The 72,089-nt window shown below is 39.3% G+C and overlaps 1 protein-coding gene across 1 annotated transcript; it reads right to left on the bottom strand.

Annotated features, from left to right (window-relative positions):
- Positions 1–26,965: 26,965 nt before the first annotated feature.
- LOC128120560 (cytochrome P450 3A31-like) lies at positions 26,966–70,294 on the bottom strand. Its single transcript, XM_052754720.1, is given in 14 exon segments — positions 26,966–27,412; positions 30,171–30,333; positions 31,751–31,977; positions 32,726–32,886; positions 34,897–34,966; positions 35,858–35,985; positions 37,799–37,947; positions 38,238–38,326; positions 38,412–38,525; positions 41,309–41,408; positions 66,973–67,025; positions 68,952–68,992; positions 68,995–69,044; positions 70,119–70,294. Coding segments are annotated over 14 exon segments (1,617 nt in total). The 3' UTR covers positions 26,966–27,316.
- Positions 70,295–72,089: the final 1,795 nt, after the last annotated feature.

Here is a 72,089-nt window from a genome sequence, read left to right as displayed (position 1 = left end):
AAATGAAAACAGAAAAAGAAGAAGTAGGAGGGAGAAGGAGGAAGAAGAAGAAGAAAAGAGAAGAAGGAAAAGAAGAAGAGGAGGAGAGTTAAGGAGAATGAAGAAGAAGATAGGAGGAAGAAGAAGAGAAAGGAGGAGAAGGAGAAAGAAGGACAAGTAGGAAGAAGAAGAAGAAAAAGAAGTAGAAGAAGGAGAAGAAAGAAGGAGCTGGAGAAAGATGAAGAAAGGAGAAATAAGAATAGGAGGAGGAAGAAGAAGAAAGAAGAAGGAGAGGAGAAAGAAGAACAAGAAGAAGAGAGAAGGAAAAGGAGGAATAAGAAGCAGAAGCAAAAGAAGAATACAGGAGAAAAAAGATGACAAGAGGAAGAAAAAGAGAACGAAGAAAAAGAAGAAATGAGAAAAGGAAGGAAGGAAGGAAGAAGAAGGGAGAAGTAGAAAAAACACGAAGGAGAAGGAGGAAGAAATAGAAGAAAGGAGAAAAAAGAAGGAGGAGGATGGAGAAGGAGGAAGGTGAAGTTGAAGAAGAAGAAGAAGAACAAGAACAAGAAGAAGAAAGAGAAGGAGAAAGAAAAGGAAGAGGAAGAAGAAGGGAGAAAGAAGAAGATTAAGGAAGGAGAAGGAGAAGAGAATGAAGGAGGAAAAGAAGAAGAAAGAAGGAAAAGTAGAAGGGAAAAGAAGAAGTGGAAAAGAGAAAAAGAAGGAGTAGGAGGAAGAAGGAGGAGGAGAAGGAGGAGAAGGAGAAGAAGAAGAAGAAGAAGAAGAAGAAGAAGAAGAAGAAGAAGAAGAAGAAGAAGAAGAAGAAGACAGCAGGAAGAAGAAGACAGCAGGAAGAAGAAGACAGCAGGAAGAAGAAGACAGCAGGAAGAAGAAAGGAGAAGGAGAAAGAAGAAGGAGTAAGAAGAAAAGGAAAACAGAAAAAGAAGGAGTAGGAGGGAGAAGGAGGAGGGAAAAGAAGAAAAGAATAAAAAGAAGAGGAGGAGGACAAGGAGGAGGAGAGTTAAGGAGAAAGAAGATGATGGGAGGAAGAAGAAAGAAGAAGGAGAAAGAAGAAGAAGGAGTAGGAGGGAGAAGGAAAAGAAGAAGAAGAAAAAAGGAGGAGAAAAAAGAAAGAGAAGGAGAAAGAAGAAAGGAGAAATAAGAATAGGAGGAGGAAGAAGAAAAAGAAAGAAGAAGGAGAGGAGAAAGAAGAGCAAGAAGGATGAAGAAGGAAAAGGAGGAATAAGAAGCAGAAGCAGAAGAAAAATACAGAAGGAAAAAAGATGACAGGAGAAAGAAAAAGAGGATAAAGAAGAAGAAGAAACGAGAAAAGGAAAGAAGAAAAGTAAGAAGAAAAATGAGAATGAAGAAGAAGAAAAAAGAAGGAGAAAGAAGCAAAAGGAGAAAGAAGAAGAGGTAAGGAGGAGGAAGAAGGAGTAGGAGGGAGAAAGAAAAGGAGGAAGAAAAAGAAGAAGAGTAAAAGGAGAAGAAGATGAAGAAGAAGAAGAAAAAGAAGAAGAAGAAGAAGAAGAAGAAGAAGAAGAAGAAGAAGAAGAAGAAGAAGAAGGAAAACAAAAAGAAGAAAAAAAGATGAAAAAGAAGAAGACAGGGGAAGAAGAAGAAGAAGAAGAAGAAGAAGAAGAAGAAGAAGAAGATGAAGGAAAACAAAAAGAAGAAAAAAAGATGAAAAAGAAGAAGACAGGGGAAGAAGAATAAGGAAGGAGAAGGAGAAAAAATAAGAGGAAGAAAGAAGGAGAAAGAAGAAAAGGAAAGGAGAAAAAGAAGGAGTAGGAAGAAGAATGAGGAAGAAGAAGAAATGAATAATAAGAAGGATGAAGGAGAAGTAAAAAGAAGGAGAAAGAAGAATAGGAGGAGGAAGAAGGAAGACAAAGGAGGAGAAAGAAGGAGAGGAAGTAGAGGAAAGGAGAAAGAGAAGGAAGAAGATGAAAAAGAAGATGAGGAAGAAGAAGAAAAGAAGAAGAAATAAGGAGAAAGAAGAGGAGGAAGAGGAAGAGAAGAAGAGGAGGAGGAAGAGAAGGAGCACGAAGAGGAGGAGCAGAGAGGAGAAGGAAGAAGACAGGAGGAAAAAGAAGAAAAAGGAGGAGAAAAAAGGAAAAGGAGAAAGAAGAAAGAAAAAGAGGAAAAGAAAAAAGGAGTAGAAGAGAAAGGAGAAAGAAGAAGAAGAAGAAGAAGAAGAAGAAGAAGAAGAAGAAGAAGAAGAAGAAGAAGAAGAAGAAGAAGAAGAAGAAGAAGAAGAAGGGGAAGAAAAAGAAGAAGACAGCCGGGCGGTGGTGGCGCACGCCTTTAATCCCAGCACTCGGGAGGCAGAGCCAGGCGGATCTCTGTGAGTTCGAGGCCAGCCTGGGCTACCAAGTGAATCCCAGGAAAGGCGCAAAGCTACACAGAGAAACCCTGTCTCAAAAAACCGAAAAAAAAAAAGAAGAAGACAGGGGAAGAAGAAGAAAGACAGAGAAGGAGAAAAAGGAGAGGAAGAAAGAAGGAGAGAGAAGAAAATGAAAATAGAAAAAGAAGAAGTAGGAGGAAGAAGAAGAAAAGAGAAGGAGAAGAAGAAGAGGAGGAGGAGAGTAAAGGAGAATTAAGAAGATGGGGAAGAAGGAGAAAGAGAAACAAGGAGAAAAGAAAAGTGGAGTAGGAGGAAGAAGGAGCAGGAGGAACAAGAAGAAGAAAAAGGAGAAGAAGGAGAAGAAATAAAAAGGAGGTGGAGAAAGAAAAAGAAAGGAGAAATAAGAATAGGAGGAGGAGGAAGAAGAAAAAGAAGAAGGAGAGGAGAAAGAAGAAGAACAAGAAGAAGAGAGAAGGAAAAGGAGGAAAAAGAAGCAGAAGCAAAAGAAGAATACAGAAGGAGAAAAAAGATGACAACAGAAAGAAAAAGAGGATGAAGAAATAGAAGAAGAAACAAGAAAAGGAAGGAAGGAAGAAGAAGGAAGAGTAGAAAGAACATGAAGGGGAAGAAGGAAGAAGTAGAAGAAAGGAGAAAAAAGAAGGCGGAGGGAGAAAGAGGAAGAAGAAGACGAAGATGAAGAAGAAGAAGGAAGAGAAGAAAGAAGAGGAAGAGGAAGAAGAAGGGAGAAGGAGGAAGAGGAAGGAAGGAAGGAGAAGAAGACAATGAAGGAGGAAAAAAGAAGAAAGAAGGAAAAGGAGAAGGGGAAAGAAGAGGAAAAGAGAAAAAGGAGTAGGAGGAAGAAGGACAAGGAGGAAGAAGAAGAAGAAGAAAACAAAGAAGGAGGAGGAGAAGAAGAAGGAGAAGGAGGAGGAGAAGGAGGACGAGGAGGAGGACGAGGATGAGGAGAAGAAGAAGAAGAAGAAGAAGAAGAAGAAGAAGAAGAAGAAGAAGAAGAAGAAGAAGAAGAAGAAGAAGAAGAAGAAGAGAAGAGGAAGAAGAAGAGGAAGAAGGGAGATGTAGAAAGTATGAGAACATGAAGGAGAAAGAAGTAGAACAAAGGAGAGAAAGAAGGAGGAGGAGAAGGGAGAAGGAGGAGGAGGAAGAAGGAGAAGGGAGAAGGAGGAAGAAGAAGAAAGGAGAAGGAGAAAGAAGAAGGAGGAGAAAGAAGAAGAGGAAATTTAAAAAAGACGTAGTAGGAGGGAGAAGAAGAAGGAGGAGGAGGAGGAGCAGGAGGAGGAGGAGGAGAAGGAGAAGGAGAAGGAGAAGAAGGAGAAGGAGAAGGAGGAGGAGAAGAAGAAGAAAAGAAGGAGAAGAAGGAGAAGGAGAAGGAAAACAAAGAGGAAGAGGAAGAAGGGAGAAGAAGGAAGAAGAAGGGAGAAGAAGGAAGAAGAAGGAGGAGGAGGAGGAGGAGGAGGAGGAGGAGGAGGAGGAGGAGGAGGAGGAGGAGGAGGAGGAGGAGGAAAGAGAAGTTTCCCGGCCAGCGGGATCTTCACCAGAGACTCTAGAAGGGGGAATGGTGAATGAAAGGACAAGAGACACAAAGAATTGACAGCAAGACAGTATTCTGATCAAGCTGCAAAATTTTATTTTTCTCAGGTGGGTTTTATAGTAAGCAGACCAGGAAACTTCTTTGGGAAAAGATCAAGGGACTGTTGAGTTGCCAAGCAACCCAACCAAGCAACCTAACCTCAAAACATGGTTACTAATGGTCACTGTAGCAGAAAGATAAGGAAATGTTAAGTTATTTTCTAATAACTCAGGACTTGTCCAGGCATGTCAAAAGTTTCTGGTTAGTGGCTCAATAATGGACAACAGAAACTTAACTCAGGGAGGCAATATTGCATGGTTCTTAAAATTGTCCTTTGCAGAGAAAAGAATGAAGGAGGAAGAAGAAGAAAGAAGGAGAAAAAGAAAGAAGAAGAGGAAAGGAGAAAAAGAAGGAGTAGGAGGGAGAAGAAGAAGGAGGAAGAAAAAGAAGGAGGAGGAGCAGGAAGAAGAAGAAGGAGGAGGAGGAGGGGGAGGAGGAGGGGGAGGAGGAGGAGGAGAAGGAGGAGGAGGAGGAGAAGGAGAAGGAGAAGAAGGAGAAGGAGGAGGAGAAGAAGGAGAAGGAGGAGGAGAAGAAGGAGAAGGAGGAGGAGGAGGAGAAGGAGAAGGAGAGGGAGAGAGAAGACAGAAGAAGAAAGAAGGAGGAGGAGACACCAACTTCAAAGACTGTAACATGAATTTCTAAGTGGTCTTATTAGTAGAAACAAATCTGGAGCCAGGTATAGGGGTGAACACTGAAAGATCAGAGAAACAGAATAAGCCACATCCGACCTCACCTTTGCCAACTACTCAGCTAATCTTTCCTCAAACTGGAAGCCTCTGAGGCCTCACCCAAATGGACCTCAGCTGAACTGCTGCTAAAAGCCTAAAAGCTAAAAAGCCTCTTATTCCTGGTCCTCATGCCTTATATACCTTTCTGCTTCCTCCATCACTTCCTGGCATTAAAGGTGTGTCTTTCCCAAGCAAGACATGAGATCTCAAGTGCTGAGATTAAAGGTATGTGCCACCATGCCTGGCTTCTATGTCTATCTAGTGGCTGTTCTGTTCTCTGACCCCAGATAAGTTTATTTGGGTGCACAATATGTCAACCACATTTCCCCTTTTGTGTTTAAAATTTTAAAAAGTTATAACTAGTATAAGAAATGTATACACAATAAGTATATACTATATATATAATCAAGAATTATATTAACAATATCTAGTCCATTAACATTTGACAGATTCAGACAATATTTTTCATTACTTATTGTATTTTTGTGAGTCCAAGACGTGTATGCAATATACAAAAGTCCAATCCAATGTAAAATTTATAAAACTAGAAGTTGGCTTTTCAAAGTAGATTCAATAATCTATCTTTTTATCTATATCATATCTATATACTCTCTTTTTTCTTTTCAGAGTAGATTCAATAATCTACCCTTTATTCTATCATTTCTATATATCTTTTTTCAGAGTAGATTCAATAATCTACCACTTATCTACATCCTCTTTTTTTTCTTTTCTCTTTTTTAAACAAGAACCCTGAATCTAATCTCCTTTTTTATCCTTTTTTCCCATTAACCATAACAACTTGTCCTAAACAATGACTATCCATAAGCCATTGAATGACCAAAAACCACCCACCCCACCTCTTGGGACTGTGGGCATTGTTTTCTTAAAATTACATCCTGCTTTCTGGGGGCAAAGGCATCTTTAAGGGATCCTGAAAAGAAAAATTTTGGGTTAATTGTCAAGTCCTGGGAGAGGTAGCTGTATCATTTGTTGTCCAGTCTCTGCATGATGCAAAAATGCAGGGCTTTGTATCAAGTCCTTGTTCAAGTTGTCTGTGAATCTGAATCATCTCAGCTAGCCATCTCAAAATTTGCCAGAGCAGTTTGTAGTCCAAAGCAGATCTTTCAGTAGTGTTAATCACCCTAATGGCTTTATCATAGTCCATGTGGAACCATCATTTGGGATCCTGTCATCCTTTTGAGGATTTAAGAGTTGCTGTAAGGAGTGGTCATGGTTCCCCGTAGAAATGAAAGTTAGTAGTTAGACATTACAATCAAAGTTGTAATCATATTAGGTATGCTTTCAAGGTCAAGTATACATATATTTTAGATAGACTGGTCTTCAAACCCTTCACAGAGCTACAGAATATGCTATTTAAAATGTTTTAATAGTATAGTTTTTTTTTTCTTTTTTATGACAATGAGACATGTCAGCTACTGGCAGCACCAATCTGCTTCAGAGAAGATATGGACATTGAAGAAAATGCATAGGGAATTAACTTTCACTGTGGCAAAAGTTAGCCACCAAGCACCAAAGTGTACTTGCATTGACTGCTGACAGTATGCTATTCCAAATGGAAAAACAGGACACAAAACAAAGGACTACCAATCCTTGACAAGTGTGGTTGCAGCTTTGGCAACAGGTATCCTCTGAGACCAGGACAATATGGCCCCATCGCTAAACTGACTTATAGATGTAACCGACCATCTTATTAAATAAGAAACACAGAACCAATGCAAAGAAGAAAGCCAAGAGATCAGAGCTCAGAGCCTTACCCGCCTACAGCTAGCCTCTTCAGCCAAGAGACCTCTCTGAAAGAGAACTACTTCCTGTCTGTTTGTCTTTATATAGACTTTCTGTTCTGCCTTCTCATTGGTTGTAAAGCCAACCACATGACTGCCTCGTCACTGTCTGTTGGCTGTATCCTTGAACACACAGAGATCTACCTAGCTCTGCCTACCAAGTGCTGGGGTTAAAGGCGTGTGCCACCACCACCCAGCCTTTGCTATGGCTCTAATAGCTCTGACCCCCGGGCAACTTTATTTATTAACATACAATTAAAATCACATTTCAGTACAAATAAAATATCACCATACTGACTTTGCAATCTGGAAAAGGAACAGTGCCCATTTCGTTGAAGGCATCTGTACAGGCAATGGACTGATGGCTTCTGGTGTGCAGTGGAACAGTAGCTGAAATATTCTTGAAAGAGTAACTTGGTTGACAGCGTCTCACCTCTCAATGGTAAACTAGCATTTAATAAAGAAGATGAGGCTTCCCACAAGCTGAGAAGAATGAGATGCCAAGATTAAACCAGCCACAAGCTGAGAAGAATGGGAAGCTGAATTCCAAAACCACCAGCAATTTCCAGAATTGGTGGAATTCAAGTGTATCTGGTACATAGAATATTCACATTGAATGTGGGGTCAAGCTGTAGACTTTGTGTACATCCTACTTCACAAATGAGTCTGTCAGATACACTAAGCCTATAGCCTGAAGATGGTGCCCCAACATTGCCGGGAAACCTCAGGTGATTGTCCAGGCAGCTGGCTGTTTCTGTCAAATAACATTTTTTTGGAAGTCACTTGTTTGCATTTCCTGTTTTCCTATATGATATTATTTCCTTCTCGAGTTTCTGAGGGAGTTGAGGATTAGATAGATATAGTTATAATTTTCTTTGTGAAGAATTTCAGAAAAGAAACTCACTAAGAGGTGTAAAGTCGAGAAATGTAATAGACATCATAAGATAGTTTTCTGTTTGCAATACAAGGTAGGATAGACAGTTAATTCGGTACATTTTAGACTCACCAAAATAGAATAGATAATGGAATATTTTCTTTGAATTTGTCAAATGGAAATGCACTAGACGTTGTTGATGTATTTAGTGCTTATATATATTGTATATAGTTATTGTATTTATTGTATATAGTTTTTCTCAGTAGTTACAACTTTTTATTTTTATTAGACAAAAAAGGGGAAATGTGGTGATATATTATTTCTGCTGAAATGTGGTAATATTTTATTTGTATGTTAATAAATAAAGTTTGCCTGGAGACCAGAGGAAATAGAAAGCCATTTTAAGTAAACACAAAAGTCAGGGAGTGGTAGCACACACCCTTAAGCTGATCATTTGGCAAGCAGGATCTCTGTGTGTTCAAGGCCATACTAGAGAACAAAGACAAGCCTGGTAACACATGCTTTAAATCCCTGTACTAACATAGAGATCTGGAAGTCTGTACACACAGGCAGTGACAAAAAATTGAATCAGATGGTCTAAGAGCAGATGAGAGACCAGAACAGCAAGGCAACAAAGGTGCAGGTAGACAGGAAGTAGCTCACTTTGGAAGCTGTTGCATGGTGAGGTAAGGTTAGCTGGTGGCTATCCCTATTACCTCATCTCTAAGGCTTTCACCCTTATATTTGGCTCCATGTATTTTATTTAATAAGACCTGTTAGAAATTCATCTACAAAAGACAAACACTACCTCAGAATAAAAGGCTGGGGAAATACTTTCCAATACAATAGACTTCAGAAGCAAGCTGGTGTAGCTGTCCTAATATCTAACAAAATAGACTTCAAACTAAAATCAATCAAAAGAGATTTGGAAGGACATTACATATTCATCACAGGAAAGTCCACCAAGATAAAGTCTCAATTCTGGACATTTATGCCCCAAATACAAGGGCAAACACATATGTAAAAAAACATTACTAAAGCTTAAACCACACAGCAAAGCCCACACATTAATTGTGGGAGACATCAACATCCCACTCTCACCAATGGACAGATCTGCCAGACAGAAACTTAACAAAGAAATAAGGGATCTAACAGATGTTATAACTCAAATGGACTTAATAGATATCTACAGAACATTCCACCCTAACACAAAAGAATATACCTTCTACTCAGCACCATATTGAATCTTCTCTGAAATTGTCACATAATCACTCACAAAGCAAATCTCAAAAGATACCAAAAAATTGGAATAGCCTCCTGTATTTTTTTCAGACCACCATGGATTAAAGTTAGATTTCAACAACAACAAAAATTACAGAAAGCCAACAATCACATGAAAATTGAATAATGCTCACCTGAATCACCAAACAGGCAAGGAAGAAATAAAGAAATAAATTACAGACTTCCTAGAATTCAATGAAATTAATGTACTACATATTCAAACTTATGGGACACTATGTAAGCAGTGCTAAGAGGAAAATTTATAGCACTAACTACCCACATAAAGAAGTTGGAGAAATCTTACACTAGTGACTTAACAGCACACTTAAAAGCTCCAGAACAAAAAGAAAATAACTCACCCAGGAGGAATAGATTCCAGGAAATAATCAAATTGGGAGCTGATTTTCATGTGTTCTTTGATTTACTTTGCCAATAGTTTATTGAGTATTTTTGCATCAATGTTCTCTTTGAACAATACAAAGAATCAATGAAACAAAGAGTTGGTTCTTCAAGAAAATCAACAAGATAGACAAGCCCATATCCAAACTAACCAAAAGGCAGAGAGATAGCATCCCAATTAACAAAATCAAAATAAAAAGGGAGATATAACAACAGACAAGAGGAAATCCAGAGACTCATCAGGTCATACTTCAATAACCTGTACTCCACAAAATTGGAAAATCTAAAATAAATGGACAATTTTCTGGATAGGTACCACATACCAAAGATAAATCAAGACCAGATAATCAATTTAAATAGACCAATAACACCTAAGGTAATAGAAACCATCATTAGAAGTCTCTAATCAAAAAAAAGTCCAGCAAAGAATTCTACTAGATTTTCAATGAAGAGCTAATACCAATGCTCTTCAAATTTGTACACACAATAGAAACAGAAGGAATATTACCAAACTCCTTTTATGAGACTTCAGTTACCCTGATACCCAAACACACAAACATACAAAAAAGAAAGGGAATTACAGACCAATCTCCCTCATGAACATTGATGCAAAAATACTCAATAAACTATTGGCAAAGTAAATCAAAGAACACCTGAAAAAATCCATCATGAGCAAGTAGGCTTCATCCCAGAGATGCAAGGATGGTTCAACATATCAAAATCTGTCAATGTAATAAACCATATAAACAAGCTAAAAGCAAAAAAAAAAAAACCACAAGAGCTTTTTGTTAGATGCTGAAAAAGCCTTTCAAAAATCCAACACCCCTTAAGGATAAAGGCACTAGAGAGATCAGGAATACAAGGAACATACCTACACATAATAAAGGTAATTTACAGCAAGCCAACAGCCAACATTAAATTAAATGGAGAGAAACTCAAAGCGATTCCACTAAAATCAGGAACAAGGCAAGGCTGTCCATTCTCCCATATTAATTCAATGTAGTATTTGAAGTTCTAGCTAGAGCAATAAGACAACAAAAGGAGATCAAGGATACAAATTGGAAAGGAAAAAGTCAAACATTCTCTATTTGCAGATGATATAATAGTAAACATAAGTGACTCCAAAAACTCTACTAGGGAACTCCTACAGCTGATAAACACCTTTAGTAATGTGGCAGGATACAAGATTAACTAAAAATAATCAGTAGCCCTCCTATATATAAATGATAATTGGGCTGAGAAACAATTCAGGGAAATGTCACTCTTTACAATAATGACAAATAATATAAAATACTGTGTGGTAACTCTGACTAAGCAAGTGAAAGACTTGTATGACATGAATGTTAAGTATCTGAAGAAAAAAATTGAAGAAGGTATCAGAAAATGGAGAGATATCCTGTGTTTTTGGATAGGTAGGATTAACAGAGTAAAAATGACAATCCTGTCAAAAGCAATCTACAGATTTAATGCAATCCCCATTAATTCCAACACAATACTTCACAGACCTAGAAAGAACAATTTTCAACTTCATATGAAAAAAACAAAAAACCCGGGATAGCTAAAAGAATCCTATATAATAAAGTCACCTCTGGAGGCACGACCATACCTGACCTCAAGCACTACTATAGAGCTACAGTAATAAAACCAGCTTGGTATTGGCGTAAAAACCAACACGTGGACCAATGGAATCAAATTGAAGACCCTAACATTAACCCACAGGACTATGACTACCTCATTTTTGACAAAGAAGCCAAAACTGTGCAATGGAAAAAATAAATCATCTTCAATAAATGGTGCTGACATAACTGGGTTCAACATGTAGAAGATTGCAAATAGATCCATATCTATCACCATGCACAAAACTCAAGTGCAAGTGGATCAAAGACCTCAATATAAAACCAGTTACACTGAATCTGATAGAAGAAAAAGTAGGAAGTAGTCTAGAACACATTGCCACGGAAGACTCCTTCCTCAATATAACACCAGTAGCACAGACATTGAAACAATTAATAAATGGGACCTCCTGAAACTGAGAAGCTTCTGTAAGATAAAGAACACAGTATAAGACAAAACAACAGCCTACAGAATGGGAAAAGATCTTCACCAACCACACATCTGACAGAGGGCTATCTCCAAAATATAAAGAATTAAAGAAACTAGACATTAAACAATCCAATTAAATGGGCTATAGAGCTAAACACAGAATTCTCAACAGACGGATCTCAAGTGACTGAAAGACATTTAAGGAATTGCTCAGCATCCTTAGTCATCATGGAAATGCAAATCAAAATGACTCTGAGATACCATCTTACACCTGTCAGAATGGCTAAGATCAAAAACATTGAAGACAGCTTATTTTGGAGAGGATGTAGAGCAAGCAGAACACTCATCCACTGTTGGTGGGAATACAAACTTATACAGCCAATTTGGAAATCAGTATGATGATGTGGTGATATTTTATTTGTGCTCTAATAAATAAAGCTTGCCTGGAAATCAGAGGGAAAAGCCAGACATTATAAGTACACAATAGTCATGAAATGTTAGCACACACCTGTGGTATTGTATTCCCCCAAATTTTGTGCATGCTAATAAACTTATCTGGAGTCAGAGACAGAGCAGCCACAAAATTAAACATAAAGGATAGGCAGTGGTAGCACATGCCTTTAATCCTAGAATTCCAGAGGCAGAAATCCAAGTGTTCAAGGATACAAACAGGCATGGTAACTCATCATGCCTTTAATACCAGAAAGTGAGCCTTTAATCCCAGGGAGTGGTGGTAGAAAGTAGAAAGGTATATAAGGCCTGAGGACTAGAAACTAGAAGCATTTGGCCTGGTTAAGCATTTGACTGGTTAAGCTTTCAGGCTTCTAGCAGCAGTTCAGCTGAGACACATTCTGGATGAGGACTAAGAGGCCTCCAGTCTGAGGAAACAAGACCAGCTGGGGATCCGGCAAGGTGAGGTAGCTGTGGCTTGTTCTAGTTCTCTGATCTTCCAGTTCACCCCAATACCTGGCTCAGGTTTGATTTTATTAATAAGAACTTTTAAGATTCATGCTACACATGCCTTAATCCTATCACTTGGGAGGATATCTGTGTAGATCTCTATGAGTTCAAGGCCACACTGGGAACAGAGCCAGGCATGGTGGCACATGCCTTAAATTCCAATACTAGTTAACCACAGAGTTCTGGAAGTCTATACAGACAGACAGGAAGTGACAGAGCTGGGCAGGAAGAGGAAGTGATATAGCTGGACAGAGAGAACAAATCAGATGACAGAAGAGCAAGGCATATAGGCATGGGTAGACAGGAAGTATCTTGCCTTCTGGAAGCTGTGGAGTTGATGAGGAGAGGTTAACATGTGGCTGTTTCTATTCCTCTGATCTTTCTCAGGTTTTCACCCCTATATCTGGCTCCATGTTTTCTATTAATATGACCATTTAGAAATTCATCTACAATTGGTGCTCCAATGTGGCAAGAATTCATTAAAAAGCTGCTTGTGGACTTGCAGGGCCCCTGGCTAAGGCCAGTTTCATGGCTCAGGTCAGAGTACATGGCTGGGATCCTTTTTGAATTTTTCTCTCCTGGTGCATTGTGGGCTCTCTCTGGATTCCCACCTTGGACTACTACAACACTAGGTAGCTGCTTTGATATTCCCTGGGACTTCTACTGTTCTACGCAGTCAACAGACTGGATAAGTCAATTAACATATCTTAAAGGGAGAAATTAGTTAAAAGGAAAAAATGAAAAACATTTTTACAATGGAAGGAGTTTGATCTCTGATAACATATTAGGCAGTCTAAAAATGGAAGATTTAAATGAGAAGATAATTAATGTTGACAGGTTGGATGTAACAACAATTATGAATATCATTTGTTGGATCATTTTTATTTTAGCAAACAAAAGTTTGGTCAATTTAACTACCAAGATAAAAGCTTTAGAAAAACATGTTAAAATGAATTATTGAGAAATTCAGGCCCAGACAGAAAAGTTTAAAGGTAAATGTATCTCAGAGTTGAACTATAAAATTACAGAGAACAGCTTCAGGTTACCAGACAGTAAACTTTAATCTACCCAGGAACATTACGGGAACTGCCAAATGCTCAAGGGTGTGTGTACAAAATAACTGGACTCATGGATAACTTGTCACTGAATTATCCCTCAGAACTGGAAAGAATTAATTACAGCTGTCCTAGAGGCCAGTCCACATTACTATGGAGAACATGGTTTAAAGAGGAGGCTAAAACTATAGAACAATGATGTAGAACTAGAGGTATGGAAATTTCCCAGGATCAGCTTTTTAGAGAGGTGATTATGCTGATATACAAAGACAATGTTTATATGATAACCAAACCCTAATTCTGTACCACATGGCAGCCATGAATGCATGGGACAGAATTGAGGAAGCTGGTAAGAAAATTGAATCATTTACAAAAGTTATATAAGGTCTGAGAGAAGCCTTCACAAATTTCTTACAAACTCTGTCTTTAGCAGTAAATAGATTTATACCAAATTCAGAAGCTACAGAGGTGATAATTGAATCTTTGGCTTTTGAGAATGCTAATGCAGCATGCCAGAAGGTGATCAGGCCATTAAATGCCAGATCAACAACATTGGAGGATTGAATCAGGAACACAATTAATATTGAGTCTCATGACCATGATAATATGTGGATAGGAGAGGTGATATCAAAAGCTTTGAGGAAAAATAATACTGACTATGGTAAACAAGGTCACCTGAAAAGGAACTGTAAACAGGGCATTCCTAGAAACAATGTTTATTCAAAGAACAATGGCAACAGAATGCCACTCCTTTCTGGAATATAAAGAAGGTATGGTAAAGGTAAACATTGGACTAATGAATGTAGATCAACAAGGGACAGACAAAGTAATCCTTTGGTCTGCCCTCGAGAAACTCCCAGAGGGACTCATGCAGGCCTACATGGGAAATTCAGTTCAGTTCTTTTCTGCCATCATATAAGAAACCCCTTCTCAAAGCAATTAAATAAACAAATGCCTATTGTAAAAAAAAAAAAAAAAACCATACTGCTCCGTGTGATAGAACACAACTGTAACACAGAGAACAGGAAATTCAGGAGAAACCATAAAGCAAATTTTTTGTCAAACTTCTATAAATGAACAAAGACTAAATTTAAAAATATGAATAAATGACGCTCTCTTGGAAGATCTGGTAGATACATATGTGGATGTTACAATAATTGCACCAGAATTTTAGCATCCAAATTGGTCTCTTCAGGAGGTAAATGTTCAGTTTAGGGATTGCAACATTATCTCAAGTGAAACAGAGTTCAAGATGGGTTGAATGTATAGGGCCAGAAGGACAGAGGGGAAAATTAAAGCCATGTGTGGCTAATGTAGCTACGGATTTATCAGGCCATGATCAATTACAACAATGGAATACTCAGATTAACGTCCCTCCAACATCAGAGACAAACCATAAACTAACACATGTTTCTGAGAGAAATATTAGGAGCTATTATTATAAAGAACAGTCACCGGCCATCCAGATTGTACAAGAATAGGGCACAACAACTGATGATCTTCCAAAGACACCAACAGCTCTATCTTTAGAGTGGTTAACAGACAAGCCTGTATGGGTTCATCAGTGGCCTTTAACAACAGAGGGACTGCAGGCTTTAGAAGAGCTGGTACAAGAGCAGTTAAATGCTCACCATATTGAAGAATCAACCAGCCCTTGGAATTCTCCTGTATTTGTTATTAAAAAGAAATCTGGTAAATGGTGAGTCATAACAGACCTAAGAGCAATTAACAAAGTAATTCAGTTAATGGGCTCTCTACAATCTGGAATTCCATTACCTACTTCGTTACCTAAAGGATGGCCTCTTATAGTTATCAATTTAAAAGACTGTTTCTTCTCAATACCCTTACAAGAAAAAGACAGAGAAATATTTGCCTTCATGGTACCTACTTATAATAATTCTAAACCAGTTAAGAGATATCAATGGAGGGTTCTCCCACAGGGAATGTTAAATAGCACAACACTGTGCCAATATTTTGTACAACAGCCATTGGAAGTAATACATAAACAGTTTCCTAAATCTATCATTTATCCTTACATGGATGCTATTTTACTAGCTAATTCAAATGCAGATAACCTAGAAAGTGTGTTTGAAGAAATAAAGAAAATTTTGCCTTGTTGGGGATTACAAATTGCTCCTGAAAAGATACACTGAGAAAATTCTATTAATTATTTAGGATATAAAATAGGTCTACAAAAAATTAGACTCCAAATGATGGAAATTAGGAGAAATTGATTATGGACTCTTAATGACTTTCAAAGAATATTCAGAGACATTTCCATTCTATGGACTGTTGTTGGGGTAAAAAAAAAAACGAACTGAACAATTTGTTCAAAACCTTAGAAGGTGACAAGGAGTTAAATAGTGCAAGAGAATTATCAGTTGAAATTGAGAGAGAATTGGCCTTGATGGAAAGAAAGTACAGGATACACATGTGGATCATGTGGATCCAAAGCTTAATTGCATTTTGGTTATTTTACCCTCTAAGCATTGTCCTGCAGAAATTTTAATGCAGTGGGAAGATATTTTATTGGAATGGATATTTCTACCAAATAAATACAGTAAAAAATTTAAATCTTATGTGGAAAAGATCTCTGATTTGATTTTAAAAGGAAAATTGAGACTTCATCAATTAGCAAAAATAGACCCAGCAGAATTGTCGTACTTTTTACTAAGGAGGACATTGACAAATTATAGGCAGAAAGTGAACCTTGGCAATGAGCTTGCAGTAATTTTTTGGGAGACATTAACAGCAAATATCCCAAAAGTGACAGAATTCAACTTATAAGGAGAGCTGATTGGATTTGCCTCTCATTGTATGGGAAACACCCATACCTGAGGCCTGTACATTTTATACAGGTGCAAAAAAAAACAAAGAAAGGCAGGTTACAAAACAGAAAATTTTAGTAAAGTAATTGAAAGTCCTTACAATTTGGTTCAAAAATCTGAATTATATGCTATTCTGTTGAAATTAATGGATTTCTCAGAACCTCTCAACATAGTTACTGACTCTCAGTATGGTGAAAAAGTGGTGTTACATATTGAGACTGCAGAATTTATCACTGATGAATCAGAATTAATTTTCTTATTTATTCAGTTACAAGATATAATCAGGAATAGGAAGCATCCCTTATATACAACTCACATCCGATTCCATAGCGGTCTTCTGAGACCCCTAGCACAAGGTAATGATAAGATTGGTAAAGAATTCATAGGAAATGTGCTGGAGGACTCAGAATTTCATTTAAAAAAATCATGTCAATAGTAAGGGTTTAAAAAAGGATTTTTCCATAACCTGGCAACCAGCCAAAGAAATTATAAGGAAATATCCTACTTGTTCTTCTTACATTCAGCCTCCACTACCAGCAGGATGTAACCCAAAGGGTACTCATAGGAATGAAATCTGGCAGATGGATGTGTTTCACTTTGCAGAATTTGGAAAATTGAAATATGTACACAATACCATTTATACTTATTCAGGATTTCAATGGGCAACTGCTCTGAGTTGTGAGAAAGCTGATTTTGTAATCATGCATTTACTAGAAGTTATGGCCATCATGGGTATACATATACAAATTAACACTGACAGTGTTCCAGCATATGTCTCTGGTAAAATGAAACAGTTTTTTCCCTATTACAATATAAAGCATATTACAGGTATACCACATAATCCTATGGACCAAACTGTTATAGAAATGTCAAATATAAATCTAAAGGATATGCTAAATAAACAGAGAGGGATAACAAAAAAACTCAGAAATAGATTACGTAATACTCTATTAACTTAGAATTTTCTCAATGCTAATGAGAAAGGAACAACAGCTGTGGAGAGACATTGGATAATAGAAAAAACTACAGAATTAAATCAGCCTATATACTTTAAGGATGTACTGACCTCAAAATGGAAACGAAGATATGTGTTACATTGAGATGAGGTTTTGCTTTTGTTTATATGAAAGAAGAAAAGCTGTGGATACCACCAAAATTGATAAAGGTTTGATTTGAACAAGAGAGACCTCTTAATTAGAAGAGGTGATAGTTCACCAACCAACTTGACCATCCAATTTAAAATTAACTTATATCACTAGCAAATGCTTTACATTTAATCAGAAATAACTTGCCAAAAGGGAACCTACCCAAAGTTAGGGATGGGGAAGGGTTTTTGTTTTTGTCTTTCAGGAGAATGAAGCTAATGAATCTGAAGAAGACTGGACAAATGAGACATCTGAAGAAAAAAGACAAATCATTAAGAAAAAATGTCCCAAGAAAAAGAGTAAATAGGTGTATTGGTATATCACATACAAAATTTCTTAAGTCTTCCTAAATGTTTGTTTCTGCTCTTCTCTACAGACATTTAACACAAATGGTCTTTATGTAGTCTGAGTTCAATTAAAAATTAAAGGTAGCTTTGGAGTTGTAGAATGGTTCTATCCTTTTCTAAACCCAAGCATGCTTGTTAAAGAAAATGCAAAATCTCTGTATCATGTCAGAAGAGCCATCTGATATGGGACAGAAGAAAACCAAAATTAAGGGACTATTCTATTGCCAGTAATCTCAATTCTTTGTTTCTATTTTTATTCTTTAAGACTTTTCTTAAGTTATGAATTTTATATCAAAATTTATAAGATTAATATATATTTTAAAAATTGTTTTTATATTGATAGTCATATAGAGTACTAACTAATTCTAGAAAAAAAGGCTTTATTTAGCCACCTATACATGTTTTTGTGTTGGAGTCTCAGTTTTCTGCTGGGAATCATGACCACAAATAACAGCAAATTTGAAGTATCCAAAAGGATGTTGGGGCCCTACAACAACAAATCCACATGGACAATAATAATACCACTAATCTGACAAACATCACCCAAAGATCAACTTTGGACTACAAACTGCTCAGGACAATTTTGAGATGGCTAGCTGAAATGATCCAGACTCACAGACTATTCGAGTGAGGACTTGAGATAAGCCCTACACTTTTGCATATGCAGAGACTGACATCAAATGATACAGCTACCTCTCCTAGGACAGAATATTAATCCAAAATTTTTCTTTTCAGGATCCCTTACAGATGCCTTTGCCCACAAACGGCAGGAAGTAATTTAAGAAAACAACACCCACATTCCCAAGAGGTGCGGAGGGCGGTTCTTTTTGGTCTTTCAATTGGGTGTTGAATAACTGTCATTATTTAGAATGGTTGGTTACAAGAAGTTACTTTTTTTAAATATTTTATTTTATAATTAATTTAATTACATATCAGCCACAGATTCCCCTGTCCTCCCTCCTCCCACCCTCCAGGTTCCCCCCCCAAACTACCCCCAATTCCCACCTCCTCCAAGGCAAGGTCTCTCCTGGGGAGTCAGCCCAGCACTAGCCCAGTTGAAGTAGGTCCAGTCCCCTCTCCCTACACCAAGGCTGAGCAAAGTGTTCCAGCATAGGCTCTACATTCCAAAAAGCCAGGTCATGCACCAAAGACAGGTCCCAGTTCCACTCCCTGGGAGCCTCCTAAACAGTTCAAGCTAATCGACTATCTCACTTATCCAGAGGGCCTGGTCCAGTTCCACTGGGGCTCCTCAGCTATTGGTTCACAGTTCATGTGTTTCCACTAGTTTGGCTATTTGTTCCTGTGCTTTTTCCAATCATGGTCTCAATACCTTTTGCTCATATAATCTCATCTCTCTCACCAACTGGACACCTGGAGCTTCACCTGGCACTTGGCCATGGATCTCTTCATCTGCTTCCATCAGTCACTGGATGAGAGTTCTATCATGACAGTTAGGATGTTCAGCCATCAGATCACCAGAGCAGGTCAGTTCAGGCACTCTCTCAACCATTGCCAGTAGTCTATAGTAGAGGTATCTCTGTGGATTTCTGGGGACCTCTCTAGCATTCTGCTTCTTCCTATTCCCATTGGGTCTTCATTTATCATCATATCTCTTTCCTTGTTCTCCCACTCTGTTCCTGATCCAGCTGGTACCTTCTGCTCCCCTAAGCTCTCTTTTCCCTGACCCTTGCCCTTCATTATCTTCCCTCATCCCCAGTTTTCTCATGTAGATCTCATCCATTTCTCTGTCATTGGGTAATCCCTGTGTCTTTCTTAGGGTCCTCTTTATCCAGTAGCCTCCCTGGAGTTGTGAGTTGCAGTCTGGTTATCCTTTGCTTTACATCTAGTATCCACTTATGAGTGGGTACGTACCATGTTTGCCTTTCTGAGTCTGGATTACCCCACTCAGTATTTTTTTCTAGTTCCATCCATTTGCCTGCAAACTTCATGATGTCATTGTTTTTCAGCTGAGTAGTACTCCATTGTGTATATGTACCACATTTTATTTACCCATTCTTCATTTGAAGGGCATCTAGGTTGTTTCCAGGTTCTGGCTATTACAAATAATGCTGCTGTGATCATAATTGAGCATGTGTCCTTGCAGTATGATTGAGCATTCCTTGGGTATATGCCCAAGAGTGGTAAAGGTGGGCCTTGAGGGAGGTGGATTCCCAATTTTTTAAGAAAGCGCCATATTGATTTCCAAAGTGGCTGTTCAAGTTTGATTTCCCAACAGTGGAGAAGTGTTCCCCTTGCTCCACATCCTCTCCAACATAAGCTGTCTTCAGTGTTTTTGATCTTAGCCATTCTTTTGGGTGTAAGGTGGTATCTCAGAGTCATTTTGATTTGCATTTCCCTGATGACTAAGCATGTTGAGCAATTCCTTAAATATCTTTCAATCATTTGAGCTTCTTCTGTTGAGAATTCTCTGTTTAGCTCTATAGCTCATTTTTTTAATTGGACTATTGGTTATTTTGATGTCTAATTTCTTGAGTTCTTTATATATTCTGGATATCAGCCCTCTGTTAAATGTGGGGTTGGTGAAGATCTTTTCCCATTCTGTAGGCTGTTGCTTTGTCTTGTTGACCATGTCATTTGCCCTACAAAACCTTCTCAGTTTCAAGAGGTCCCATTTATTAATTGTTTCAGTGCATGTGCTACTGGTGTTATATTTAGGAAGTGAACTCCGGTGCCAGTGCATTCAAGACTACTTCCTACTTTCTCTTCTAGCAGGTTCAGAGTAACTGGATTTATGTTGATGTCTTTGATCCATTTGGACTTACATTTTGTGCATGGTGACAGATATGGATCTATTTGCAGTCTTTTACATGTTGACATCCAGTTATGCCAGAACCATTTGTTGAAGATGCTTTCTTTTTTCCATATACAGTTTTGGCTTCTTTGTCAAAAATTTTATGTTCATAGGTATGTGGTATAAGGTAAGGGTCTTCAGTTCAGTTCCATTGGTCCACATGTCAGTTTTTATGCCAGCACCAAGCTGTTTTTATTACTGTAGCTCTATAGTAGAGCTTGAAGTCAGGGATCGTGATGCCTCCAGAGGTTGTTTTATTGTACAGGATCCTTTTGGCTATCCTGGGTTTTTTGTTTTTCCATATGAAGTTGAGTATTGTTCTTTCCAGGTCTGTGAAGAATTGTGTTGGGATTTTGATGGGGGTTGCATTGAATCTGTAGATTGCTTTTGGTAATATTGCCATTTTTACTATGTTAATCCTACCTATCCATGAGCATGGGAGTTCTTTCCATTTTCTGACATCTTCTTCAATTTCTTTTTTCAGGGACTTAAAGTTCTAGTCATACAGGTCCATCCCTTGCTTAGTTAGAGTTACCCCAAGGTATTTTATATTGTTTGTGGCTATTGTAAAGGGTGATGTATCTCTGATATTCTTCTCAGCCTATTTGTCATTTGTATATAGGAGGGCTACTGATTTTTTTTGAGTTAATCCTGTATCCTGCTACATTGCTGAATGTGTTTATAAGCTGTATGAGTTCCTTAGTTGAATTTTTTGGGTCACTTATTTATACTATCATGTCATCAGCAAATAGGGAAAGCTTTGACTTCCTCCTTTCCAATTTCTATCCCCTTGATCTCCTTATGTTGTCTTATTGCTATGGCTAGAACTTCAAGTACTATATTGAACAAGTATGGGAAGAATAATCAGCCTTGTCTTGTTCCATATTTTAGTGGAATCGCTGTTGAGTTTCTCTCCATTTACTTTGATGTTGGCTGTTGGCTTGCTGTAAATTGCCTTGATTATGGTTAGGTATGTTCCCTGCATTCTTGATCTCTCCAAGGCCTTTATCATGAATGGGTGCTGGATTTTGTCAAATGCCTTTTCAGCATCTAGTGAGATGATCATATGGTTTTTTTCTTTCAGTTTGTTTATATGGTGTATTATATTGACAGACTTTCATGTGGTGAACCACACTTGCATTCCTGGGATGAAGCCTACTTGATCATGGTGGATAATTGTTTTGATGTGTTCTTGGAGTCTATTTGCCAGTATTTTATTGAGTATTTCTGCATCAATGTTCGTGAGGGAGATTGGTCTGTAATTCTCTTTCTTTGTTGCATCTTTGTTTAGCTTGGGAATCAGGGTAATTGTAGCCTCATAGAAGGAGTTTGGTAATGTTGCTTCTGTTTCTATAGTGTGGGACAATTTGAAAATTATTGGTATTCTCTCTTCTTTGAAGATCTGGTAGAATTCTGTGTTGAATCCATTTGGTCCTGGGGTTTTTTTGGTTAGGAGACTTTTAATGACTGTTTCTATTTCCTTAGGGGTTGTTGGTCTATTTAAATAGTTTATCTGGTCTTCATTTAAATTAAGTATGTGGTACCTATCCAGAAAATTGTCCATCTTTTTTACATTTAACAATTTTGTGGAGTACAGGTTTTTGAAGTATGACCTGATGATTGTCTGGATTTCCTCGTTGTAGATTGTTATGTCTCATTTTTCATTTCTGATTTTATTAATTTGGATGCTCTCACTCTCTCTGCCTTTTGGTTAATTTGGATAAGGGCTTGTCTATCTTGTTGATTTTCTCAAAGAACCAACTCTTTGTTTCATTGATTCTTTGTATTGTTCTATTTGTTTCTACAATGCTGATTTCAGATCCAAATTTGATAATTTACTTGCTTCTGTTTTTCCTGGGTGACTTTGCTTCTTCTTGTTCTAGGGCTTTCAGGTGTGCTGTTAAGTCACTAGTTTGAGATTGCTACAACTTCTTTATGTGGGCATTTAGTGCTATGAATTTTTCTCTCAGCACTGCTTTCATAGCATCCCTGGGTATGTGGTATATTCATTTTCATTGATCTCTAGAAAGTCTTTAATTTCTTTCTTTATTTCTTCCTTGATCCATTGATGATTCAGTTGAGCATTATTCAGTTTCCATGAGATTGTAGGCTTTCTGTAATTTTTGTTGTTGTTGAAATCTAACTTTAAACCATGGTGGTTTGATAGCACACAGAGGTTATTCCAATTTTTTTTGTATCTGTTGAGATTTACTTTGTGACCGAGTATGTGGATGATTTTAGAGAAGGTTCCATGGGGTGCTGAGAAGAAGGTATATTCTTTTTTGTTAGGATGGAATATTTGTAGGTATCTATTAAGTCCATTTGAGTCACAACATCATTTAAGCCTCTTATTTCTCTGTTAAGCTTTGATTTTGCATTATCTGTCCAGTGGTGAGAGTGGGCTGTTGAAGTCTCCCACTATTAATGTGTGGGGTTTTATATGTGATTTCAGATTTAGTAATGTGTCTTTAATATATGTGAGTGCCCTTGTGATTGGGGCATAAATGTTCAGAATTGAAACTTCATCTTGGTGAATCTTTCCTGTTATGAGTATGTAATATCCTTCTTGATCTCTTTTGATTGATTTTAGTTGGAAGTCTATTTTGCTGGATATTAGGATAGCTGCACCAGCTTGCTTCTTAAGACCATTTGATTGGAAAGACTTTTCCCAGCCTTTTATTCTGAGGTAGTGTCTCTCTTTGAAACTGAGGTGTGTTTCTTGTATGCAGAAGAAAGATGGGTCCTGCTTTCATATCCATTCTGTTAGCCTGTGTCTTTTTATAGGTGAAATTGAGCGATATTGATGACCAGTGATTCATTCCTGTTATCTTTTGGTGGTAGTGTGTGTGTGCTTCTCTTCTTTGGGGTTTACTGCTGTAGGGTTATCTATTACCTGTGTTTTCATGGGTGTATCTGACTTCCTTAGGTTGGAATTCTCCTTCTAGTGATCTCTGTAGGACTGAATTTGTGGATAGGTATTGTTTAAATCTGGTTTTGTCTTGGAATGTCTTGTTTACTTTGTCTATGATGATTGAAAGTTCTGCTGGGTATAGTAGTCTAGGCTGACATCCATGGTCTCTTAGTGTCTGCATTACATCTGTCCAGGTCCTTCTGGCTTTCAGTCTCCCTTGAGAAATTGGGGGTTATTCTGATGGGTTTGCCTTTATAAGTCACTTGCCCTTTTTCTTTTGCTGCTCTTAATATTCTTTCTTTATTCTGTAGGTTTAGTTGTTTAATTATTATGTGATGAAGGGACTTCTTTGGGGGGTCTAGTCTGTTTGGTGTTCTGTAGGCTTCTTGTATCTTCATACACATTTCCTTCTTTAAGTTGGGAAAGTTTTCTTCTATGATCTTGTTGAATATAATTTCTGTGCCTTTGAGTTGGTATTCTTCTCCTTCCTCTATCCCTATTATTCTTAGGTTTGGTCTTTTCATGGTTTTCCAGATTTCTTCGACATTTTGTGTTATGACTTTTTGGTTTTGGAATTTTATTTGACTGACGAATCTATTTCCTCTATTGTATACTCTACACCAGAGATCCTCTCTTCCATCTCTTGAATTCTGTTGGTTATGCTTGCATCTGTGTTTCCTGTTCATTTACTCAGATTTTCTATTTCCAGCATTCCCTCTGTTTGTGTCTTCTTCATGGTTTCTATTTCCCTTTTCAGGTCTTGAACTGTTTCCCTCACCTGTTTCATTGCTTTTTCATGGTTTTCTTTAAGGGATTTATTGATTTCTTCCAATGTTTTATTTGTCTTTTCCTCTATTTCTTTATAGATTTCTTCCCATTTTTAGTTTGACTTTTTCTCAATTTCTTTATTGATTTCGTCCACTTTTTTTTTGTCTTTTCCTCAATGTCATTTTTCATTTTTTTTCTTGAAAGGCCTCTAGCATCTTCATGATGCGATTTTAAGGTCACTTCTTCTGCTTCTTCGACCTTGTGATGTTCAAATCTTGCTGTTGGAGGAGGGCTAGGTTCTGGTGATGCTATATTGCTCTTTATGTTGTTGTATGTGCTTCTGCCTTGATGTCTGCCCATCTCCTCATCTAATAGGTATAAGAGGTGCCTGTGTCTGAGCGAGTTGCTGTTGGTCTACTCTGTGCTTGTTCTGTCTGTGTCTCAGGGAGCCCTTCTGCATCTAATCTTAGCTTTTGGTCTAACTGAAGCAGGCAGTTTCTGTGTCTCAGGGAGCTTCTCTTGGGTCAACCCAAGCTAGTTGATTTTGTGACTCACAGATCCATTCTTGGTCTTATCAGGGCTCTTGGACCAGTCAGAGCTGACAGATTCTGTGTCTCTGGAAGCCTCTCTTGGTCTAATGAGAGGTGGCAGTTTCTACATCTCAGAAAGCCACTCTTGGTCTAATGAGGGCTGGCTAAATCCCTGTCTGCTGAGGTTACTCTTGGACCAATAACAGCTGTTTGTCCAATGGGAGCTCTCTCTCTAGGCCTGATGAGAGGTTGGGGTTGGTTTCCAAGTCACAGGAAGTGGCTGGGTCTCAGGTGGATGGGTATGGGGGCATGGCATGTAGATTGCAGGGGCCTCTGACGGGTCTTGGTGAAGGGGGGAGCCTTCCTGCAGGAGCCCTGCCTGATGGCTGGCAACTGGGATGGAGTTGGGCAGGTATTCCTGGGGAACAGCTGGGGCCCAGGGATGGGTCCTAGAGGCAGGTGCCATTGGGTATGAAGAGAGTCACTCAACTCTAGGTCAGAATAGAGCTGGGGGTACAAGTTGTTATTGTTAATGGTCAGGAAAAAGGCTAAAAAAGGAGATTAGATTTAAGGTTCTTGTTTGAAAAAAAATATAAAGAGTAAAGAGGATGTAGATAAGAGGTAGGTTATTGAATCTGCTCTGAGAAGAAAAAAGTAAGGATGTAGATATGGTATAGATAAAAAGGTGATTATAAAATCTACTTTTAAAAGTCAAATAATAGTTTTAAATAATTTATATTGGATTGGATTTTTGTATATTGTATTCAAGTTATGTATATTGATACCAGTTTGAAATTGATTTTGTTAGAATATATTGTACATATATTTCCATATTTTTCAAGGTATTGTACCTATACAGTTCATTTAATAATGTAATGCCATTTACTAATCCTTGAAAGTTATTGTTAACAACTCTTTAGGATGTAAAGAAATGAAAATTAGTGGTTACTCATTACAATTGAACTTGTAGTCATATTAGGTATGTTTTAAAGGTCAAGCAGAGATATAGTTTAGATAGACAGGTCATCTTCAAACCCTTCAGAGATCTACAGAATATAGCATTTAAGATGTTTTAATGACATAGATTTTTCTTTTTTTATGACTATGAGACTTGTCTACCCCTGGCAGCACCAATTTCAGAGAAAATGATGGTCATTGAAGAAATTCCATATAAAGTTAACTTTCACTGTGGCAAAAGTTAGCCACTAGGCAAGAAAGTGCCCTCAAATAGACTGCTGACAGTATACTGTCCAAAATGGAAAAGCAGGACACAAAACAAATGACTGCTGATCCTTGCCAAGACAAGGTAGGAAGGCTCTTTAGAAAATCCTCTTCATAAACGAGTCTATCAGATATGTTTAGCCTGTAGGCTGAAGATGATACCTGAAAGTTGCAGAGAAACCTCAGGTGACTGAACAGGCAGCTGGCTCTTTCTGTCACATTTTTGGGAAGTTGCTTGTTTGTACCTCCTGTTTTACTAGGTAATATTATTCCCTTCTCAGGTGTCTGAGGAAGTTGAAGATTAGATAATTGTAGTTACAGTTTTCCTTGTCAACAATTCTGAAAAGAAACTCATTAAGAGGTGTTAAGTGTTTAAGTTTGAAAGACATCAAAAGATAATTTTTGGTGGGTAATATAAATTAGGATAGAAGGTGAATTAGGTATGTTTTGGACTCACCAAACTAGTATAGATAATGGAATCCTTTCTCTGAATTTTTCAAATGCAAATGGACTAGACATTGTTGATGTATTTATTGCTTGTATGTATTGTATATAGTTATTGTACTTATTGTATATAGTTTTTCTTATTAGTTATAACTTTTTTTTAGTTATAACTTTTTTATTATTTGGAAAAATGGGGGAAATGTGGTGATATTTTATCTGTGTCCCCCAATAAAGTTTATCTGAGGATCAGAGGAAAATGCCAGCCCCTAAAGTAAACATAGAGGTCAGGCAGTGGTAGCCCATGCCTTTAATCCTATCCCTCAGGAGGCATAGATCAGACTGGATCTCTATGAGTTCAAGGCTACACTAGGAACAGAGGCAGGCATGGTGGCACACACCTTAAATTCCCAGCACTAACCATAAATGTCTGGGGGTCTGTACAGAGAGACAGGAAGTGATGTAGCTGAGTGGAGTGGAAATGAGATGATAGAACAAAAGGCATATAGGCGTGCATGTACAGGAAGTAGGTCTCTTTGGTGGAGGATCTCCAAGGGGCAAGAATGCGGCTGGCTTCTCTCTGCTCCCTCAGCTTTTTACTCCAATTTCTGACTCCAAGTTTTTTATTAATAGGACCTATTAAGATTCATGTTATGGAAAGATCTGGGAGGAGTTAGAGGAGAGGAATTAATATGATCAAAATACATTGAATGAAGCTCTCACAGAATGTAAAAATAGATTTTGTTGGGTTTTTTAAAGAGATGTTAATTTATATTTTCAGTGTAACAATATTGTAGAATATTGGAGCTAAAATACAGGATACCAATTTTACAGTTAGAGTTGTTACAACAGTTCACATTTTCATTAAAATTTATTGATCAAATTACAGAGCCATGGTACTCTCAAAAGAGCTCAAAGGAAATTGATGGAGACAACCAGATGTGAGTCAAGATGGTCCCATGAGGACCAGAGAAGGTGAATTTCTCATTCTGTCAACTGATTTAGTCATTTCCTTTACATTAAATGGTACTCTGTATTGACACAGAGAAATCTGAATGGATGTACTGGATCCTTAACCATGCATCAAGGCCAGTCTATTAAGCCTCATCTTCATCTGAGTTTTATTCATGAAGTAAATTAAAGATTCCAGTGTTCTTACATATCACCTTCTTGAAGAACATAGCAGAAGTCCTTGAGAGAAAGTCATACTCCAGTTATGATCACATCCTGTGGTACAACCTTTAGAACAATAGGTTTTGCTGGTAGAAGAAGTAGTTCTTTGTCTAATTTCATAGGTATCTGCAACAGTTTAAGAAAAATATTGAGAATCAATGAGTGAGCCAACAACAATGCCTAAAGAAATGTAAAAAACCTTCCAGGATGACGATGCTATGCAGATACATATAAGCTTTATTTAAGGTCATGTGCTTTGATTACCTTATTCTCCAAGCTGTGTCAATTAGATGTTGAAAGCATGCTTCCAAATTTGGATAAGGTAAAATATTTGCTGAGACTCTACTATATACAGGGTCTGAGATGAAGTCATGTTGGTTTATGTTATTTCTGTTCTGTGCTAAGAGTAAAACAGATGAGTTTAATTTCTGTTTTGTTTTGTTTTGTTTTGTTTTGTTTTGTTTTTCAAAACAGGGTCTCACTCTGTATTTGTGGCTGTTCGGCAACTTACTCTGTAGACCAGACTGGACTTGAACTCACAGAGATCCAACTGCTTCTGCCTCCTGAGTATTGATATTAAATGCATGCACCACTAAGCGCAGTGAGTTTAACATCTTTGAGCCTGATTCTTAGTTAATATGTCATAATGTCTTGTTTAAGTTCTGAAAAGTAATTTCCTTTGATGAAACTTGCAAGTTGAACACTGAGAGGGTGAATTTCACCTCTGTGAACAGTCCTCAGCTCCTAGATCATATGTCACCAGTACAGTTGAGCCCATTCAGGGCAAGTCTGTAGGGGGACAGATATTTGCTTGCTTTTCCAGTATCTATTCTTGGCTTTCACAGATGGGTTGATTGAAGAATTTTGAGTCCTACAGTGTTTTTAATGATGTTTGATGTTTTAGGCTCATGCTACTCAGTGATGGAGAGGTAAGGCCTCCAACCGAGTAATCTTCTGGTCACAGGACAAGGGAGGGAACCAAAGTTGTCATGGAGATAGAGAACTGTCAAATTTAAAATAAGTGGAACTTGCTAGACAATCTGTCACATGACAGGTGTGCCATTGGCTCTCAAAATGTGAACGTTCCTTTGTCTGTCTAAATCCTTATACATGCTGATGATTTAAATGCTTTTGTGAGAAAGTACTAACATAGGTGAGGTTGTGTGTAGGCAAAGCCTTAAATCAGAAATCACAGAAAAAACACTGTCATGCCTCTATTCATCCAGACATAAAACTAATTGACAAAGAGAAGACACATTCTAAACATACAAGTCCCATAAATTTTACCCATCCCTTTGCATGAAACAAGAACAAGTTGTTCAGGAAAATGTAAATGCTTTCTCCAAATGCCCCATCTACTTCTTTTAAAATTTAAGTAGTATATATGTGTTTTCCTTGAATGCATAAAAAGATGTGCATTAAATATATATACAAGTGTTATCTATTAATTTTTAAGTTAGTTCAGTTTTATGGAAGAATATTATAATTGTAAGCTATACTTCAAAACATTTACCAAAGGCTTTCAATGCAGAAAGTTTTCAGAAAAAAAACTTTTGGAGATTGTGGAAGAATGATATGAGGTGATATAGAAAAGACTGTCCTTCAATACTGAGAGAAAAAACACAACTAATCTGGAGGCTTTAATCACAATGTATTAGCGTAGGTGATTAAAAACAACCTGCAGTAGCCAAAAGTAGAGTATAAAGAAATGAGGAAATAAACCCAGGAGGAAGAGTCATTGGGAAATGAAAAAGAACTTGAAGTATAAGAACAGAATATGAAGGAAAGGATACATGATTTATGGAAATATGACAGCTACCTCTTTTCTGGAGCAGAGCTCCTGAGAAGTGAGGCAGAACCATCAAGATGCCTCATAAGTTTGAAGTTCATCATAACCAGCAAACTTTTCAAGATTTTTTTATTCTTATTTTATGTATAGGAGTGTGTTTCCTATACATGTGCATATACCACATGTGTGAAGTCTCAAGAAAAGCCAGAGAAGGACATCAGAGACCCTGGAACTGGAGTTACAAATGGTTGTGAGTCACCATGTGAGTGCTGGGAACTGAACTCAGGTCATTTGTAAAAGTAGCTACTGCTCTTAATGACTAAGTCATCACTTGAGTCCCAACAATTGTATTTTAAAATAATGACACTCAACTTGGCATCACATGGGAAGTCAGAGACGAACTTTTAAGCCATGTGGGTAAATTATTTTAGGGTTTCAGAAATAAGCATGTATCATGAATTTCCACTTTTGTTTTTTATACAGGATGTCATGTAGGCCATGCTGGCTTCAAATTCACTAAGTGGCCATGGATTACTTGAATTTCTGACCCTCTTGCCTCCACCTCCTGAGTTCAGGGACTCCAGGTATGTATCACCACTGCTACTTCATGCTGTCATGAGGATTGGAACCAGGGCTTTGTGCATGATAGGTAAGCACTTTTCCAACTGACAAACATCCCTAACCCCATATATGAGTTGTTAATGTACAGCTAGTGGTTGACAAGACTGTCAGAGGGGGGCTTCTGTGAATTCTGAAAGAAGAGCACACCACTCAATAAACATGAAGACATGATCACTGCACCTCTTGATTGCATGTGACATATCCAATCTCCAATGGACATGACTGGACCTTCAAATATAATGCATGTAATCCTTTCACACTGGCCTGCACTAACTCTTCATAATTCTACAGTTGTGCTCTATATTGACCCAGAACCAAAAGCACCTCAGCTCTTGCATAGATGAAAATAACTCATTTGGCCATAAAGCAAATTACCAAACCTCAAACAAGCAGATTCGTTTTGACAAACAGAACCTTCAGTTGAAAAAAACTGTCCCCACAAAACATCATTTACAGAGATAGCTTTCCCCTCACCTGTGTTTCTTTACAAGGCTGGAAGGAGAAGTTCTGCAGCACTTTAGTGAGAGCAAGTTTCAAGTTCATGAGAGCAAACCTCCTGCCAAGGCAGGTCCTGGGTCCATTACCGAAGGGAAGGTATACATAAGGATTGATGCTGCCCTTGTTCTCCTTGCTGAACCTGGAGACACAGAGTAATAAGTCAACAAAAGGTAGAAGCATAAGAGCTGCATACATGTGTTTGTCTTTAGACATCTAACTGGTAACATACAGGTACTTTGGGAAAGGTTCATTGAACTTTTGCTTCCAGGCATTCGGCTGTGAGAAATTGTACACTAAAGGTCCTTTCCATCTCCCTTGCCCTGTAAGAGTTTCCTGATGGTAGATAAGACAAGTGCTGTTTGAAAGAAAATTTATCCTCTGTGTCCACTAGTGTAATTATGGTGTTATGGGATAGGGATAACCAACCACTGTCTGGTTAGATTGCAGTTCCAATTTACAAAGGGAATTAATGCCTGGTACTGAAAATCTGGTCAAAATCTAATGGCTATGGAGGTCATATGCTCTAAGGGTGAATGTACTGCTGTTGTTTTGCTAAGTGGACATGGTATCAAACTGTCTTCCAAATATTTATGTTTATATACAAAAATTAGTGCTGCTCTCAGCCTTGATCAGAGAAGCTTCTGATTGCTGTGGGAGACAGTTAACGTCAAGACTCATAACTGGTCAAAATGCTGAAAAACAGTGATGGTGGAGTGCTCAGCACTTAATGGAACATCAATATCATTCCCAACAAGGCTCAGAGAACATCTCAGAAGAGGGGGCAGAATAACATAAGAGCAAGGGAATGAAAGGGGTGCTGTGAAACACTATCATCTGGACAGGACACAGCCGTTTTACTCTTGCACACTCAGAAGCTGGGGTTGCCTATACAAGACTGGACCCATGTTGATACACTCTGTCATGGATGGGAGAGGAGTTCATGAGGGGCCGCCTCCCTAAAGAGCTATTGACAGACAATTGATCATTTCTGGGGTAGGGGGAACTTTCTCTTCAATGATGTAGCTATTGGTGAGTTGTTCATTCTCCAGTAAATAACTCCTATATCTGCTACTCTTGTGCAAGCAACCCTAATTAAACTCAGGAGCCACAAGAAAACAGGAAGACATGAAAACAGGAGGAAGACTTGATGAGGACAAGTAGGGATTCAACATTGTAGGAGGGAGAAGAGACAGGGTAATGTGAGAAAAAAAGGGGATAGATCTCTAAACTCTAAAAGTCCATTCAGGATAATATTGAGTTCATCTCTGAAAAGCATGTGCCAGTTAGACTGAAGGAAAATGGGCTCCTGCCTCACACTTAAGTTGGTCATTTGCTACTTGAGGTAAAAGAAGAAAAACACTCTGTACTTAAATTCTCATATTTTCTTCCCTGTCTCTCTTCCCCTCTCCTCTGTCTCCTTCCTTTTCTCTGCCATTCTCATCACAGAATGCAAATGGATGCAAAATCACATTTAGATCATCTTCCCATAAGAGACATCATAGCATATACAGGCAAACATGGTTCAGGGTGGATTCACACTCTGGGGATTCTGGTACCTTTCAGGGCGAAATTCCTCAGGCTCTGGCCAGTACTCTGGGTCACGGTGAAGAGCATAAATTGGTACCATCACTAAGGACCCTTTGGGAATAAACACACCATCAATTTCAACATCTTGTTTACAGGCCCGAAAAATTCTGTTAGAAATTGTGTATAATCTAAGGGTTTCATTCAACACCATGTCGAGGTACTCCATCTCCATCAGTTCATCATAGTTGGGAGATGCCTGGAAAGAAAGAAAAAAATATGTGCTGGGATATTACATTAACTTTCAATAGATCTGAATTGTACTGTTGAGTTCTCAGTAGCTCCAAAGCTGAATTCAGCATTGAAAAGGTCCTAGGCAATTACAAAACATTTTATAAGGTTTTTAAATTATTTTATTTTATGTGTTTAGATGTTTTGCCCACATATGTGCTTTGTGTATCACATGAGTGCAGTGCCCACACAAGTCAAAAGAGGGTGTCAGATCCCTTGTAACTGGCATTACAGATGGCTGAGAACTACAATTTGGGGTTGGGAATCAAACCTGGATGGAACTCCTAATAGAGAAGCTAGTGCTCTTAATCATTGAGCCATCTATCCAGCCCTTTACGAAGTGGTTAGAATAACTATCACTTGGGGCTTAAAGATGTCTCAATTTGTGAAGTGTCTACTATGCAAGCCTGAGTCAGATACACATCATTCATAAAGTCAGACACAGTTGCACACATCTATAATCCCAGCAGTGGGGTGGGGGACACAGAGTAAATGCATGTCTGGTGATCATTGGGCAGACTACCTAACAAATTGATGTGCTCCAGGTTCAGTGAGAAAGCCTGTCTTAAAACATAGTGGAGAGTGATTTAGAAAATACCTAGTGTAGGTCTAGGATACACACACACACACACACACACACACACACACACACACACACACCACTGAGGGTGATCGGTGTCTCCTTTTCCCTCCTCCTCCAAGCACCAGCCATTCACCTTATTGGGCAGAGTCTCATCGATCTCCTCCTACACTTTCTTCTGGATATCAGGATGAGTGGCCAGTGAATACAGGGCAAAGACAATGGTGTTGCTGGTGGTTTCGTAGCCACCCAAAATAAAGACAATTGACTGGACTATGATCTCCATGTCAGACAGAGCTGAAAGTAAGAAAATATTTCAGGAAAACAGGTCTGGGAGGACCATCACAGAAGAGATGAAGAGAAAATCAAATGAGGCTCCTGTTTCCCTAGAGATAAATATGGAGTAGCCGTTCAGTCTCCCTGGGACTGCTATCACTCTCACATCCATGTGACACAGACAGAGAAGGGGAAGACTGCTTCAGCCAGGATGTCCCCTGGTTTATGCTCTGGTCCTCATCATCATCAGTGGGCAACTTCAAGACATGTAATTTATTCTGTTTTTATGATTTGCCTTTATTTTTATTTATGTGTATTTGTGTGTGAATAGAGGGGTCCCGTGTGTGTGTGTGTGTGTGTGTGTGTGTGTGTGTGTGTGTGTGTGCCCATGGAATCCAGAGGAGGGCATCTGATCCCCTAGACATGGAGATTTAGAAACTTTTGAGCTCAGAGGTAGTTCTGGGAACTGAACTCCAGTCTTCTGCTAGAGCTTAAGTTTTTTTTTTTATGTGTGTGTGTGTGTGTGTGTGTGTGTGTGTGTGTGTGTGTGTGTGTGCTCGCACATGGCACATGTGTACAAGTGCCCATGGAGGGCAAAGATGGCATTGGAGCCCATAGAGCTAGAGTTACAGGCAGTTGTAAACATTTTCCATGAGTGTTGTGATTCTGCTGTTGGCAATTATTTTCTTCCAATAAGTCTAAGTGCTTGCTACTAAACTGAAACTGGAGTATAAACCCACAATCAGTTTTAATTAATTTTCAAAATTAATATCTATTTAGCAATCAAAATTGACACAGAAGGGCTAAGGACATTAAGCTCAGTACATGGAGAGTTTGCCTAGCATGCTTGAAGCCATGGGTTCAATCCTCAGGACCGTATAAACTAGGCATGGAGGCATAGATATTAAAAGGTAATTCTTAGACACTCCATGAATGTGAGGTCAACCTGGGCTATATGAGATCCAACCTCAAAGGATGAGAAGGTATACAAGATTTTGAAGTTAGCTGATCACATGAAAGGGTGTCAAGTGAACAACCTGGAGAGAATTTGAAACACAAAACATATGATGACTTTAAAAAGCAAACATCAGAACCTAGAATATCATATTGTTATATATAAGCAATTGTATGTACTAAAAATAAGATACAAGAACGGAAGAATCCCTTGACATTAGCTACTGACACACACATGTAGATTAAAGTCTGAAAATTAGCAACCATGATAGTAATAATGGTTTTAAATTAAAATATGACCATAGCTGTGAAGCTCTAGAGATACCTCAATGGATAAGAACATTTGCTGCTGCACAAGCATGAAGACCTGAGTTTGAATCCTCAGTTGTCATGTAAAAATCCAAGTGTGATAACACACACCTGTAACACCAACTCTGTGGATTACCAGCACCTTCTGACTGCCAACCACCTCCAGGTCTAATAGGAGACACCGTGTGGAGGAAATAGGGCAGAGAGTGGTTGAGGAAGACACTTGGTGCCTTCCTCTGGCATTCACACAGGCATGGGGTGTACACATGTGCACACACATGCATATGCTACCTGAAGAAGATAAAAATCTAAAAGTGATTTTTAAGTGTGTAAAAAAAATGAAGAGAACCAGGGTGTTTGTACAAAGAGGCTTTTCCAGGATGCCTCTTATTCAATACACAAAGAAACGTAAATCGTTAGCACAGATTAAGGTAGAGAACACATGTACAGCAGGGGCTCCAAGAAAACACCAGCACAGTTTGGGTGCATGCCTCCTGACTGGATGTTTGGAATCAGATGTCTAGGCAGAGTTCCCAGTCAGTGTGCTGGGAAAGACCTAAGTAACACACAGAGACCACTGAAGACTTCCATCATGGCTACCCTTTACAATTGGAACAAACCTGTGCCCCTATGCTTCTAGAATATTCCCTGGAGACAATAGCCATGTCCTTCTGTCATCAACACCGCAGAGGTATTCTTCTGCTAGAAAACCTTCCCACACATTTTCTGAGAGCTTCCTTGTCCATAGACCAGAGAGTCCTTGTTTACCTTTATGAGACTCATTATCTTTGGAATTGTTACGAGTGTTCATCATCAGCTGAAGAAAATCCACTCGGTGCTAGAAGCAGAAACAGAAGTTGCAAAAACAGAAGGTCAATGGTGAGGTCAGAGGTCAGAGGTGGATCAGCCATGCAGAAGCTTTGATTACTCAAGTTAGTGTTGCTGGAGTCATCACAGAACAAAAGCACCAGTGGCTAAACCAGGGAGCCATCAGCTACCACATCAACCACGTTTACAATAAATTACAAGAGACACAAATTCAAACAATAGCTTTCATTTTTGAGAATGTTTTTGAAGGAGATGATAATAGTGTTTCCCCCCTTTTTAATCATTTTTAGGTATTCTTATAGAATTTCATACATGTATACAATGAGATATTGTCATATCCACCCCACCATTTCCTCCATTCGATCCCTTCTCTATCCCTTATAACATTTCTTCCTCAAACTTCATGACCTCTTCTTTTTCAATAACCCACTGAGTCCAGCTGGTGCTGCCCACATGTGTCTGGCTCTGGGGCCATCCACTGGTGCAGGGGAAACCTACTGGTGGCCACACCCTCCTTCTGCAGCCATCAACTACCAATAGTTCTTCAGTGAGGGGTGAGGGTTTGAGAGGTCCTCTCTCATCTATGCTGGAGATTTGGCGGCCTTGGTCTTGTGTAGGTATTGTGTCTTGCCATTTTTTAAAATTTCAGTCCTTACACAAGACATCTTGTTTTCTTTCCTATTGCTAAGAGTTAATTCTTGTCTTATTTTCAATCAATTTTTCAAAACTCTAACTTATTCCCCCCCCAGAAATGTTATTATTCTCTCTGTCTGTTTCTCTCTCTCAATCTAGCCTTCTCTATCTACCTTTAGTGATAGATGAAGGGAAGTACACAGCTCACATGTTCACAGCCCAACACATTATTAAACCATGGACCTCTAAGGGGACTACCACTTTTTACCTTCTGGTTAGAATACAGGTGATTTTCCTTCATTCTGTCCACAAATTTTTTGAAAAATGCTATTGAATCCTTTGGGAATATGGAGACATTTAACTTCTCATACATTGGGGTGAGGAATGGAAAGAGTACTGGAAAGGATAGATAAAAAATAAAGTTTTAGTAGAAATGTAAGTTTCATTTAGAGAAATCATGAAGCAATCTAAAAAATAAGTCACCAAGTCTCAGCCAGAAGCCATTCTCTCTGTGACCTTGCTCACACTGGGTCACCACCATAATGCTCCTTCTGTACTACAAAGTCTGGACAGAAGGCTCAGTGCTTAGCACTGATTGCTCTTGCAGAAGACACAGGTTTGATTCCCATTATGATCATGGCTGCCCTTAACCATCTGTAACTCCAGTTCCAGGGGATTCAATGCCTTCTCATGGCCTTGGCAGGCACTTCATGCATGTGGGAGGCATATGTTCAGGTAAAAGACCAATACACATGAAATAAAAATAACTTTCAAAAATTTTAAAGTAATTCATATGAAAGAGAGATGATCAAAAAGGCATACATTAAAACATCTAATTTTGTTTTTTAATTGCATTAGGACTAGGGAAATGCTGATCAAAACCAAAGGGCCAGCCCACAGCGTATCCACTAAGGTGCAATGATCAAAGTTATGGAGAGACAAGCATTGCAGAGCATGGAGAACCCTGAACTCTCCTGTAGTTCTAGAAGACATACAAAACATTGTGGCTACTTTGGAAAACATATGATCACTTGTTTAATATGTTAAAAATAGAGTTACTTCTTGACTCAGCAATTTTGATTCTGAATGTATACCCCCAAAACATAAAATCAAATATTTGACCATAATCTTGTATGCAAATGCCCCTAGCAGCAAAATTCATTGCAAACATATAAAACCAACTTCAATGTCCATCAACAGATATGGAATATTACTCATTCATAGACACAAGAGAGAGTGACACTTGCTTTCTTTAATTGTGTGATAAATGACAGAGATCTGTCACAGAAACCACATAGATTATGATCCCATTGATGTAAAAAACCCAGAATATGTAAAGATACAGAAAGTGTATTGGTGGTGGCTTAGGTCAAGGCTGCTTGAAGGATAATGGTGCAAATGTGCAACATGGCTAGAACTAAGTACTCTGCAGTTGACATTGGTAACAGACCATGTAGACCATCAGTCAATGCAGACTCCTAAGTGATCAAAGTGCCAAGAATAAATGACTGTTGAGTGCTGGGCCCTATGTGGAACATGTATTACCAACACCCCCACCACTCAAGGCTCAAGGAACACCATGAAAGAGGTGTGGGAATAAAGTAAAATCCTGAGAGTGGTGGTGTGAGATGCCATATCATGGGCATGTCATGGCCTAATCATGAACTGACCACATGCATGAGATCACGCCAATAATAATGGTCAGCATCCTGGCAGGCAGCACTGATTGAACTCAAAAGGGAAGGGACATAAATTGGGAGGAAGATGTGTTGGGGTGTCTCAGGAAAAAGGGAGGTGAGAGTTAGGGGTAGGAATAATCAAGATAGATTGTATGCCTATATGATACTGACAAAGGATAAATAAAAGAAATCTAAATCAAAGCCAGGACTGGTGGCGTACACATGACTCCCTGCACAGAGAAGGCTGAGGTAAAGGGATCACCATGAATTAAAGATAAGCCTGGTCTACAGAATAGCTTCCAGGCCAGCTATAGCAACACAATCTGAAAGAAAAATTAAGTTTTAAAACAAAAGTAAGGGTTACATACATTTGAAAGCACTAAAAATATTGGATTGTGCCTTTAAGGGAGGTGAATTATATAACAGTAGAGCTGTTAGTTTTGGTAGCTGTGGAAGAGAAAGGCAGAACTGACTAACATGGCCACAGACAAGAGCAGTGGGTCAAAAGGCAGAAGAACCATCATACATACCTACTGACATGTATAATGGGTTAAAAATTTCAAATCTTATGAGCTTCCTGGCCTTTTCCACAAAAAGGTCCTTTGGGTTGTTGAGGGAATCAACATTCACACCAAATGACGTGCTTGTGATCACATCTATGCCATAGGCCCCAAACACTCTGAGGAGAGAGTCATGGGAATTTAACACATGCACCAAGAAGCCTGAAAATTCGTATTCTTGGGCACGACAGGCAAAATCACCTCAGTACTAACCAAGTACCTTCCCCTCCTAGTCTCCCCCTACCTCGTGACCTTGGTACAACCATGTTTCTTTTCTAACTGAATATTTTGTCATCTAGTGTCTAAGGGAAGAAGGAGCAGCTGGACCATGTGAGACACACAGATGATGACCCTTCTGCCCCAGTTGCCCTTCCTCTCCCAGAACCGCAGTACATGTATCACTACTTACTCTTTCATGGTGATGGGCTTGCCTTTCTCTGCCTCTCTTCTCAAGTATTTTACCAAAATATCTCCATACTGTTCAATGATGGGGAACATCTAAGCACAAAACACAAAGGCATCCATAGTTAAGTGTGGGGAATCAAGTCTCACAAACATTTCACCTAAAAGCCCTTCCAGTCACCTCTTTGAGTTTTCCACTGGTGAAGGCGGGAGACAGCAAGGCTCGAATTCTCTTCCAATCCTCATCCTTAGACATGGAGACGGCTTTACTCATAATCCCCACTGGGCCAATATCCTAGAGTCCAAAAAAAAATACAAATTTGGCTTTCTGTAAGTCCAGAATTTTCCATAGTTGCAAAAGTGCTAAGTGGATATTGGAGTATAGCAGTTAGTTACTGACTGTTTACTATGGATCAACCCTCATGCCAGATGCAAAAATGTCAAAATTTCCTCACAGTCCATAAGAAATCAGGTGTTCACTGGGCTGCCTGTTAAGATTTCAAATCTCTATATTTCAGGATCCTTCTAAATGTAAATCTCTCTGTGGTTGGAAAATTAGTTCCAGGGTTGGAGAGAAGATGGGAACAAGATATAGCAGATTCTCCAGAGCTATGTGATGGCAAAAGGCTTGGGCACAGATGGAAAGTTATCTTTGCAACAGACAAGTTCTTTAGTTCTGTATTTACAACATTTAGCAATGTAAAAAGTCATGTTTTCATATGGGGTGTGTGCATGTTTGTGTGTGTGTGTGTGTGTGTGTGTGTGTGTGTGTGTGTGTGTGTGTGTGTGTGTGTGTTTAGACTAGAGTTTCTGTGTACATGCTGATTTAGACACCAGAGGTCTTGTAACTTCCTGTATAAGTCTCTAGTGCATTTTTTGAGGCAGGGTCTCTCACTGAATCTAGAAGGCTCTGGTTTGGCTAGAAAAGCTAACCAGCCAGCCCTTAGGATCTACCTATTTCCAAACACAGCTCTGAAGTAACACATGCATGCTGCTATGTCCAGCTTTTATACAGATGTTGGGGATCCAAACTCAGGTCCTTTACCCCTGAGTCATCTCCCTAGCCCTGAGACACTTAAAGGATTTGATGCTTGGGTTTTGTGTTTTTTTTTTTTTTTTTTTTTGGTTTTTCGAGACAGAGTTTCTCTGTGTAGCTTTGCGCCTTTTCCTGGAACTCACTTGGTAGCCCAGGCTGGCCTCGAACTCACAGAGATCCGCCTGCCTCTGCCTCCCGAGTGCTGGGATTAAAGGCGTGCACCACCACCGCCCGGCGATGCTTGGGTTTTTAAAGATTTATTTTAGTATTGTATTTATGTATGTTTGTATGCATGCATATATGTATGCAAGTATGTATGTATGTATGTATGTATGTATATATGTATGTATGAACAAATGCACATGTGTTCAGTGTATTCAGAGGCCAGAGGAGGGAGTTGGTACTCCTAAAGCAAGAGTTACAAGTGGTTGTGAGTCGCTGGATGTAGATTTATGCAACCAACCCCCCATCCTCTTTCAGAGTTTTCAGACACTAAGTCACCTCTCTATTCCCAGTTTGTTTGGTTCGGGAGCTGTTTTCTTGTTTAGGAATAATGCTGTAGAAATCTCTTTTCCTTAATTCTTTATACAGTGATAAAAGAGAAAACATAATTCTATTTCCCTGGTGGGAACTTCCTTCTACCTTCCATACGTATAATTTATACTGCTGTGGTGTCTCCCAACATGCCCTTATATTAAAGTGCTCAACAGGAAGAAATGGAAATGGCTTCCACTTGATGAAGGGCAGCTGCAAACTCGGCCTTCAGCCAACTTCACCAAATGACCCAAGGCTGAATGAGGGCCAGAGAGATGGCTAGCAGGTAAAGGGGCTTGCTGCCAAGCCCATCAACCTGAGTTCAATCCCCAGGACCCACAGGGTAGAAAGAGAGAACCAACAGGTTTCCCCAGATAGGTCAGTGGAATAGGGATGGTTTAGAAAAGAAAGAGAACATTGAGCTAAGTATCATACCTTACACAAAATTAACATAAATAAAGCCATAGGTTTAAGAGCAAATCTCAAAATTGTAAAATTTGTATTCAAACAAACCCACACAGAAGGACCAGGTAAATAGTCATCAGACTTGACAGTGACCCCACAATCCATTGAGAAGGAAAATGAATATACAAGGTGAAGAGAAGAAGACAGGCCAAACAAGGTAGCTAATGGGCTAGCAAGAGGGAACTGCATGGTCAAGGAGCAGCTCTGTATTCTCAGTGCTTGTCACTGCACAAGCCTAGACCTGTGGTTAAGTGTACTTCACCACACAGACAAGAGAAAGGTCCTGTGAGACAGGAAATGTAAACACAGTCTAGATGACAATAGTGTTCATCTGCAACTAGATTAAATATGATATATTTACACTTCCTATTAGCAAAATGAATGCCCAGACTCCACTTGTATGTTACTGTGGAAGCCACTGTGAATTTATATTTATTTCATTTTTTAAATTCATTAAGTAGCCAGGAGGTGGCGGTGAATGCCCTTAATCCCATCACTGAGGAGGCAGAGGCAGGCAAATCTCTGTGATTTCAAGGACAATCTGGTCTATACAGTGAGTTCTAGTACAGCCAGGACACAGGAGAAACCTTGTCTTGAAAAACTCAAAATAAAAAATACAAACAAATACCTGGTATAACTGGGTGGTGCTGGCACATGGCTTTAATCCTAGAATTTGGGAGGCAGAGGCAGGTAGATCTCTGAGTATTGGCAAGTCTGGCCTACAGAGTGAGTTCTCTAATAAACCAAACCAGTCAATCAAAATCAATTCAATAAGTAAAATATAAAGTTGTGCATTAGTAAATGGGGGAAGCTGGAGATATGGCACAACAGTTAAGGGCACTTGCTGCTCTTCTGGAGGAGCCAGGTTCAGTTCCCAGAACCCCTGTCAGGCCACTCACAACTGCCTAGAACACCATACCCTCTTCTGGCATTCACAAGAACCCACACACATACAACATTCACTCATATGGACATACATATATACACATAAATACAAATAAAAAACATGAATCAACTTTTTAAATTAAAACCAAGTTACCTACCCGTCTGTTTGTGAAGACAGAATAGCATTCTTTCACTAGTACATTCTTGATCATCTCTGTGTCTGTGATAGCTAACACAGGTGTGTGACCATCAAACAACCTGTGTGGGGAAAACAGCTGATTAACCCAAGCCAGTTTCTGAAGCCAGAACCCCAAATCCAGACTTTGATTCTCATGTTACATGACTCTCACTCTGGTTATACAACACATTGTCACAGGAGGTCCCAGTCCAACTTAGGGAGTCTGACCAAGGATCCAGTAGAGTCTTTGTAAAGTGATAGGTAATGTCAATCAAGACACTCCGAGTCACTTAAAGACAAAATACTTCGTAGTGGGAATCTAGTAGAGTCATTGCATCTAAGATAAACATTAGAATGAAAAAGTTGCTTCTCACTCTATCTAGGGCAATGGCAGAATGTATTAGTTGTTTGCTGAAGGTACCTAGACCTTGAAGAAATCATAGTAGAGAACAGTGACTATTTTCTATGATTCGTAGGGTTGTTTTTTTGAAGGGGTTTTCCCTCTGTTGCATGACTTTAGTCGCTAGACTATGCAGGCATGCTTGGAGGTCTTGAATTATTGGATACTGCAAACAGTGCACAATAAGGACTGAAGTAGCCAGGGTGTGATGACTTCCTTCAGAGAACATGTAGAATAGATCAAAGGGACTTTGGTATACGGAGCTCACTGTATCCCACTCAGTAAATATGCTTATGAACAGAGATTCGAGATTCAGTTCACAGAAACTATTCCTTCGTGCTGCCAGAGAGCCTAAAACTAAATTCTGGAGGCTCTCTCCTTCTTTGAACATCCAGTACAACAGGAAACACCAGACATTTGGCACCCAACATCGTGGGCTCAGAGATGAGAGAGATCCGGCACTCCAGGACTGGAGGTAAAGTTTGTGCAGAAGAGGCAATACTCCAGGATGGGATGAGGACATGGGGATTTCCCCACATCTGGAGCAGCAATATGTGTGGTTACTAAAGTGTTTGTTGAAAGGAAATGGAGTGAATGGGGAAGAAAAACGGCTTACAGAGCCTCTGGTGTTAGTTAAAAGGCATTGTTACTGGTTTCATGCAATTCCTCGTGTTCAATTAAAACTGACTGTGGAAGCAAGTGTTGAGAGCTTAATAGAGCTCATTGGAGAGAGAAGCCTATATCAGTCAAGGTTTGGTCTTTATGGAATTTGATCTCAAATGCTCTGGATCCGATGCAGAGTGAGGAATCACAGAAAGCTCCACCTGAAGTCGAACAGGGAAGTAAAAAGGAAAACATTCAGGCTAGAAATTGTCAGTCAGCAGAGGAGAATGTTTTCTCACAGGAAGACAGGAATGTTGTTTCAGTGGAAGAAGAATGTGAGGAGGGTGAACATAATGGATATGAATCTCCTCTTCCTTCTTCAGATGAGAGGGACATAGAGACTCAAAAGGTTGAAATACTAGCAGCACCGTTTCAAGAATTAAGGATACAAGTGGATAAATCTAGAGACAAAGAATAAGAGAAATTTAAAAAAGGAATCTTCCCGGTAGAAAAGAGGAAAGAAAAGAAAATTTAAAAAGAAATTTTCCCTGTTTAAAAAAAAAAGGACTTTTCCTGGTAGAATAAAAGAAATTATTTACTAAAGGCCTACAAATAGGAAGGTGTGAGGAAAAATAAAGGGAGAAAAATCCCCTTCCCAGTAGAAATAGAGGAAGGAAGAATCCCTTTCCCATATAAAAAAGGGATTCGTGTCAGCAGGTGTAGTGGGTAGCCATTATTTCACCAATAACCAGGTCTCAGAGTTCTCGGCTGTGTGCTGCTGCAGGTGCTTTCTCTCAAGGACCACACAAAGCACAGTGAGGCAACACCTGAGCTCCAGAGGATGGTGGGTGGAGCTCCACTGCTGCAGCCTGAGCAGGTGCAGCTGGCCCAGGACTTACAGTTTTCTTGTTTGTTTCTTTGCTTAATTTTGGTTTAAATGTTTTTTGGTTTTCTCTCAGAGTGGGAATAACTCAATATTAAATATCCCTTCATGGGAAATGTTTTTTTTCTCCTAATAGTGGAAATAAGTCATTAACAATGATCCCTTCATGGAAGGAAAAATTAAAACAGGCCCAAGTGTACTACGGAAAACAATTGCAATCAGGACATAAAGTACTAAGCCAATGCTGTTTGAATCTCCAGAGATATTAGCCATTCATTATATGGAGGATATTCTCTTCTCTTGATCATTTGATTAATGCTTTGAATGAATGTTTAATTTACATAATAAATATATTCAAAGAGCAGTATTCATAATTTTGAACCATGTATTGGGGTATATTCTTGTTTGTTTATCACTATTGAGGATTTTGGCTCTGCTCTTTAAGCTGCTTTTTGGAGACTCTTGGTTAAATTCTAAAAAAAAATGTAGCACCTGAAACAGAGCAGGTTATGAGCTTATTAAATAATATGGCTGCAAAAAGAGGGTCATCAAAATAATTTCTTACTGACAAAGAGCCTATCACAATTATTTTCCCACTAAATAAAGTACAGGTAAATTGTTTGTTCCATGTTGTTGATAATTGACAGGCTGCTTTAATATGTTACTTGGGATTTATAAAAACGGATCCTCTTTTTAATATTTTATTAAAAATACTCCATGAGTATTGCCTAAATTTACCTATTAAAAATCATATAGGGATTGTTTTTAATGCATTTGTAGATGGCTTTTTAAAAAGGACTAAGAGAATGTTTACACACAAATTCCACAGACTCCACAAAAAATTATTGTGCCCACTGTGGGTTATATGCTCAAATTGATATGCCTAAAATTTCAGAAACAGTTCATAAAATGATGTTAAAATGTGATACATTCGTAAAACAGGTCTTGAAAAAAAATTATCAGTGAAAAACATAGGTGAGAAACCCAGGCCCCTGCCTACACCCATGCCTTGACTATTCTGCAGCCATGACAGGCTGTGGAAAACACCCAACAGAATCTAGGCCCCTGGACAGCACAATGTGCCCTGAGCCCCCAACCTTGAGCCTAGCTGTAGTTACAGGAAAACTCCACCAGATATCCTCATACAGTAAAAGAAGCCAATTAAAAGTCACAGCAAGTCAGGCGTTGGTGGCGCACATCTTTAATCCCAGTACTCGGAAGGCAGAGGCAGGTGGATCTCTGTGAGTTGAAGGCCAGCCTGGTCTACAAAGTGAGTTCCAGGACAGTCTCCAAAGCTACACAGAGAAACCCTGTCTTGAAAAAAACAACCAAAAAGTCACAGCAAAGCAGGGTCATAATAAAGAAAAAATGTAGTCGGCACAACAACTGCTGAAAGAGATAATAATTTTCTTGCAGCTGCAAACTAACCAAGGACAGCACCTCCAGATGGAGGTGCATCAATCCTGGGTCTGCTCCTATGTAGTCTGAAAACCCGAACCCATGCTTGCTTCACCCCTTTGCTTTACTCCCTATAAATACCCTGCCCACTTCCTACTCGGGGTCTCTCCTGCTGTGCTGCTGTGTCAGATAGACAGAGAGTCACAGTTAACTTGTAACACTACAAAGACTCTTTGCTTTGGCAGCAGATTCAGTCTCTTGGTGTTTTTTGGAGTTACCCTAGGTACATTTGAAGGTTCCACCAAGATTTCCAATCCCACCACAACCACTCTCCATTGAGTCTTATGGTACCTATATCAGGTAATATCAGGTAACATCAAATTTGTCTTACAAGCTTTTTTGGTTTCTGTTTCTGGCTATTTATGGCAGTGGGAGCTCTGTCTGTGAAGCCCGCGTAAGATCTATGGTGGACTCAGTGGCATGTCGTGGGTTGGGGTCCTGGGAGACATCCCAGGGCTCCTCTGAGGGGTCAGGAGACCCATCTGAAGGGAAGTCAATTCCTCTAGTTTTTCTGGAGAAACTAAGCAGATGGTGACTGCAAGCTGAGAGTCCAGTGACTCATTTTCAGATCTGTGCACGGCCGTCTGTCTTGTCTGTCATTGTCTGAGTGTTCGTTGCTATCTTTATTCCCTTATTTGATGGTTGGAGCAAATTGAATACCCTAAGAACATGGACCAAACTAATAATCACCCTACCCCACTAAGTCTGTTTCTTAACAACTTCAAGGATTTCAAGGACCATGGACACAGCATTGGGTTAGAAGATCTGAAACCTGTGCACCTGAGGAACCTGTGTGAGCAGAAATGGAATGCCATTTACACTACCTGGCCACAAGAGGGCACTTTTCATCTATCTATTATAGGAAAGACTAAGGATGTCATTCAGAAAGAAAATCAAGATCAGCTCCCATACATTTCCATGTGGGAAGACGTGGTCTACTACCTTCACCCTGGCTTAGGTCCCTGGTTTCAACTCAGCTGCCAAAAGAGTTTCAGATTTTTACACTGAGAAAGAAGGGGCAACTCAAGAAAGCTACCTCTGTTGCCTGTCACCCCCGCTTCCCCATCTTGCAAGGTAGAATGGAGGAAGAGTTCTTCCTCACACCTCTGCCCTATCCTTACCTCCTTCCCTTCTGAACCCTCTACAGGTTCCCCTAGCCCTCCAGGGAGAAGCCGAGGGGATGGCTCAGCCTGTGGTCTTGCCAGTGGCCAGCCCCCCCCTACATCTATGGATACAACCTCTTTGAAGACTCCTCGGGGCCCCAGCCAGACTCCACCGCCCTGCCTTTTCAGGTGCTCAGGCCCTGGTATGAACAGAGAATTGAGTTTGATCATTACTGGCCTTTTGCGATGATTGATCTATATAACTGGAAAAACCAATGCCCCCTCTTCACAGAAAACCTGAAAGGGCTTATTAACCTGTTAGATTCAGTGATATTTACACACCTCCCAACCTGGGATGATTGTCAGCAGATATTACAGATTTTGTTCACAACAGAGGAGAGGGGACTAATTGTGGGGGAAGCCCAGAAGTCAGTTTTTGGTCCAAAACCACCCTACCACTGACCAATCTCTCATCAATGCAGGGTTCCAGTTGGCCAAACCTGAATGGAATTTCAATATACCCGAAGGTAGGGAGAGTCTTAAAATCCACTGCCAGATTCTAACGGGGGATCTCCAGGACCCAGCATTGTGACCCATTAATTTGGCCAAAATTAATGGCATATCACAAGAAACAACTGAATCCCAACAGCCTTTTTAGAGCAGCTGGTGGAGGCATTCAGGACCTACTATCCGATGGATCCCCAGATGGCTGATAACAAATCTACTGTGATCCTGGCCTTTGTTAATCAGGCCATCCCAGACATTATAAAGAATCTACAGAAAATTGATAATCTAGTAGGGAAATCTTTATCTGAACTGCTAGAGGTGGCAGCTAAGGTATACAACAACAGAGACCCTCTGGGCTGAAGGAAATGAACAGGGGGAAGGGCGGGGACAGAATAAAGGCTTCAGAGAATGAAAGGCAAAGACAGCTGAGGCAATAGGCAGTCACATGACATGGCATGCTTATTCCTAGCAGTCACGGTTTCAGACCCAGAGGAAAGACAGAAGCAACTATGATGCCTTGCTGGGAACCAAGATAATCCTTCCTTCCAGGGAGAGATGCCCCCTCTGCTGAGAGACCAATGTGCCTACTCTAAAGAAATGGCCTATTGGGCAAGGAATTGACCTAATAAAGAAGGACATAAAAAGCTGCCTCCCCAGGTGTTAACAACAAAAGAAGAGGAAGAAAGTGATTGAAGGGGATGGGGTTTGAGTCCCCTCCCCGAACCTAGGGTAATATTAAAATTGGAGGGGAGGCCTGTCCAATTCATGGTGGATACAGGCACACAGCATTCAGTTCTGACAGAAACTGTGGGCCCTATAACCAAGAAAAAGGTATGGGTACAGGGAGCCACTGGCATGAACCAATACCCATGGACTACCCAAAGACAGGTGGATCTTGGCTTGTGCTGGGTATCCCATTCTTTTCTGGTCATGCCTGACTGTCCATAGCCCCTTCTAGGAAGAGACTTTCTAACTAAAATTGGAGCTCAAACAACATTTGAACAGGATGGGGTGGCAGTAACAGACTTAAAAGGAAAATCAAAACAAGTCCTAACAGTACAATTGGAAGATGAATATAGAGTGTATGAATAGCCATCCCCATGCCAAGAATTGGGTCCTTGGCTGAAATTATACCCAGAAGCATTTGTGGAGACAGGGGGGCCTGGACTGGCTCAACACTGACCCCCATCTTGGTGGAATTAAAACCGTGGGCTACGGAGGCATGGATCTGTCAATATCCCATGTCAACAGAAACACAGGTGTCTATCAAATCCCCACATCCATCGCCTGCTTGACCAAAAGATTTTAAAATCTTGTCAGTCATCCTGGAGCACCTCTTACTCCTGGTCAAGAAGCCCAACTCTGATGACTACCGCCCAGTCCAGGACTTGAGAAAGGTTAATAAATGGGTCATTGACATTCACCCCACAGTCCCGAATCTATATGCTCTTCTGAGTTCATTGTCATGTAGTCTACAATGGTATCCTGCGCTAGATTTAAAAAATGCTTTTTCCAGCCTGTCGCTGTCCCCCCCAGACCCAGGCTTACTTTGCCTTTGAATGGCATGACCCAGAAAAAGGATTTAGCTGGCAGCAGATTTCCTGTATCCTGAGCTAGTTAATTTCCCTCATTAAGGAACAGATAAATACAGTACAGCTAATGGTGCTGAGGTCTCAATACCTTCCCTTAGGGACCCTCAGAGAGAACCCATGATTAGGAAAGGAGGGGAAATGAGGTACCAAGCCCCCTGCCCAGATGCATTCCTTGAATATTCTACAACTATGACAGGCTATGGAAAACACCCAACAGAATGTAGGCCCCTGGCATGATATGCCCTTGAGCCCCCAAACTTGAGCCTAGCTCTAGTTACAGGAAAAGCCTGCCAGATGTCCTCATACAGTAAAAGAAGCCAGTTAAAAATTACAGCAAATTGGGGTCATGATAAAGAAAAATTGTAGTAGCCACAACTGCTAAAAGAGATAATAGTTTTCTTGCAGCTGCAAACTAACCAAGGACAGCACCTCCAGATGCAGGTACATCAATCCTGAGTCTGCTCCTATGTAGTCTGTAGAACCCAAACCCCACTCATTCACCCTTCTTGCTTTACTCCTTATAAACACCCTGCCTCCCTGCTACTCAGGCTCTCTGCTGCTCTGCTGCCATGTCAGATGAATGGATATTTTTGAGTTAACTCATCACAATACAAAGACTCTTTGCTTTGCATTGGATTGGGTCTTTTGGTGGTTTTCGGGGGACTCTGGGTATAACAACAGGCTATGCAGGTTGCCCAGGAACAAGACAAGGCAGAAATTGGCAACCAGAATTTAGAATAGGGGCCACTGCTGCAAGGCAAACTGCTCTGCCTTTCAAATAGTTAACTAATAAACCTGTATGAGTGGGACAGTGGCCCATAATTTAAACAAAAAATTACAGGTGCTTGAGCAACTAGTACAAAACAGTTAGATGCTAAACACACTGAAAAACTACTAAGCCTTGGCATGATCTTGTATTTATAATTTTAAAAAATCTAAAAAATGGCAGGTATTGGCTGATTTAAAAGCTGTAACCTATGTAATTCAACATATGGGTCTTTTAGAGCCTAGAATTCCACTATCATCTTTATTGCCTAAGGCTTGGCTTATTATAGTTTTGGTTTGTTTGGGTTTTTGTTTGTTTGTTTGTTTGTTTGTTTGTTTGTTTGTTTGTTTTACTATTCCCTTGCAGGAACAAGATAAAGAAAAATTTGCTTTTATAGTTCCTACTTATAATAATGCCCAAGCATGTAAAAAGGATATAAATGGAATATCTTTCTGAAGGAAATGGTAAACAGTGCAATGTTATGTCAATATTTAAATATGTAAAGAATCCACTAGAAGTAGTTTGTAAACAATTTCCTCAATCCATTATTTATCATTATGTTCAGAATAGTTGATCACACTGTGAACACTGAGTTGCATTAATTAAATAAAATCAACCTTGGTTTAAGAGGCAAAGCCAGCAACTAGTTGACAGGAAGTAGCCATAGAGACTTAAAGGGAGCATGGAAAATAGAGAAAGGCACAGGAAGTAGTGAGGAGGGACTTGGAGTTTGGTGGTCCTGTTTGGTTTGGGACAGGAAAAGGAAAGCTCTCTTTCTGAGACTTCAGCTAAGAGGAAATTCAGCTCGTTGCTCCTCTGCCTTTGTGAGCTTGCAGGTTTTCACCCCAGCATCTGACTCCCAAGTCTTTATTGGTAAAATCATAAGATTGAGATTTAGTTTAAAAACAACACCATTATATGGATAATATCTTAATAACTGCCTCTGAATTCAATATCCTCAAAAAGGTGTTTGTTGAGGTGCAACAGATTTTACTTCAATGGGGATTGCAAATGGCTCCTGAAAAAATTTCAAGAGGAGACTCCTTTAATTAATTAGGATTTAAATTAAGTAAACAGAGAATCCAGCCACAAAAAGAACAGATTAGAGAAATGAATCACATATACTTCATGATTTTCAAAATTTATTTGGAGATATTAATTGGTTGTGACCTAACAATTGGACTGGCTACTCAAGAATTAAGTAATTTATTTCAAATTTCACAAAGTGACTCAGATTGAAACAGTCCCAGGCATTGAACAACTGAAGCAGAAAAGGAGTTGGCCCAAGTAGAACGGAAATTACAAGATGTTTATGTAGATCTATTAGATCTCACAAACTGAATGTATTTTAGTAATTTTACCTTCTACTTATTCACCTACTGGACTCAATATGCAATGGGAAGAGAATATTTTAAAATGGATATATTTTTGCTCATAAACAGTGTGTAAAGTCAAAAACCTACAAAGGAAAGGTTTCTGAATTAATTATAAAAGGAAGAATAAGACTTAGTCAATTGTCAGACATGGATCCAGCTGAGATTGTAGTACCTCACACTAATGTTGAAATTATGCAGTTATGGGTAATTAATGATGACTGACAAAGAGCCTGTAGCAATTATTTAGGAGAAATCTACAATAAATATGCCAAAAGTAAAGAACTTCAATTTATAAAAAGAACTGAATGGATTCTTCCCCATAGTAAAAAGAACACCTATTTCTGGGGCTCTTATATTTTATACCGATACAAATAAATTAGGAATGGCTGGTTGTAAAGCAGGAAGTAGTCCAAAGTGTGGTGGTATTTTACTTGTACTGAAATGTGATTTTAATTGTATGTTAATAAATAAAGTCGCCCGGGGGTCAGAGCTATTAGAGCCATAGCAAGTGCGTGGCGGCAGTGGCACACACCTTTAATCTCAATACCATAGAGGACTTGGAGGGTTGTACATACAGGCAGTGACAAGGCAGTCACGTGTTTGGGTTTACAACCAATGAGAAGGCAGAACAGCTAGACTATATAAAGACATACACACGGGAAGTAGGTCCCTTTTTCGGAGAGCTCTCTTGGCTGAAGCAGGAAGGGTAAGGCTCTTAGTTCTGACCTCTTGGCTTTCTTCTCTGAATCGGCTCTGTGTTTCTTATTTAATAAGATGGTTGGTTACATCTACATTTGGCGCCCAACATGATAAGAATCCATTAAAAACCGCTTAACTTGGCTTGGCGGCAGGTCCGGTTTCCCACCTGGGCGGCCAACTCCCTAGCCTGGGCCCAGGTCAGCCTGGCCTCAGACTGGACTAACCTTGAGCTCCTTGAGCTACTTGCTTAAAGCCGGTGCTACAGACAACTCAGGCCTACCCTGCCGAACAGGGCCCCTGCCTGTAAAGCCAATGCATGTGGTCGGAGCGTAAGGTAGCCAGAGCCAAGGCTTGACTAAGCTCAATCGGGAACACGTGGCTGGATTGAAGCTCTTAGACAGAACTTGTGGCTACGCTTGCTCTCTCTCTCTCTTTCTCTCTCTCTCTCTCTCTCTCTCTCTCTCTCTCTCTCTCTCTCTCTCTCTGGATTCACACCTCGGACACTAGGTGGCTGTTTTGAAATTCCCTCAGATTTATACTGTTCTACACGGACTTGGTAAGTCACTTAACATATCAGATATTTTAAAGGAAACTATTTAAAAGAGAAATTTTTTCCACATTAAAAAAAATGGGTTTTCTGTGTACATTGGAAGAAAATTGGGCTTTGTTTGCAATTTTAGGCAGTCTGACAATGGAACAACTATATGAGAAGATTAATATTGATAGAATTATGCAGTTTGTTACTATGCTTATCCTCATTTTACTATTTAAAAAGATAGTCAATTTAAGTGCCAAGAAAAACTTGTTAAACCTGTAAAAATTCAGACAGAAGAAATTAACAGTGAAGTTGCTTCAAGATTGGATCATAAGGTTACAGAAAGAAAGCCTGTTTTCACATAGTCACCCTTAATTTGTCCAGTAACCGTACAGCAGTTGCCTGATCAAATGACTACACAAAATATTTGGGCTCCAATTGAAACGTTAGATTTACGAAAGTTTGAGGAGGCAATAGTATCTTATGGCATGCATTCCCCATATGTAAAGCAAATGTTAAACTCTTGGTCAACATATAATAGGATTGTACCACAGGACTGGTGGGAGCTGGCACAAGCTGTTCTTGAACCCAGTCAAAGGCTTCAGTGGCTAACTTGGTTCAAGGATGAAGCTAAAAACATAGAAAAACAATGGAGGGATAAAGGAATACAAGTCTGCCAGGATCAGCTTATTGGAGAAGATCAATATGCTTCAGCACAAACACAATGTTTATATGATGTCCAAACCCTAATTTTATGTCAAACAGCAGCCTTGAATGCATGGGACAGAGTTGAGGAACCAGGAAAAAAAAACTGAGTCATTTACAAAGGTTATACAAGGCCCAAAAGAATCTTTCACAGATTTTTTACAAAGACTGGCTTCAGCAGTAAAGAGAATGGTCCCGGATTCAGAAGCTAGTAAGAGAATAATTGAATCTTTGGTCTTTGAGAATGCGAATGCAGCATGCAAAACAATAATCAGGCTGTTAAAGGCAAGATCTGCACCTTTGGAAGATTGGATTAGAGACACGGTTAATGTTGAAGCTCATGAGCATGATGATATGTGGGTAGGAGAAGCAATTTCAAAAGGTTTGAGGAATGTTAGATGTTTTGGATGTGGAAAGCAAGGACATTTGAAAAGGGACTGTAAACAGGTCATTCCTAGAAACAATGTTTCTTCAAGGAACAATGGCAACAGAATGTCCCTTCCTTCTGGAGTATCAGAAGATGTGGTAAGGGAAAACACTAGACCAACCAATGTAGATCAACAAGGGACAGACAGGGTAATCCTTTGCCTCAGTCTTTGGGAAACTCCCAGAGGGGCCTCATGCAGGCCCCAATAGCAAATCCAGTTCAAACCTTTCCTACAGTTGTAGAGGAAACTCCTACTCAGAGCAATTAAATAACCAAATGCCTATTGGAATAAATGATGCTGGTAAGGATGATGAAACAGAGAGAATAGAAAATTCAGGAGAAAACATAAAGAAAAATTTTTGGCAAACTTCTACTAATGAACAAAGACCAAAATTATCGATAAAAATAAATGGTGTTTTGTTGTCTGGTCTGGGAGACACAGGTGTGGACGTTACCATAATTGCACCAGAATTTTGGCATCCAACTTGGCCTCTTCAGGAGGTAAATGTTCAACTGTTAGGAATTGGGACATTATCTCAGGTGAAACAGAGTGCAAGATGGCTCGAATGTATAGGTCCAGAAGGACAGAGAGGAAAATTAAAACCATATGTGGCTAACATAGCTATGAATCTGTGGGGTCAAGACTTGTTGCAACAATGAAATACTCAGATTAACATCCCTCCAATCTCAGAAACAAATCATAAACTAGCACATGTTTCTGAGAGAAATATTGGAAGGCATTATTCTGAGTGGTCACCAGCCATCCATATTATACAAGAACAGGGCACAATAACTGATGATCTTCCAAAAACACCAACAGCTCTACCTTTAAAATGGTTAACAGACAAGCCTGTATGGGTCCAGCAATGGTCTTTAACAACAGAGAAACTACAGGCTTTAGAAGAGCTGGTAGAAGAACAGTTAAATGCTCAGCATATTGAAGAATCAACCAGCCCTTGGAATTCTCCTGTATTTGTTATTAAAAAAAAATCTGGTAAATGGAGAATGATAACAGACCTTAGAGCAATTAACAAAGTAATTCAGCCAATGGGCTCTCTACAATCTGGAATTCCTTTGCCTACTCTGTTACCAAAAGGATGGCCTCTCATAGTTATTGATTTAAAAGACTGTTTCTTTTCAATACCCTTACAAGAAAAAGACAGAGAAAGATTTGCTTTCACAGTACCTACTTATAATAATTCTCAGCCGGTTAAAAGATTTCAAAGGAGGGTCCTCCCAGAGGGAATATTGAATAGCCCAACTCTGTGCCAAAATTTTGTACAACAGCCATTGGAAGTGATATGTAAAAAATTTCCTAAATCTATAATTTATCATTATATGGATGATATTTTACTAGCCGACTCAAATGCAGATACTTTAGAAAGAATGTTTGAAGAAGTAAAGAAAAATTTGCCTTGCTGGGGATTACAAATTGCTCCTGAAAAGATACAAAGAGGAGATTCTATTAATTATTTAGGATATAAAATAGAGCTACAAAAAATTAGACCCCAAAAGGTACAAATTATGAGAGATAGACTACAGACTCTTTTTTTTTTTTTTTTTTTTTTTTTTTTTTTTTTTTTTTTGGTTTTTTCGAGACAGGGTTTCTCTGTGTAGCTTTGCGCCTTTCCTGGAACTCACTTGGTAGTCCAGGCTGGCCTCAAACTCACAGAGATCCGCCTGGCTCTGCCTCCCGAGTGCTGGGATTAAAGGCGTGCGCCACCACCGCCCGGCGACTACAGACTCTTAATGACTTTCAAAGATTATTTGGAGATATTTCTCATCTACGAACTATTGTTGGGGTAAAAAATGATGAACTGCATAATTTGTTCAAAACCTTAGAAGGTGACAAGGACTTAAATAGTCCAAGAGAATTATCACCTGAAGCTGAGAAAGAATTGGCCTTGTTAGAAAAGAAAGTACATGAAGGGCACGTGGAACGTATTGATCCAAAGCTGGATTGCATTTTGGTTATTTTACCTTCTAGGCATTCTCCTACATGAATATTAATGCAGAGGGAAGATATTATATTGGAATGGATATTTTTACCACATAAACCAAATAAAAAATTAAAAACTTATGTGGAAAAAATCTCTGACTTGATTTGGAAAGGAAAATTGAGACTTCGTCAATTGGCAGGAATAGACCCAGCAGAAATTGTTGTGCCTTTAACTAAGGAGGACAGTGAAAAATTATGGACAGAAAGTGAACCTTGGCAAAGAGTTTGCAGTAATTTTTTGGGAGAAATTAACAGCAAATATCCCAAAAGCGATAGAATTGATCTTATAAAGAGAGCTGATTGGATCTTGCCTCGAATTGTATGGGAAAAACCCATATCTGGAGTTTGTACATTTTATACAGATGCCAACAAACAAGGAAAGGCAGGTTACAAATCAGGAAATTTAAGTAAAGTGGTTCAAAGTCCTTATAATTCAGTTCAAAAATCAGAATTGTATGCTATTCTGTTGGTATTAATGGATTTTTCAGAACCTCTCAACATAGTAACTGACTCTCAGTATGCTGAAAGAGTAGTATTACATATTGAGACTGCAGAATTTATCCCTGATGCTTCAGAATTAACTTCACTATTTATTCAATTACAAGATACAATCAGGAAAAAAAAAGATACAATCAGGAAAAGGAGTCATGCTTTATATATAACTCACATTCGATCCCATACTGGTCTGCCAGGCCCTCTAGCACAAGGCAATGATGAGATTGATAAATTATTGATAGGAAATGTGCTGGAGGCCTCAGAATTTCATTAAAAACATCATGTCAATAGTAAAGGTTTAAAAAAGGATTTTTCCATAACCTGGCAACCAGACAAAGAAATACTAAAGAAATGTCCTACTTGTTCCTTCTACAATCAAACGCCATTACCAGCAGGATGTAACCCAAAAGGTACTCAAAGGAATGAAATCTGGCAGATGGATATATTTCACTTTGCAGAATTTGGAAAATTGAAATATGTACACCATATTATTGATACTTATTCAGGATTTCAATGGGCAACTGCTTTGAGTTCTGAAAAAGCTGATTCTGTAATCACTCATTTGCTAGAAGTTATGGCCATCATGGGCATACCTGCACAAATTAAAACTGACAATGCTCCATCATATGTCTCCGTTAAAATGAAACAGTTTTTTGCTTATTACAATATAAAGCATATTACAGGCATACCACATAATCCTACAGGTCAAGCAGTTATAGAAAGATCAAACAGAACTCTGAAAGATATGCTAAATAAACAGAAAGGGGTAACAAAAAACCCCAGAAATCGACTGCATAATGCTCTATTAACTTTGAACTTTCTTTTTTTTTTTTTTTTTTTTTTTTTTTTTTTGGTTTCTCGAGACAGGGTTTCTCTGTGTAGCTTTGCGCCTTTCCTGGAACTCACTTGGTAGTCGAGGCTGGCCTCGAACTCACAGAGATCCGCCTGGCTCTGCCTCCCGAGTGCTGGAATTAAAGGCATGCGCCATCACCGCCCGGCCACTTTGAACTTTCTTAATGCCAATGAGAAAGGAACAACAGCTGCAGAGAGACATTGGATAATAGAAAAAAACTACAGAATTAAATCAGCCTATATACTTTAAGGATGTGCTGACCTCAGAATGGAAACGAGGATATGTGTTACATTGAGATGAGGTTTTGTTTTTGTTTATATGGAAGAAGAAAAGCTGTGGATACCACCAAAATTGATAAAGGTTTGATTTGAACAAGAGAGACCTCTTAATTAGAAGAGGTGATAGTTCATCAACCAGCATGAACATCCAATTTAAACTAACTTATACCAGTAACACATGCCTTTTCATTTAATCAGATAATAACTTGCCAAAAAGGAACATCCCCAAAATTAGTCTTGGGGAAAAGTTTTTGTTTTTGTCTTTTAGGAGAATGAAGGTTAAGGAATCTGAAGAACACTGGACAAATGAGACAACTGAAGAAAAGGGACAAATCATCTATCCCAGGAAACAGAGTGAAACGGCGTATGGGTATATAGTATCTAAAAAATTTTATGTCTTCCTAAATGTTTGTTTCTGCTTTTCTCTAAAGATTTAACACTAATGGTCTTCTAATAGTCCCAGTTCAATTAAAATTTAAAGCTGACTTTGGAGTTGGAGAATGGCTCTCTCCTTCTTTAAACTCAAGCATGTTGTTAAAAGGAAAATGCAAACTCCCTGTATCATGCCAGAATAAAAGAGCCATCTTCTGCTATGGGACAGGAGAAAAGCCAAATTAATTAAGGGACTATTCTATTACTAATCTCAACTCTTTGATTCTATTCTGATTCTTTAAACTTTTCTTAAAGTATAAATTTTATATCAAAATTTACAAGATTAATATATATAGATATATATATACATTTTAAACTTTGTTAAGATATGAATGGTCATATAGAGTACTAATTAATTCTAGAAAAAAGGCTTCAATTAGCTGCATATATATGTCTTTGTGTTCGAGTCTCTTATCAGTTTTCTGCAGGAAATCACAGCCAGGCCTAACAGCAACTGAAGTCTCCAGGAAGAAGATGGGGCCCCACAACAACAACAATTCCACATCGACAATAATATCACTAAGCTGACAAACATCATCTACAGATCAGCTTTGAACTACAAGGTGCTCAGAGCAATTTTGAGAGGGCTAGCTGAGATGATCCAGTCTCAAAGACTACTTGAATAAGGACTTGAGATAAACCCTGAACTTTGGCATTATACACAGACTGGATAATGAAGGATATAGTTACCTTTCCTAGAATTTGACAATTAACCTAAAATTTTTCTTTCAGAATAAAGATAACTTCGCCCATACCCAGCAGGAAGCAATTTTAATACGACGCCCACATTCCCAAAGAGGTGGTGTGGGGTGGGTGGTTTTTTGGTCATTTTAATGGGTTTTAGGTCTGGGATAATTTTCATTGTTTAGGGGGGTTGGTTACAAGTTGTTGTCAAGTGTTAGGAAAAAGGCTAAGCAAAGGAGATTAAATTTAAGGTTCTTGTTTAAAAAAAAGAGAGAAAGAAAGAAAGAAAGAAAAGAAGAAAAAGACAATTACTAGTTTTAAATATTTTACATTGGATTGGATTGTTTTATATTGTATACAAATTATATATATTGAAATTGATATTGTTAGAAAATGCTATATGTATATTTCTAATTGTACTTATACCGTTCATTTAACAATGCAATTTTCTGATCCTTGAATGTTATTATTACCAGCTATTAGGATATAAAGAAATGAAAGTTAGTAGTTAGACATTACAATAGAACTTGTAGTCATATTAGATATGTTTTAAAAATTGAGCAGATATATTTTAGACAGGTCATCTTCAAACCCTTCAGAGATCTACAGAATATGGCATTTAAAATGTTTTAATAACTTAGAAAATTTTTCTTTTTTGAGACATGTCAGCTCCTGGCAGTACCAATCTACTTCAGAGAAAATATGGGCATTGAAGAAACTGCATATAGAGTTAACTTTCATTGTGGCAAAAGTTAGCCACTGGACAACAAAGTATCCTCGAATCAACTGCTGACAAAATGGACAGACAGGACATGAAACAAAGGACTACTGATTCTTGCCAAAACAAGTGTGGTTATGGCTTTATCAAAAGGCATCTTCTGAGGCCAGGACAATATAGCACCATCCCTGAAGTGGCCTTTGCAGTTCGGAAAAGGTACAGTACCCTTTTCTTCAAAGGCAGCTGAACAGGCAGTGGGCTGATGGCTTCTGATGTGCAATGGAACAGCAGCTGAAAGTTATTCTTGAAGAGTAACTAAGCTCACGCCACTCAATAGTAGACTGGCATTTGACAGAGGGATGTGGAGAAGAACAGAATGCTGAGATGAAGCCATATATGCACAGCCAAGAAGAATGGACAGTTGAATTTAAAAAACATCAACAATTTCCAGAATTTAAAATCCCGAATCATGACATGACACTAGTGGAATTCAGGTGTTTCTGGTACATGGATTGCTCTCACCCAATGTGAGGTTGAACTGTTGACCTTGTGTACATCCTACTTCACAAATGAGTCTGTCAGATACGCTAAGCCTATAGGCTGAAGATGATGCCCCAGCACTGCAGAGAAACCTCAGGTGACTGTCCAGGCAGCTGGCTGTTTCTGTCAACTCACAAATTTTTTGGAAGTTGCTTGCATGCACTTTCTGTTTTTATTTTTGTTAGTTAATATTATTTCCTTCTTGGGTCTCTGAGGGAGTTGAAGATTAGTTAGTTATAGTTGTTGAAGGTTAGTTAGTTATAGTTGAAGATTAATTAGGATAGAAAGTGAATTAGATACATTTTGGACTTACCAAAATAGGATAGATAATGAAATTATTTTCTCTGAATTTGTCAAATACAAATGGACTAGACATTGTTTAGGTATTACTTGTATATATTGTATATAGTTATTGTACTTTTGTATATAGTTTTTCTTTTGTTATAACCTTTTTCTTTTTTTCCTTTTTATTAAAATAGAAAAGGGGAAATGTGGTGGTATTTTACTTGTACTGAAATGTGATTTTAATTGTATGTTAATAAATAAAGTTGCCTGGGGATCAGAGCTATTAGAGCTATAGCAAGTGGGTGGCGGCGGTGGCACACACCTTTAATCTCAATACCATAGAGGACTTGGAGGGCTGTACATACAGGCAGTGACAAGGCAGTCACGTGTTTGGGTTTACAACCAATGAGAAGGCAGAACAGCTAGACTATATAAAGACCTACACACAGGAAGTAGGTCCTTTTTTCGGAGAGCTCTCTTGACTGAAGAGGATCGCTGAAGCAGGAAGGTAAGGCTCTTAGCTCTGACCTCTTGGCTTTCTTCTCTGAATTGGCTCTGTGTTTCTTATTTAATAAGACGGTTGGTTACATCTACACAAAAGTCTGTATGCTTCAGTCCAAAATCAGAATTATATGCCATTGTAATGGTTTTATTAGATTTTAATGAGTCTCTTAATATACTTACTGATTCCCAATATGCAAAAAGTGTTGAATTATATATTGAAACTGTTCAACTTATTCCTGACAAGTCAGAATTAACATTTTTATTCATACAACTGCCACAAGCAATCTGGGAAAGAAATTATCCACTATATATCATTCACATTTGGTCTCTTACAGGATCCCCAGGGCTATTAGAAAAAGGAAATGAAGAAGTTAATCAACTACTAATAGAAAATAAGTTAGAAACTTCAAAATGTCATAAAAACATCATGTTAATAGTTAAGGCTTAAAGTAAAAAATTTCTGTTACCTGGTGACAAACTAAATAAAGTATAAAAAACATTGTCCTACGTGTTCTTGGTACAGTCAAATTCCTTTATGAGCAGGAAGCAATCCTAAGGGTACTCAAATAAATGAAATTTGGAAAATGGATGTATTTCACTTAGCAGAATTTGGAAAAAATTAAGTATATACATCATACCAATGATGCATATTCTGGATTTTAATGGGTATCTGCTGTAAGTTCTGAAAAGGCTGATTCTATAATTACACATTTATTAGAAACAATGGCTGTAATGGGCATATCAATACAAATTAAAACTGATAATGCTTCTGCTTATGTTTTCAGTAATTTTTTTTACATTATACCATATAACTCATTACAGGGATACCACATAACACTACAGGACAAGCAATTGTTGTGAGATCTAATCAACTATAAAAAAGATACTTTAATAAAAGGGGGATAGGAGGACTCCCAGAGATAGCTTACATCATGCTTTACTAATTTTAAATTTTTAAATGCTAATGAAGCTGGACAAAAGCTGCTGAAAGGCATTGGACTGTGGGGAAAAAGCTCCTGAATTGGTTTATCATGTGTATTACAAGGATATTTTCACATCAGAATGGAAACTAGAGAAGGTGTTATGTTGGGGTCGAGGTTATGCTTATGATTCTGCAGGAGATCAGAAGTTGTGGACACTATTAAAATTAATAAAATTTTGACACTAACATGAGAAGTCTCCTGGTTGTCTTGGCTGCTGACATGGATAACACAACTCTGGGAAGAAAGAGATACAGGAGGCCCTTGCAACAAAGAGCTGATCCTTCTACATGAGGATGGCTTAAGAAATTCACTGAAGAAGAGGAAACAATAGTTCAGCTGGCTAGGGAGCCTTTGAATTCTGCAACATTGTTCCATGCTATGCTGTCTGTGGAAACTGTATAGGTAAAAGAGACCAATCATACTGGGCTTATATTCCTAATCCTCCACTAACAAAGGGATCAGTTGGGGAGATACAGATATTCCTGTAGTGGTCAATGAATCCTCTTGGCTACTTGGTCCTTATGACTAGTGAGGACCTGATAGGCCTGACAAAGAGGGTAAGGAAACTACAAACTATACTTGGAAGTTCAAGGAATTCCTATTTGTATGGATGATGGCACTCTGTCAAAATACAAATTTTCAAGTTTGGTTATCTATAGTTTCTACTGCCCAGGAGGTTCAAAATAAAATTTTCGTGTTTCTTGCATTTGGGTTTAGAGGACAGGAGAGTAATTCTACTAACTCCATAAATCTTCCATTTTGTGAGATGTGGATGAGCAACAAGGCATCTGACTGGATACATTGTCAACAATATAAAAGTAAGAATCATCAGGTGCATATTAATATCTCCGAAGGAAAAGTCATTGATCAAAGCCCTTAAGGCTCCCCATGAGGAAAGTATTCTCACTCAGAATTGAGATGGCAAAGGTATGGTTTGAATGGAATTAGAGAAATTAGTTATACTCTTGATGAACCTATGCAATGGAATGGTGTTGGGATGTCAGTTTTATGTGGTATTTTGGCAATTCAGTTCAGACTAATTTGGAGAAATGAACAAGTGCCTTACATTGTCTTATACTATGGAAAGGAAGGTTAAATATTAATGATGGCACATAAACTTTGTCCTTTAGGTGAAATCAAAGTCACCACTTTGTAGCACATGTACCATTACCTTATGTATTACTGAAAGGGCCTAAACTATGGCACCCTACTCACTATAGCATCTCTTGGAACACGGTACTCTTCATACCTGCATTAATGCCAGTATGTCATTAGATGTCACCTCTGAACGTTTATACATTCTTGGAGCAAGGCTAACAGTTTGGATGCCAGTGAAGTTTTGGAGGCCATGACATGCTAACCTGTAATGATTCTAGTCCAGAAAGTCTCTGAGAGAATATTAAGAAGAACTCATAAGATGATTGGATTGATTGGTGCTATGGTTATGGGAATTATTGCATTAACTGCTACTACTGTGTCAGCTGGACTGGCCCTTCATAAGGAAATTCAGACTGCTGAATTTATTAAAGACTGGCATAAACATGTGCAGAATTAGGGCTCAGCAAAATAGAATAGACAGTTAGGTAGTCAATGAAACAGCTGATTTGAGACAAGTTGTAGTCCTAATGGGAGATCAGTTACAGACACTGAGGGAACATATTAAATTAAAATGTGATTAGAATGTGACATCTTATTGCATTACATCTTTAAGGTTACTGAAAGCAACTATGATTAGAAAGGGTTAAAATGCATTTGTTGCCGGGCGGTGGTGGCGCGCGCCTTTAATCCCAGCACTCGGGAGGCAGAGCCAGGCGGATCTCTGTGAGTTCGAGGCCAGCCTGGGCTACCAAGTGAGTTCCAGGACAGGCGGAAAGCTACACAGAGAAACCCTGTCTCGAAAAACCAAAAAAAAAAATGCATTTGTTGGATCACCCTAATTCTTCTCAAATGATTGATGATTTACAACAAGAAAGGAAGGAAGCTTTTTCAATTGAGGTATCTGATGTATCCGGAATAGAAGTCATGGAAAGCATTGCCGATCCCTTAGCTTCATTCAATCCTGTGCTTCATTTTAATAGATTTCTTATCCTAAAATTTGTTATACTTGTTTTCACTGTAGTAATTTTACTGGATGGAAAATGTATTCTGGCTTATCTATCTAAGACTGTGAGACAATATGATACATAAAGGGGTATCTTCACTATGTGGCTGCATAATCTTGAAGGTAACTAAAACAGCTTAAACAAATATACTGGGCATATATACTGGGGAAATATACTGGGCATCTAGTAGAGTCATCATATCCTGGATAAACATTATAATGAAAAATTTGTTGCTCACTGTCTCTATGGTAGTAGCAGAATGTATTAGTTGGTTGTTGAAGGTACCTAGACCTTGATGAAATGATAGTAGAGAACAGTGACTATTTTCTGTGATTTATAGAGTTGTTTTTCTGAAGGGGTTTTCCATTTGCTGCATGACTTTAGTCATAGGACTATCCAGGCATGCTTGGAGGTCTTAAATTATTGGGTGCTGCAAACAGTGCACAATAAGGACTGAGGTTGCAGGGGTGTGATGACTTCCTTCAGAGAACATATAGAATAAATCAAGGGGACTTTGATATGAGGAACTTGTTGTACCCCAAACACAACTTTCCTGTACTCTCAGTAAATATGCTTCTGAACAGAGGTCCGAGGTTCAGTTCACAGAAACTGTTCCTCCCTGCTACCAGGGAGCCTAAATTAAATTTTGGAGTAACTCTCATTACTTAAGTGTCTGGAGCAATATGAAACACCCAACAACACTTCCAAATGACATCATAATAAGACACAACAAATGGAATTTTTAAGTCTAGATGTGAATATGTGAGAGTTGCTTATATCATTTTCTGATATTTGCATATTGAAAATATTGTAAGGGGCTGGAGAAATGGCACCATAGTTAATAACACATATTGTTCCTGCAGAAGGCTTGAGTTTGGTTCCTAGCACCCACTTGGATGGCTCACAACAGCTGCAACTCCAGCTCCAGGGGGATCCAATGCCTCTGGCTTCCATGACCATCAGCACTCATGTGCAGACACACACACACACACACATGCACATACACATAATTAAAAGTAATAGAAATTGTGACAACTTATAGATTTATAGAAATGGATTAATTTAAGCTATAAGAACAGTTAGCAAGAAGCTTGCCACAGCCATACAGTTTGTAAGCAATAGAAGTCTCTGTGTTTACTTGGTTGGGTCTGAGCGGCTGTGGGACTGGCGGGTGACAAAGATTTGTCCTGACTGTGGGCAAGGCAGGAAAACTCTAGCTACAAATGGTGCCCAACGTGGTGGCAAGAGTTTCCACCTAAAAACTGAGAAAAAAGATTCTAAAACGGATCTAAAAACAGCTTCCTAATTGTCTCTCTCAAAGGAGCGGCAGCCTCCCGGTTTTAACTACTGGTGGGTTCCTAGCGTGCACGCTCGACCTGCTGTATGGCAGGAATGAGGCCTCTGCAAGTGACACATTAAGCTGCATGGTGGATTTAGCCTTTGCTAGTACAAAACAAAAAAAAAAAAGAGGTTTTTGGGCTACACGCTGTTTGGATAAAAGCATAGACCCATGATAGCTCCCAGAGCTGGCAGAAAACATACCACTGCTATGTTGGGAAGCTGAGGTGGGCGGAGCCAGCAGCCACAGCTGCTGCAGTTTAAAGCAAGAGATTCACAATAAGACAGATTCAGATGTAATAGTTTACAATGTGTGTAAAATATACGTAGGCTTGAAAGAGACAAAAAAGTTGATATATACAGTTATATAAACAAATACATAGTTTTAAACAATGAAGTCTTTAAAGAGACAGTAAAATTAATATAAAAAATAAGCCACGTGAAGATGAATATTACACAGAGAATGTGGATTGTGTTGTCTTTGGGATTTTTAACTGCAGAAAAATATTTGATTGTAAAAGATGTTGAGTTAAACCAATATGTATATTTTAAAGATACCTTGACTTCAAAATTTGGATATAAGGATATGTTGCTTTGGAAAGGAGACTCTGCTTTTGTTCCCACAGAAAGCCAAAGGCTATGGATTTGTTCCAGATTAAGATACATCAAGTTTGACCAGCCAAGACCCCCTGAAAGGTCTCCGATGACACCATGGCCCAGATGATCCAACATCCAGAATGGTTTCAAGGCATCTGGCTCAGACAATACAACCTCATGGACTATTCCATAATCCTAAAATTTTCTTTGTGTCCCCATAAGATACAGTAACCCCCTCCAGCAGGAAGTAGTAAGAGAAGCTACGCCCAAATTCCCAAATTATATGTAATTTTACTTTGTTAAGGTTAAAACCTTCCTTTTTGAAAAAAAGAAAAGAAAAGGGGAAGTGCTGTGGGATGGTCTGTATGTCAAGTGTGCTGCTGATTGGTCAATAAATAAATCACTGATTGGCCAGTGGCTAGGCAGGAAGGGACAAGGAGGAGAAGAAAGCAGGGAAGTGGAAGGATGAGTCAGAGTCACTACCAGCCGTCGCCATGACAAGCAGCATGTGAACATACCGGTAAGCCACGAGCCATGTGGCAAGGTATAGATTTATGAAAATGGGTTAATTTAAGCTATAAGAACAGTTAGCAAGAAGCCTGCCACAGCCATACAGTTTGTAAGCAATAGAAGTCTCTGTGTTTACTTGGTTGGGTCTGAGCAGCTGTGGGCCTGGTGGGTGACAAAGATTTGTCCTGACTGTGGACAAGGCAGGAAAACTCTAGCTACAAGAAATAGATGTTTAAAATTAAAATATTGGGACTGGAGAGATGGCTCAGTGGCTAAGAGCACTGGCTGCTCTTCCAAAGGACCTAGAATCAGTTCCCAGCACCCACATGGCAGCTCACAAATGTCTGTAACTCTGTTCTAGGGCTTCTGACACCCTCAGAAAGACATACATGCAGGCAAAACACCAAAGAATATAAAATATAAAGAAATTAAATGTAAATAAATAAAATTTTATAGTAAACATTAATAATTAAACACTTAAAATAAAATATTAGTATCAATATTAAATAATTTTAAAGTAAAAAATCCTTTGAAATTTAAATAATTAAATTAAAAAATTAATCTTAATCTTAAATCTTATTTCATTCTCTGGGCTTGGGCTTTAGCTTGGTGGTAGAATGACTGGCTAGAGTGCACCAGCCTTCAGTTTTGATACAATGAAAATACATAATTTCAATGAGGCGCCATTACCAACTTCCCAAGACTCAGATAGTGTGGCAGGCAGGGCAGAAAGACCCTGAGAGCCAGGCGGGGAGAGGTGAGCTGCAAAGTGCTGTCTTCCCTGGTCTGGAACTCACTGCAGCTGGGGTGACCTCCACAGGCCCTGTGGGTGATTTGACTGTCAACACCGCAGCAGGAAGCTCAGGGGCCTGAGCCTGCCTGAGGATTTACACACAGCTAACCCTGGCATGGGAAGGAAAACGCCCGTGAACTCCAGTTCAGCCCCTGGGATCTACACGGGGGAATGGAGAACAGACTGCCACACGTTGTCCTCTGACGTTTACATGTGCGCCAGGGAACACATGCCCTCTCTGATAAATAAACAAGTATAACAAAAAAGGAAAAAGGAAGCAGTTGCTGGGGGAGGGCAAGAAGTCTGTGTCAGGGTAAATAACCTCTTGCTCTCTCATGCTTCTGTAAATCCAATTAAATTCATTGGTACAGACACAGACACACAAAACTAATGGAAAATATAAGCAAAATGTTTCATATAAAAATGATATTAGTGCCATGCATGGTGGCACACACTTTTAATCCCAGCACTTAGAAAGCAGAAGCAATCATATCTTTGAGTTCAAGGCAAGACTGGTCTACATATCCAGTACCTGGACAATTAGGGCTACTTAAAGAGATCCTGTCCCAAACAAACAAACAAACAAATAAACAAATAGTAATAAATGGATTAATTAATTAATTAATTAATTATTAATATGATATGATATTAGGTCAGTGAAAAGCTGAGAATACATGATCAAATGTTGAAAAGCAATAATATTGCAAGGAGACATTCACATAGGGCCATTGGACAGACAGCAAAGCCTGCTATTGGCATTGAATGACATGGTCTTTATGGGCTACATCAAATCAGCAGACCCTGTGTTCAGGCCTGTGGTCTGAGGATGGAGAGGAGATGAAGAGGCAGGAAGAGCCAGAGCCTCCTCCCACTTGTTTGTGTCTCCTAGCATATGATGACACCCACTCCAAAGATCTACCCAAACTCCAGCATCAATGACAAGGAACAGTTCCTGCTGCTGACTCAGCTGCTTTACAGAACCATTAAGGATTTTGATCCAAGGAAGAACACTTTGGTTTTTAAATACATTGGATCTCCAAAATCTGTTCAATTAGACAGGACACAATGATATACTCTTCTGTCAAAAGTCTTACCTGGAGATGGTAGTCGCTCACACCTTTAATTCCAGAACTCAGGAGGCAGAGACAGGTGGATCTCTGTGAGTTCCAGGTCAGTGTGGTCTACAGAGTGAGTTCTAGGACAACCAGAGCTATTACACAGAGAAACCATGTCTCAAAACCAAACCAAAGCAACAAAACACAAGGCCCAGAGTCCATGGAACACCAAAGCCTTGCAAAAAGTCACAGTGTTCAATGTTCTGAAGATAATTAGACCTGGGAGCCATGGCACTTAATGACACATGGCATCACCATACAACAGAGAGGTGCATGACTACAGCCCTGGGCTGGCATTGTCCTTGCACATGTAGAGTACATCTTCCTAAAGGATCAACTCCACGGAACTTTCCAGAATACTCACCCCCATATTTTTCCATACTTTTTATAGCACTCAACGTCAAATTTCCATATACCCTGGAAAGAGAAATAGCATGAAATCCATTATTGCCCTTGTATTTATCAACCCTTCTGTAGCCAGGGAACCAAACTCTAAAATCCCATGAAAGGAAGCTTATTGCTTCTGACAGAGAAAAGTTCTTCAGTAACGTTTAGTGGAACCAGCAGGATGGCTCAATGGGAAAAGGGAGAATGATAGGGTAAGACATCTGATACCTTCCTGTGGCCTCTGCATTCACCCTCATAGACATGTGCATATACATATCACCAGATACAATAATGCATACAGTAATAATAACAATAATAATAATAATAATAATAATAATAATAATAATTGTTTTAAAGAAGGTGCAAAGTAAGCATAGAATCTTTAGGAAGCAAAACCTGAGCAGACATTTCAGTGTTAGAGCACTTGCCTGACATGTAGAAGGCCCTGGATCCCATTCTCAGTACCAAAGAAACAAAGAGAATAGAAAATTTGTCATTAGGGCTGGAGATGTGACTCAGCCATTAAGAGCACTTGCTGATCTTCCCAAGAGTTCCAGTTCCATCCGCACATCCAACACCTCACATGTGTCTGTAACTCTGGCCCCAGGGAATCCAGTGCCCTCTTCTGGCCCATGTAGGTACTGCACTCATGTGCACAAACCCAAGAGTATGCATGAAATCTTCTTTCTAAAAGAATCAATTTTTAACCAGGACCTCCGTTCCTAAAGGAAGAGAGTGAAGCAAAATACTCTAGTTCTCAAGAACCCAGACATGCCGTGAATCACGGTGAATGTTGAGGATAGTGCCTCAGGAGTTCAATGATTATGCAGAGAACCCAAGTATAAAAGTCCCCCAAAGGTGTCTATGTGGGTCTGTGATATGCTGATGTTTTAGAAATATTCAGTAAAAACGAAAAATGTTGCTCCTGAGTCTGGATACAAGAGGAGAATTTTAATCTAGTGCATACAGCTTGATGTCCTTGAAACTGGAAACCCTTCAAGATTTTTTTTAAATAAGTAAAGAAGTGCCTTTCCAGAATCTGCAATGGGTAAGAAACCAACTTCTTTTTGCTCACAAAGTTTGAGCATCATGTCCAGAATATCAAGATGAAATGGGCTGGAGATCTGGACATTTCATGCCAGGCAAACTTGACGTTGAATAAACTGACATTAGGGCCAGTGAGATGGCTGTGGATGAAAAGACACTTGCCACCAACCCTGATAACCCGAGTTTCATCCCTAGGACTCATATGGTGGTAAGAAAAACTGACTAAGAAGTTGTCCTTTGACCTACGCATGCATGCCAAGGTACACACACACACACACACACACACACACACACACACCCCTAAGAAATAGGGGGGAAATTGACATTGGAAGCTGTGGAGATGGTTCGGTGAGAAAATCACACCCTAGAAATCAGAATTTAAATCACCAGTACTGTGTAAATGCCAGGCAGTGGTTAAAGCCCTCCAGTAGTCCCCACTTGCCAGAGGCAGAGATGTGAGCTCCCTGGAACAAGCTGGCTAGCAAAACCAGTCAAGTCAGAGAGAGCTGGGTTCAAGTGAGAGACCCTGCCTCTAAGTATAAAGTGAAGAGTAATCAAGAAGACACCCAGTATCAACCTCTGGCCTCTCCATGCTTACACAAATCCATGAATATGCACCTGCACACATATGGGGACTCACATACATGCAAATACATGCATATACACTATAAACACACACACACACACACACACACACACACACACACACACACACACACACACACACACATTTGATAGTTTTAAGTTGCAAATAAAGCCCTAAGGAACCACTAGACAATTTCTAATATCATGAGAACACACAGTATAAGGGCCTGAAGTCTCAGTGGATGCTCCCAAAGAGCATTTAATAGAACTAAACCATTATTGGCCATCAAGGGAAGCCATATAGAGAGTTCAATCAATACTCACCTTGTAGTAATTCAGCAGAGTTCCTACAAATGGCAGAGGTTTGGCCCAGGAATTCCCTGTTTCTTAAAGACATCATGTTTATGGGTCCCATATCTGTAAAGTGAAACAGAAAACCTTGTGACCACACACAGAGGAGAGGAGATAAACGTGACCAAAACCCCCAAATGAAGCAAAACAATGACTTGGCTGCCCCTCCAGTTCCCAGAGAGCTTAGGGAAAGGCTGGGGGGTCCAGTGTGCATGGCAGCCCACTGTTCATACCTGTTTCTCCTGAGTTCTGGTGGATCTAGGGGTAACCTGAAAGTCAATCAGGTCATAGCCAGAGTAAATCTTATCAGAAAACCTCCTCACCTCAGCAAGAGGGAGATGAAAGTGTGTGTGTGTGTGTGTGTGTGTGTGTGTGTGTGTGTGTGTGTGTGTGAGGCAGACCTGCATAACTTCGATATGAATGTTAAGAGTTAGCATAACTGGGCTATACTTCAGTAGTAGAGTGCTTGACTAGCACATACAGGCTCTGCTTTGATCCCTTTTTATGCTGAAAAAATGCAAAAAGAACTCAGTTGTCACTTCATTTTAGGCCTTCAAGATGACTCCACAGGTAAAGGCACTGGCTGCCAATGTTGATAATCTGAGTTTGACCCCCCAGGAGAACACAATAGGAGAGAACTGACTCCCCAAAGTTATCTTCTAATACTCACATAGACACACAAACACACACAAACGCACACTGTCTCATGTGCTGCCCCAACCCCAATAAATAAAAACATGTAATTTAAAAAGGTTTTACAAAAGTTAATTTCAACTCTGCTCTCTTTCTAAGGTTTTATTCTAGCACCAGTGGAGGACATCAGATCCCTGCAACTGTAGTTACAGATGATTGTGAGCCACAGGTGGATGGCAGGATTCAAACCTGGGTGCTCTAGAAGGGCGTTAAGTGCTCTTCACCACTGAGCCATCTCTCCAGCCACTGCTTCTGATACCACTTTTGACCTTGCAGACAATACCAGAATATAGGTATGAGAATTACCCTAATCCCAAGGACACAGTGGGAGAGGATCTTTGGTGGTTACTCACTGGTATAGGAGCACCAGACTGATTGCCAGGAGGACCCAGGTTACCAGGGAGAGAACTGAAGTCAGGTCCATCATGGCTTGTCTGTCAGCAATACCCTCCTGTGTTCTCCCTCCAGCTGTGTGTGCTACCCTTTGCAGGGCTTTCCTTCTGCCCAACGGCACTGAAGTGTGCGCAGCCTGCGGTGTTTATACCCTGGCAAGATGGTGGGGCCAGGGCTCCAACCACCTGGACTTTGGTATCCTCTTCACTTTGGCAGATCATAAAGTTCATGCACAGCCTATTTTGAATCTACTGAGCTAACATTCTGTGTAGAATCAGTAAACAATGTAGTAGTCATTTCAGGAGGACTACAGGTTCTTCCTTTTTATCAGAAATTAAACAAATTCATTGACATGAAATGCCCTTTCACCAAGGCTGTCTTCATTCAAAAATATATGAAATGCAAAAATTGTGCCATCTGGATGCTGACCTTTACAGAATTGTTGTAAGACTGTTCTGGGCAGTAGTCACCACTATGTAATAGAGTCGTCATTCAGACCAGTCACGTTGAGTTGGGCACAGTGGCAGTTTCTAGTATGTCCCAGTGGACCAACTGCTCAGCATGGTTCAATGAGGTCATGTTTTACAGAGTGAGGAAATGAAATTCAAGACTGCAAGTGTCCCCTGACAGCTATGGCTCACAACCAAAGACTATATAGAAAGCTAATATGAAGTGGGGTATATGTGAAAATCCCTCTGATCAGTTGCTTGTAACTGTTAGGGAAGTTGTTTTGAAGTGATGAAATGTTCTAAAAGTCACTGACTGTGTAACTTCTGTAGAAGCATATTTAAAATCACTGAAAATTACACTGTATGCCAGATGGTTTTGGCACACTCCTTTAATCCCAGCACTCCGGAGGCAGAGTCAGGCAAATCTCAGTGAGTTCTAGACCAGCCTGGTCTACAGAGAATATTCCAGGACAGCCATGGCTGTCACACAGAGAAAACTTGTTTTGAAAAACAAAAGAAAAGAAAATTACAGTGTATTTGGTTAAATCATGCAGTGTGTGAATTAGGCATACCAATGAAGCTGATATATTATTTAAAGTTTATATTTTTATTTGAGACCACTGATGTTTGTCTGTTTGTTGTTTGAGAAAATAGAAAATCTAGGAGTAGTGATGGTAGAGTGACAGCTTAGCAGTCACAAAGCCCTGGCTCCATCCCCAGCACCACGTAATTGGTAGCAGACTTCTGTAATCCCAGAACTCAGGGAGTAGAGGCAGGGGGATCAGAAGTTCAAAGAGAAAGTTTAAAGTTGTGTAGAGAGTTTCAGCCCAGCCTCAGATACATGAGACTATGTCTAGGGGGGAAAAAACAACAACAAAACCCAATTTGCTCTACTCCTTCTACCCGCCAAAATTCACTCTTTGACAGGGGTCATCGTGAGAAGGAGACAGAGCTCACCACTTACTACCGAACAATATGGACACCTAGCAGGTTCCGGGAGAGCGGGAGGCCGTGTATTCAGTCGTGTGCTCACTGGTGGGCGGTGACCCCACAGGCTCTAACGGACAGTTCTAAACCCACAGTCACACAGACGGCACTAGTCAAAGTCTGCAGGACACAAGACAAATCACGAACATGGGAAAGAGATTTGCGGGGAGGAAGTGAGGCTGACGAGGGTGGAAGTGAAGGAAGAGAGAGTGGGGAATTAGTCAGAATGCATCAGATACACGTGTAACGCTGTCAGACGACAAAGTTTATTTATCAAAAATAAGTACAGTAGGGTGCTCTGGGGTGGGGATGTAGCTCACCTGAGAGAGTACTTGCCTAGTATGCACAAAGACCTGGGCTGGATCATCAGCATCACACAACAGGGCCTGGTGGTGGTTCTAATTCCAGCACTACAGGGGTAGAGACTGGAAGACCAGAAGTTCAAGACCATGTTGTCTACATAGCAAGATTAAGTTAGCTAACTTGGGTACAGTGTGAGACATTGTATTTTAAAAAAGACTTCAGAAGGAGGGCACCATGAACAGCACATTCTCTATCTTGTTCCAAATCAAAGCCACAAAAAAGAGGA

The sequence above is a fragment of the Peromyscus californicus genome, unplaced genomic scaffold (assembly GCF_007827085.1).
Source record: "Peromyscus californicus insignis strain IS unplaced genomic scaffold, ASM782708v3 Scaffold_2__1_contigs__length_46816999, whole genome shotgun sequence".
Taxonomy (NCBI): Eukaryota; Metazoa; Chordata; class Mammalia; order Rodentia; family Cricetidae; genus Peromyscus; species Peromyscus californicus.
The sequence above is the reverse complement of the archived record's forward strand: the minus strand, read 5'-3'. Positions and strand labels throughout refer to the sequence as shown.